The sequence below is a fragment of the Lepidochelys olivacea genome (genome assembly GCF_965140295.1).
Source record: "Lepidochelys olivacea isolate rLepOli2 genome assembly, chromosome: 20".
Taxonomy (NCBI): Eukaryota; Metazoa; Chordata; order Testudines; family Cheloniidae; genus Lepidochelys; species Lepidochelys olivacea.
Genome location: NC_140430.1, coordinates 14,430,029 through 14,501,277, shown reverse-complemented (window position 1 = coordinate 14,501,277; position 71,249 = coordinate 14,430,029). Strand labels below are relative to the sequence as shown.

General features: G+C 54.3%; 1 protein-coding gene across 2 annotated transcripts; it reads left to right on the top strand.

Moving 5' to 3' along the window:
- Positions 1 to 59,210: 59,210 nt before the first annotated feature.
- Positions 59,211 to 70,952, top strand: ATP5MC2 (ATP synthase membrane subunit c locus 2). 2 transcript variants are annotated; one of them, XM_084610203.1, is made up of 6 exons: positions 59,278 to 59,338; positions 60,989 to 61,058; positions 61,302 to 61,368; positions 66,478 to 66,555; positions 67,730 to 67,920; positions 70,678 to 70,952. In XM_084610203.1, exons 1-6 carry the CDS (start codon positions 59,293 to 59,295, stop codon positions 70,790 to 70,792), a joined length of 567 nt encoding a protein of 188 aa, XP_084466329.1. In that variant the 5' UTR covers positions 59,278 to 59,292; the 3' UTR covers positions 70,793 to 70,952. The 2 variants fall into 2 exon arrangements, with proteins under 2 accessions (XP_084466330.1, XP_084466329.1); XM_084610204.1 differs by lacking the exon at positions 60,989 to 61,058 and having other exon boundaries at positions 59,211 to 59,338.
- The last annotated feature ends 297 nt before the right edge of the window (positions 70,953 to 71,249 follow it).

Below are 71,249 nucleotides of genomic sequence, written 5' to 3'. Positions count from 1 at the left end.
CGTAGGGGGACAGAGCTAAACAGCCTGATGCACAACTTCCAAACCTCGGGGCAACCCACTCCTGGCACTTACAGAGAGGCCAGTGGAGGTGCATGGGGTTGATCCTAGCCTGTTGATCCCGGAGGGGTGTGAGGAGAGTGGCGGGGGGGTGGGGGGGGGGGTAGTGCTGTGGCTTTACCCCAAGAGCCAGCAAAACGGCAAGCATCAGCCCAACAAAAGAACGACACAAACGAGCCTTCTGTTAACGAGGGGGAACTTTATTTGCTCCTGAGATGGAGCATCCAGGAGTTACCGACCTGACGTTTACGAGGAACCGAGCGATAATAAGGCAAGGTTGTTCCCCCCCCCACCCCGCCGCCCAACAGCCCTTGGGTGGTTCTCTACGCCTGCAGAGTTTATTTATTTATTTCCTTCTTAAGGAAAGATTTTATTTCTCAGCAGGGCTGGATCGAAGCAGAGCTACCTCTTCCCCAGCACAGATCCCCCCCCCCCGCTTTCCTCTCTGCCGCTGTATAGCCTGCTCCAGCATCCCCACCCCCCACCCCCAGCATTATCACCTCCCTGCAAATTGGAGCGCGCGCCCCCTCTCCTTAGCACCGGTTGAACTTTTTGTGCCTTGCCAGCGGTTGCAATCCGAGCACATTTATCTTGTGTCTTATAAGCTGCCGCTGCCTCCTTTTTATTGCAAGCTTGGTAGAGTCCTCCTTGTTAGATTGAATTACATGATTCACTGTTTGATGGTGCTTTTCTATTGCCTTATAAATTTTGTTTATTCCTTCTCTGACCCTTTATTTACAGCCTGGGATTTCTCACCAGATACAAAATAAATTTATAAACAAATCAATTAAATATTTCTTCACAATTTGTCAGCCCCCTCCACAAAAGACACACAATATTTCCAAGAGTTATGGCTGCGGGAAGCATGGTACACGCTGCACCGGCGCCAGCCAGCCCCACGGCAAAGCCCAGGGCCTCCCAGGTGGTGCGTTCCACTGACTCAGCTCGGGTGGCAAGGAGCCGGAGGTTGGTTTCGAGTCACGTCGGTTGGCAGCGGGATGGGAGGCAGGTGGAGGGAGGTTTCTTCTTTTCAGAGTAAGGGCAGAGGGTTGGGAATTTTGGAAGAGTTAAGGACATGGGTGGATGTGACTGGGGGGACGGGGAGAGTCGTTGGTTGTGGGGTAAGGAATGAGATCTGGAAGACTTTGTCTAGGGCAGGAGCAGCCAAAGGGCCTTCCTGTCAGATGGTTGCTTGGTAGTCGGCACGCAGTGAGCTTGGGGGAGGTTTCTGCCCAGTTGGGCCTGGGCTGCAACTCTTGAGCCCATCTGGATCCAATCTGCAACCCATCTCTGTAAGAAAGATAGATAGGTAGAGGGCTCTGGATGGGGATGGATAGATGGATTGAGGGGGTCTGGATGGGGACAGGTGGATGGATGTAGAGATGGACTGGGAGGTCTGTATGAGGATGTCTGGATGGATTGAGGGGTCTGTATGGAGATGGATGGATTGAGGGGTTTGTATGGTGATGGATGAAGGGAGAGAGATTGAGGGGTCTATATGGGGAGGGATGGACTGAGAGGTCTGTATGGCAATGGATGGATGGATGGGTGAATGGATGGATTGAGGGTGTGAATGAGGATAGATAGATAGATAGATAGATAGATAGATAGATAGATAGATAGATAGATAGATAGATAGATAGATAGATAGATAAACCCTGGAGGCTCAAAATCTGGATCTCAGTTTCTCCTCAGAGTTTCTGGATTGGGTCTATCATAGGCTGGGTTTCTAGCTGCACTACAGATGCAGAGTGCTGCTTTGGGGTCGCCCTCCAACCAGTGGGGAAACGCATTTTATCCACTCATTGATTCCAAGGCCAGAGGGGAACATTGTGATCAGCTAGTCTGACCTCCTGTATCGCACAGGCCAGAGACCTTCCCCCCAAAAAATTCCTAGGGCAGAACTTTTCGAAAAAGATCTTGTCTTGATTTAAAAATTGTTAGTGATGGAGAATCCCCCAGGACCCTTGATAAGTTAATTACTCTCAGTGTTAAAAATGTATGCCTTATTTCCAGTCTGAATTGGTCTAGCTTCAAATTCCAACCACTAGCTCTTGTTAGACCTTTGTCTGTTAAACTGAAGAGCCAATTATCCAATAGTTGTTTGTATAGGTACTTACAGACTGTGATCAAGTCACCCTTTCACCCTTTTCACCAGTCTATCACTGTAAGGCAGGTTTACTTATCCTTTCATTATTCTCCTGGCTCTTCTCACTTTATCAACCGCCTTGAACTGGGAGCCCCAGAACTGGACACAGGATTCCAGCAGCGGTCGCACTGTGTCAACTACTCGAGATTTCCCTGCTTATGCATCCCAGCATCGCATTAGCCTTTTGGCCACAGCTGAGCTCATGTTCAGCTGATTATCCACCATGACCCCTAAATCTTTTTTTAGCATCACTGCATCCCAGGATATAGTCCCCCATCATGGCCTATATTCTTTGTTCCTAGATGTACAAATTTACATTTAACCATATTAAAATGCATGTTGTTTGCCTGCACCCAGTTTCCCAAGCGATCCTGATCACTCTGTATCAGTGTCCTGTCCTCTTCATTATTTATCACTCTCTCAATCCTGGTGTCATCTGCAAACTTCATCAGTGATGATTTTATATTTTCTTGCAGATCATTGATAAAAATATTAAATAGCATAGGGCCAAGAACTGATCCCTGCAGGCCACTACTAGAAACACACCCGCTCAATGATGGTTCCCCATTTACAATTACATTTCGATGGCTATCAGTTAGCCAGTTTTGAATCCATTTAATGTGTGTCATCTTAATTTTAATTTGCCTGAAAAGCCATTGGCAGGAACGCATGGCACCTTCTCCTCCAGTTCCGACACCCTCAGTGCCTGCAGCCCCCCCTCAGACACCCAGTTTTGCTCTGTGGGGAGGGTGGCCAGGTGCCTGGTTTTTGACCAGAAAGTCCAGTTGAAAAGGAGACCTGACAGTGACACTGACAGTCCGGTGACTGACAGTCCGGTTACTGCTAGCAGGGGAGGCAGGGAGGCTCCACCGGGTCATCACCCGCTCCAGCCCCTACTCAGCCAGGGCCAACTCCTACCTTGGTCAGGTAGCTGCAGCTCAGCCCACTGCTCTCCAGGCAAGTCACTCCTGGCCCAGGCTGGGGGTGGGTGAGAGGGGAAAAGCAGCAAGCGACAGGGTGGAGTGGGGAAGAGAAGTGGACAGGGGTGGATCCTCAGGGGAAGAGGCAGGGCAGGGGCAGGGGCTCATGGGAAGAGGTGGGGCAGGGGAGGGGCTTTGGGAGAATAGGCAGGGCAGGGGTGGGACCTCGGGGGGGAAGAGAAGGGGCAGGGGAGGTTCCAACACTCCTCCGGGAGTGTCCGGTTTTTAAATATTATCAAGCTGGCAACCCTATCTGCGGGGCTCACACAGCAACATTGCTTCAGCTGCCCCTGCACCCATCACCCCTTCTGCCAATGCACTCTGGTGCACCTATCCCACAGTTGGTTACTAGACAGGTTGGAAATTTTCCAGTGGAAAAATTTTCCTTCAGAAAATACTGAGTCAATGAAATTGGAACATTTTGCGGGAATGTGTCAATTTTGTCCAAATTGTTCACGGGAAATTATCAAAACTTTTTATTATATTATATTATATTATATTATATTATATTATATTATATTATATTATATTATATTATATTATAAAGTCTGAATGAACTATTTCCACCTTGGTGAAAGGAAACTGAAATATTTAATTTCACAAAATATTTCACATTCTCAACTTTTCATCCTGATTTGGGATGAAGCCAAACTGAGAACTCGCAGACCTGCCCATGGAGCGGAAATCCCATTTTCCCACCCTCTCTGCTGGCAACACCAGAGGTTGAAACACACAAGGCATGGAAAGCAAAGGCTGTCACAGTTCAGGGCAGCTGCACCCCTCTCGGACCCAGCTATTAGGCAGAACAAGCACCCCTACATGCATCTGAGAATCCCTCCTTTGTACAGGTTGGGCCTCTGAGCTCTTCCTCACATAACAGGTGATCAACAGATAAAGGGCCCCTCCTCAGGGCGAAGAAGCCTTGAAAGGCTGAGTTCTCGCATACCCTAAGGGGGTACATTTTTCATCCCCGCCCCCTAGAGATTTAGTGGGAAACCCCCTTACCTTTGAAAGTTCATTCCTACTTGATTCACAGAGTCCTTTGACAGGTTTCAGAGTAGCAGCCATGTTAGTCTGTATTCGCAAAAAGAAAAGGAGTACTTGTGGCACCTTAGAGACTAACAAATTTATTCGAGCATAAGCTTTGAAGCTCCTGACCCTTCCCTGGGTTTACAATAGTCATGTGTCCCCCACCCTCCCCCAGAGATGTTACATACAATGCCACAATAATATGTGAACATTTACATTTGCCATAAAATGGACTCCTATTATCCACAAACTTAATTCAGTGAGGATATTACAGGAAATTGCCAGATCTGTCACAAAGGCAAAGCAGGGACCAAATCAAAGCTCCCGCTCCGAAAATCTCTAGACTTCTTTGGAGCTAGACTTTCAGGTTGGGCCCATTCTTCATTATTTGTATTCCAGCAGAGGCCATAGATGCCCGACTGACAGGCTGCAGTGTGGTAGGTGCTGTACATAAGAACATAAGAATGGCCACACTGGGTCAGACCAAAGGTCCATCCAGCCCAGTATCCTGTCTTCCAACAGTGGCCAGTGCCAGGTGCCCCAGAGGGAGTGAACCTAACAGGTAATGATCAAGTGATCTCTCTCCTGCCATCCATCTCCACCCTCTGACAAACAGAGGCTAGGGACACCATTCCTTACCCATCCTGGCTAATAGCCATTAATGGACTTAACCTCCATGAATTTATCCAGTTCTCTTTTAAACCCTGTTATCGTCCTAGCCTTCACAACCTCCTCAGGCAAGAAGTTCCACAGGTTGACTGTGTGCTGAGTAAAGAAGAACTTCCTTTTATTTGTTTTAAACCTGCTACCCATTAATTTCATTTGGTGGCCCCTAGTTCTTCTATTATGGGAACAAGTAAATAACTTTTCCTTATTCCCTTTCTCCACACCACTTATGATTTTATAGACCTCTATCATATCCCCCCTTAGTCTCCTCTTTTCCAAGCTGAAAAGTCCTAGCTTCTTTAATTTCTCCTCATATGGGACCTGTTCCAAACCCCTAATGATTTTAGTTGGCCTTCTCTGAACCTTTTCTAATGCCAGTATATCTTTTTTGAGATGTGGAGACCACATCTGAACGCAGTATTCAAGTACCCTGCTCCACAAAGAGCTCAAAACTAAAGAGACACAGAATGGGAGGGGAAACTGAGGTGCAGAAAGTGAACATGACTTTCCCAAAGTCATGCAGCAGAGCCAGGAATAGAACATAAGTGCTCCTTCAGCGCCCTCACCCCTCGCTGATTGAAGCAGGACATGGTGACTTCTGCGTGACTTTGTCAAAAATCTCCTTCTGTTTGGTTTATATTTAGCCGGGTTATTTTTTCCTGTGGATCCCCCAGCACAGCCAGTTCGCTCTGGGGCATGCACAAATCATTCTTGTGTTGGGTTCTTTCTGAACACGCCATCCCCACCTGCCAGAGAAAGCCAGCGGCTTTACAGATTCACTGTTATTCCCACTACAAGACAAATGAGGCCGCGGAAAGACTAGTTTACACTGTGTATTATTTCCAATGATTTATATGCTGGGCCGAGTTCTGTGCGCGGAACTGCATAGCACAGCCGGTCTCCGGGTTCCTGACCTCTCTCTGGTGTCATACAAGGCAAGGGACTGGCAGTTAGGACTCAGGCCTGCAACTATGTGCTGCCTAGTGGTTACAGCAGCTGAAAGGCAATGCCTTCTTTTACCTGTTATTTGTATTATAGTAGCAATAAGAGGCTCCAACCCAGATCAGGCCCCCACCATCCAAGGCCCTGTGTAGATACACAGTGAGAGACAGTCCCTGCCCCCAAAGAGCTCGCAGCCTGAATGGACAAAAGGGGGAGGGAAAACTGAGATATCAAGAGGGGCTGAGAGTGACTTGCCCCAGGCTGCACAATAGATCAGTGGCAGAGCTCAGAATAGAGCCCAGGAGTCCTGAGTCCCTCGCTGGTCCTCTAGCCACTAGGCCATACTGCCCCATGTGCTAGCTCATCTTTAGCCACTAGCCTAGTGGCCAGGGTACTGGGCTAGGAGTCAGGAGATTTGGGCCCTATTCCAAGGTCCCTCTCTGGATTTTACTTTCCACATCTCTGTATGCGGTGCCGATGCCAACTCAATGGTGTCACGTGCACACCACAGCTCCTGGGCCTAGGCCCAGGTGAAGGAAGCTGATGGTTCACTGGGATTGAAACTCTCACCACGCACCAGCTGAGCTCCACCCCCCACTAATCTCCCCACAAGCAGCATGTTATTGTGTGAACATGGAAGGTAAACCGGGGCAGATCTCTAGAGGCACAGAAAGCTAGCACTAGGTACTTGGGCCCAGAGCCCCAGAGACTTAGATGCCGGGAGTCAAGCTAAAGCACCTAGATCCCTTGAAAAATTGGGCCCTGACTCCCATGAAAAGCCAATAGGAGGTGAGGGCATAACGCTGCTTGTGCCTTGGAAAATCGCCCTTGTGCTTCAGAAGTGGGGAGGCCGGGGGGCCGGGGGATCACCCATGCCCAGGGGGCGGTGGGGTGGGAACCTTTCTTACTGAAGATGTGTGTAATAGTAATAACAATCCCTAGTGCTTTTCATGCACAGATCGCAAAGTGCTTCACCAAGGCGCTCGGGAGGATTATCGCCATTTTACAAATGGGGAAACTGAGGCACGGAGCATTGACGTGACTTGCCCAAGGTCACCCAGCAGCAGAGCCAAGAACAGAACCCAGGTGTCCTGCAGCCCAGCCTGCTCTACCCATTAGGCCACACTGCAAAGGGCTGAGAGCCCCTCAGAGAAAGGCAATGAGTCACATGAAGTGCTCCCATGATACAACCTGACAGTGCTCCTCTGTGGGGTGAGAGGGGTGTGGATCCAGCATTAGCTGCTCATTCACTAGCCTCGTAGCTGAGGCTGACACCCTACAGCCCTGGCATCCACAGGGGGAGAGTCTGTCCGCGCTGTACACTCATCCGTCCAAAGCTGGGCTGAGACCCTCCAAACTCATTTCAAGCAGACCCCTGAGCTGACCACCGTCTGAGCAGGGCTCTTAGCCATTGTTAGCTTGGGCCACTGGGCTGGACACTAGACTATTATATAGGACACTGGCATTCTATTCCCGACTCTGCAACTGAGAGACCTTAGGTCAATCACTCCCTGCTCCCTGCCTCAGTTTCCCCAGCTGTCCACCCAGGGCAAGGCTACTTGCTGCCTTTGGGAAGATCTAGGCCTTGTTCCCCGGTGGGCTTGGCAGGGAGATGCAGGCACTATTGGCCTGGCGGTAGCCTGTGAGGTTAGCAGGGGAAAGGACAACGCTGGAAGACTCAGGCTAAGTGAGGCAGTTGAGAGCAGCACAAGGGAAGGAACCCCTGACACTTTGATGGGGCTCTGGTGAAATACTGTATTTTTTAAAATTTACCTGAATGCAACCTGGGGCCCTTGGAGTGATTTGCAGCGGCTGTAAAACTGCCTTCCGCCCGCCCCTGCTGCCACGAGAGATCCCCGCTGGCATGCTCTCTGCCAGAGGGTGCATGACACATGTAGCTTCCAATGCCTGAGTCAGGCTGTACCCGCACTGCCTACTGGGCATCTTAAATCTTCACCACCTGTGGCTCCTCTGTCGGGTTTCCTAGCGTGCCGATGCAAGGCAAGGCTCCAAGCGGGGCACTCGGAAATGCTCCATCATTAATAAGAGATTATCAGAGCAGCTTAAAAACAGATGGCTGGGAAACGTCCCTAAGCACTTGACCCTGCTTCGCCCACCCTGGAATGCAGCCACTTCTGGGGTGAAGCACGGCGGCTGGAGAACAACATGGAGCGAGGCTACACACCGATAGGGAAGGCGATTCCCAGCTCTCAGCACCTACAATGGGGGCCTGACCCCCTGGCCTGTGCCCCCTTAGCATTACCACGATATCCACTAATATGATTTACAACTGCAGGTTGAAATGGATAACAACAACAACAGGAATAATTAGTAAAACTATTAATGATATAATTGTATTGATTCTCATCATTTATGAGATTGGTATTGTTGATGCACTCGAATAACAGTAGTAACCTGCAGTTCTCTAGCTGCAGATTCTCAACGAGCGAGACAAGGCGGGTGAGGTGATATGCTAAACCATAATAGTCAGCAATAAGGCTGGGGTTTTCAAAGGGGCAAAGGTTGGCAGAGGCCCACTGGAATTCAGCAGGAGTTGGAGCTCTCTCTCTTTTCGGCTGCTTCGCAGAATCCCAGTCGCCATGACTACTGCACTCTGGGTTGCTATGGTACCGCTCATCCCTGGGTTGAGAAGCCATTTGCAAACAGCAGAGGCTGGACTCAGGGCCGGACCTGCAGCCTAGTTGTACGTCCCAGTGAGGCTCTTAAACAAACAGCCAAATTTACAAACTAGCTCCCCACATGGGGCACTGGCAGCGTCCCAGCCGGGGCTGACACGTTTGGAAAATCCAATCCTTATTTGGGTGCCTGACGGCAGCACTCCCCAGGCATCGGAATCCACAGCCAAGCCCCTCAAAAAACAAGAGAGAGGCTTAAAAATCACCAGATTTGCTTTAAAATCATGTTGATTTTTTTACAAAAATAAATAATCAGTGATGGGGGTTTTTTATTCACCTTTTGCTTTGGAGCCATTGGAGTCACATTTCCAAGAGTTTCTCTGAAACCACAAGAGCTGCGAACTTAGGCCCAGATCCTCCAAGGTGCCCATGGGAATTAGGCACCTACTCCCTTTGCAGATCTGGCCCTTTTTTCCTTTCTTTCAACGGACGCTAAGGTTTTTATGGAATCACGTGACTCCAGGAGCTGGGACTTGGCGACAACTAAATATTGTGATCCAATGGAGAGCCATGTTCTTTGGAAAACCCAGCCTTGATTGTCCAAAAAGGGCAAGTAGCATGCTCCCTTGGCCCTCTGCACAGCGTGTGACTGCACAATGGTCAGGATCATGGACAGTCAGGCCATGGATCAGCCAGTCTCCGCTCCAAAGATCTTACAGTCTGAGTAAGAGGAAGCAGGACAAGAGCAGGGAGGTTTGGAGGGAGGTGGGGAATGGTGCAGCAGCAGGAGGGGGCATGGAGATCAGAGAGCTCAATGCAGAGGGGAAAGGATGGTGTCAAAGTTAACCCTTTCCTTTCACAGGCATGGGAGAGCTTCCCCTGCAGGGACTCCTTCCCCAGTCTGGCTCTGTCACCTTAATTAGAACAGCTGGGCTGGGAAATGACAGCCTCGTCATGGGCCTGGTTCCCATACACTGAGGGGGAGGGAGGGAGGAAGGCAGTTTGAGCCACCTTTGCACGGCCCATCTTCCTGGCCCTGCTTGGCCCATGGCATAAGTTAGAGCAGCCCTGAGACTGCTGCAACTTACACTCTGCTCCCTTGGAACACAGAGAATCCCCGTAGCGCAAGGCGATCCAGTCATCCCCCCAGCTTAGCAGAGGAGCTGGATGGTGACAGGACCCATACAGAGCATTACAGAACCCTGCACAGGGATGGGGAGGGATCTTCGGGGGAGGGATTCTCCTTGACTCTAGGAACCATAATTCTATGCCCCAGGAGTCTCGGCGTCCCCAGGGCACTACCCCCAAAGCTGCAGGCTATGAGCCCATCAGTCATGCCACAGCAACCTTTGCCCATGGGATGAGGGAAGCCTGGAGTGGGACTCAGCCGGGGACGGGGGGATGGGGACAACACTGACAATGGCAGGCTGGTGCCCCAGATGGGTGGCTTCTTGCAGCTCTGGCGTCCTGTCTGGCCTGTGTGCAAAGGGCGGAGAAGGGGGCTGTGAAACTGACGTGACAAACATGCGGGTGCCCCGACAGCGGGGTGAGAGGAGAAGTGGTGCACTGCGGCAGCATAGGCCAGTGGCTAGGGCTGAGGACTTGGAGTCAGGACTCCTGGGTTCTCTGACCCTTGCTGGGTGACACTGGGCAAGTCTTTCACTGCTCCGTGCCTCAGTTTTCCCTCCTACCGTTTGTCTGTTTAGACTGTGAGCTCTTCAGGGCAGGGGCTGTCTGTGCAGCACCCGGCCCAATGAGGCCTCGGAGCTACCGTAATACACTGTGTTCCCAGGTCCGCTCCTCTCTGACCTGAGCAGGGACTCAGGGCTCCTAAGCCATTGTCTGGAGAATGCATGAGGCTGTGTAGGAGTCTGGCCTGTGGGCCGCTGGTGTCAGCACCATAGACTGAGCCCCACGTATGCACAACAACCAACCCTGCCTAGGAACCTGGCCGGGCTAGAAGCCCACTAAAGGGTTAACTCCCCCAGCTGGCAGCTGTTGCAGATTCTTGAACATCTTGACCCCAGCCTTTCCTGGCATGGGATGAAGCTACACACACTGAGACTGGAACACGCGTGTTCCTATGCCAGCACACATGTTCAACCCACAGGAAGACGTGCACTCGTACAGACCTATGCATGATTACACACGCATTCACAAACATACTGGCAATGCCCACGGGCTGGTATACAAACACTGGCACCCAGGCGCACTCCGACACGCACCAACATCCACCACACAGAGCCAGACCCCTCCACATGGAGACACCTGCCTGCGTCACCAACTACTCCCATACTTCGTAACGCCAATATTTAAGAAGGGCTCGAGCAGTGATCCTGGCAATTACAGACTGGTAAGTCTAACGTCAGTACCGGGCAAATTAGTTGAAACAATAGTAAAGAATAAAATTGTCAGACACATAGAAGAACGTAAATTGTTGTACAAAAGTCAACATGGTTTCTGTAAAGGGAGATCATGTCCTACTAATGTATTAGAGTTCTTTGAGGGGGTCAACTAACATGTGGTCAAGGGGGATCCAGTGGACATAGTGTACTTAGATTTCCAGAAACCCTTTGACAAGGTCCCTCACCAAAGGCTCGTATGTAAATTAAGTTGTCACGGTATAAGAGGGAAGATCCTTTCATGGATTGAGAACCGGTTAAAAGACAGGGAACAAAGGGTAAATTTTCAGAATGGAGAGGGGTAACTAGTGGTGTTCCCCAAGGGTCAATCCTCGAACCAATCCTATTCAACTTATTCATAAATGACCTGAAGAAAGGGGTAAACAGTGAGGTGGCAAAGTTTGCAGATGATACTAAACTGCTCAAGATAGTTAAGACCAAAGCAGATTGTGAAGAACTTCAAAAAGAGTTCACAAAACTAAGTGATTGGGCAACAAAATGGCAAATGAAATTTAATATGGATAAATGTAAAGTAATGCACATTGGAAAAAATAACCCCAACCATACATATATAGGGGGGCTAATTTAGCTACAACTAATCAGGAGAAAGATCTTGGAGTCATCGTGGATATTTCTCTGAAGACATCCACACAGTGTGCAGCGGCAGTCAAAAAAGCAAACGGGATGTTAGGAATCATTAAAAAAAGGGATAGAGAATAAGACGGAGAATATCTTATTGCCCTTATATAAATCCATGGTATGCCCACATCTTGAATATTGTGTACAGATGTGGTCCCCTCATCTCAAAAAAGATATGCTGGCATTAGAAAGGGTTCAGAAAAGGACAACTAAGATGATTAGGGGTTTGGAACGGGTCCCATATGAGGGAAGATTAAAGAGGCTAGGACTTTTCAGCTTGGAAAAGAGGAGACTAAGGGGGGATATGATAGAGGTCTATAAATTTATGAGTGGTGTGGAGAAAGTGAACAAGGAAAAGTTATTTACTTGTTCCCATAATAGAAGAACTAGGGGCCATCAAATGAAATTAATGGGTAGCAGGTTTAAAACAAATAAAAGGAAGTTCTTCTTCACTCAATGCACAGTCAACCTGTGGAACTCCTTGCCTGAGGAGGTTGTGAAGGCTAGGACTATAACAGGGTTTAAAAGAGAACTGGATAAATTCATGGAGGTTAAGTCCATTAATGGCTGTTAGCCAGGATGGGTAAGTAATGGTGTCCCTAGCCTCTGTTTGTCAGAGGTTGGAGATGGATCATAGAATCATAGAATACCAGGGTTGGAAGGGACCTCAGGAGGTCATCTATTCCAACCCCCTGCTCAAAGCAGGACCAATCCCCAATGGGTTTAGCAGGCCAGAGCTCAAACCATTGAGCTATCCCTCCCACCAGGAGATGGCAGGAGAGAGAGCACTAGATCATTACCTGTTAAGTTCACTCCCTCTGGGGCACCTGGCATTGGCCACTGTCGGAAGACAGGATACTGGGCTGGATGGACCTTTGGTCTGACTCAGTATGGCCATTCTTATGTTCTTATGTTCCAACAAAGCTATAAAACACATGCAGACCCACATTCACACATGTCACACACCCAGGTGAGGACACACAAATACACACACACACACGGCCCAATACACACACACACACACAGCCATCCCTTAATGCACACATACACACACTCACTCACCCCCAATGCACACACAAACACACACACACACACATATACAGTGTGGGTCCTTTAAATCAGGTTGGTCTGACATGCTGGCGCTCCTGGCAGCCGTTTGGGTGCAGTTCCCTTCCCTCCCGGCTCCTCGGCTGTAATATATAGAGAATCCTGACTGCATTCCAGTAAAATCCAAGGTAATGGATGGCCACTATTTCAATCGTGGCTCCTCTTTATTGATTTTTCTTTAATGAAAGTTAATTATAACAATGATTTAATTAATAGAATCTCTCTCTTCCTTTATTGCTTCCCGCATTAGGACTATTAATAAATATGACCCAGACTGACAGCAGAATTAATCATAAACTTGGAATCCCATCCGACGGGCGCGTCTCATCCCAGACTCAATACCAGCACAGCGCCAAGCCCATAAAATTTACAAGGGTGGGAGGGTTAATAATACAGGAATTATTATCAAACTTTTACATTCTTAAGTAGGTTTATGAAATCGTCTGTTGAGTTATGGCTAATGGCATCAGGGCCAGGGAAATGGCGAGGCCAGAGTTGTGTGTGTGTGTGTGTGTGTGTGTGTGTGTGTGTGTGAAGAAGTACTACCTGCCTGCAAAGAACACACACATACATAAAGAGATTGGCACTGAAAAACATATGGGAGATTCCAATGCTAGATAGCCAGAGGGGTGTGTGTGTGTGTGTCTCTACCTGCCTGCAAAGCCCACACCCAGAGATATGTATGTGTGTGTGTGTTTCCTGCCTGCAAAGCACACACACTTACATTGGCACAGAGCTTTCTGCATCCCACAGAGAAACAGAGAGAGATGCCATCCCTAGCTGCGTTTCTCCCATCACACCGGCTGGGCTACCCCCACGCACTAGCCTATCTCCCCAGCAGGCACAAGATGGGAAGCCTGGCTTTTTGCGGTGTTTTTTAAGAGCCAAAGTGTCCGTACTGTTCCCAGCCCACTGCTGTACTGGTGTGAGCCTTTGGGGATTGGAATTCCAGACCCAGACTTTTTGCTGTGGCCTCTGATTTCGAGGGCCAATGTTTTTCAGTGCCCAGCCTGAGGCCTGATCAACACAGCCTAGTAGCCCCTGGACTCCTGTAGGGACAGGGGCCCCCGCAGATCAGCATCTGGGGAGACAGAGTCTCTGAAGAGCTCAGAACCCAGTTTAAACCCCCAAAATAAGTGGCCAGCTTTTCCCAAGAGCTCAGCACGTCAAAGCATGAGTTCTTGGGCAAATCTGGCCCGCCATGGGAGGTGCTGGGAGCTGAGGACTACCTGAAATGAGAGCTGAGCTTCTTGGGAATCTGGTCTCCATTGTGGGTGCTGAGCACTCAGGATCTGACCCTGGGTGTCCCAAACTGGCCCCTGAGTCTTTGAAGCCGCCAGAACTGAGTCGCTGCTTTGGCAAATGCATTCCCCAAAGGGCCCGTTTCACAGCCAACCAGTGGGGCAATATTCCACACACCCTTTGGAAACCATGTCTCGGCCGAGGCATGGTTTGGGATCTTCCCATCACTGGCAAACGGGATCATCCATTAGTGGGAACCCTCACAGCTGCAGGTTTCCTCCCACTGCACCACTCCGGTGAATTTCAGTCAGAGCTGAGGGCCTAACGCCCTTGGAAATCCCAGCCTGTGTTATTACATAGCACAGTGCAATGCCTGCTGAGTGCTCTTCAGAGTGTGTTCGGGGTTTGTACAGCACCTGACACAATGGAGTCTGGGTCCACAGCTGGGGCTCCTACGTGATACTGTAATATACCTAATAAATAATGTAGAGCACCTAGCGCAATGGGTTCCTTCCTGGTCCATGCCAGGGATTCCTAGGCACTACCATAATACACCTAATAAAAGCAAAGCTCCCTGTCCTAAGGCATGAGTTTGTGATCCTTATTCTTTGTCTGACAGTAGCACCTAGAGACTCCAGCTGAGACCAGGGTCCTGTTGTGTGAGATGCTGCACAGGCACAAAATGAGAGACAGTCCCTGAGCCAAAGAGCTTCCAGCTTGAATGGCTGTGGGAGAGGAAACTGAGGCACAGAGACTTGCCCAAGGTCACCCAGTGGCAGAGTTAGGAAGGGAACCCTGGTCTTCAAAATCCCAGTGTTTCACTCTAGCCACTAGGCCACACCCCCTGCCCCCTTCATGCTTTGGGGGATGAACCCCCCACCCTGCCAGTTGCCTCCCCTCTGGGAGGGGTGGGTGGTTGCTATGGCAAAGTTTCCCTTTGAAACCATTGTCTGCCCATTCCTGCTGCACTGGCCCTTGCCACCCTCTGACTGTTTTCCAACAGTCCAGGCTCTGTTCTCTGGGCCCGCTGCCCTCTGCTGGAGAGCACTGGGGAAGGGGAGATGGGATGCGGCTGCATCTGTGACTGTACCAGGCTTGCACTGCTCCAGACCCTACGAGCCATAATTTTAGCATTAAGACAGGGAGACAGCACGGTGACTCCCTGTGTGGGGCTTTGGATCACTCCCATCCCCCTCTGTGCCTCAGTTTCCCCTCTGTCAAACAGGAGCAATCATGGGGGGAGGGATAGCTCAGTGGTTTGAGCATTGGCCTGCTAAACCCAGGATTGTGAGTTCAATCCTTGAGGGGGCCATTTACATATCTGGGGCAAAAATTGGGGATTGGCCCTGCTTTAAGCAGGGGGTTGGACTAGATGACCTCCTGAGGTCCCTTCCAACCCTGATATTCTATGATTCTATGATCCTGCCTCACCTCCCAGTGGGGAGAGGTTTGAGAGGAGTGTAGGGTTCGTATTTGACAAGCAAAGGAATCAATGACTCTGAGCACAGGGCACCTTCCAGTGGTAGTGTTTGCAACTTTCATGATGTCCTCGTGGCATTTGTTGATTTTCACAAATCCCCAGCTCCCGGAGTCATAGGATCAGCTTGAGTCCCAGCCAAAAAGAAATGACATTTCTAGCCCTTGTGTTGGTGGAGAAAATGTGACCCCTCAAGGCTCAAAAAGCAGAAGGCAAATGATGACAGCTCCACCTGGCTTTTTTTTTCAAATGTCATGATTTTTAAGCCAATCTCATTATTTGTGGCAAGGCTCCTGGCTCACGATTGATGAACTCTTGGGTTTGGCCATGCTGCCTCTGCAAATACTCAATACTTGGAACCCCCCTGGCAGAAAATCACTATGGCGAAGCTGTGCCCCAATGCAGTGTGTTTCTGCAGGGTTCTGCAGTGTGCTGCAGTAGCACTGCAATCTGCACCACAATGCAGTCTGTTCCTGCAGTGTCCTGCACCGTGTTCCCAATCAATGCAACTTGCAAAGTAATGCAGTGTGTTCCTGCAGGGTTCTGCACTGTGCTGCAATGGCAATGCAACCTTCACTGCAATGTAGTGTGTTCCTGCAGGGTTCTGCACTGTGCTGTAATGGCAATGCAACCTTCACTGCAATGCAGTGTGTTCCTGCAGGGTTCTGCACTGTGTTGCAATGGCAATGCAACCTTCACTGCAATGCAGTGTGTTCCTGCAGGGTTCTGCACTGTGCTGCAATGGCAATGCAACCTTCACTGCAATGCAGTGTGTTCCTGCAGGGTTCAGCACTGTGCTGCAATGGCAATGCAACCTTCACTGCAATGCAGTGTGTTCCTGCAGGGTTCTGCACTGTCCTGCAATGGCAATGCAACCTTCACTGCAATGTAGTGTGTTCCTGCAGGGTTCTGCACTGTGCTGTAATGGCAATGCAACCTTCACTGCAATGCAGTGTGTTCCTGCAGGGTTCCGCACTGTCCTGCAATGGCAATGCAACCTTCACTGCAATGCAGTGTGTTCCTGCAGGGTTCAGCACTGTGCTGCAATGGCAATGAAACCTTCACATTCACTGTGCTGCAAAGGCAATGCAACCCACACCACAGTTCCTGCAGGATTCGCCACCATGCAAACCTCATTGTAATATAATCTGTCTCCCTACATCCTGCTCTCTGTGTTGCTACTGCAGCCCATCCTGCTGTGTGGAAAATGCAGCTGTTGGGGGACAACAGTTTGCTGGCTGTTCAGGGAAGAGCTGAAAGACGAGCCATTCCATGCAATTACCCTAACATCCCGGTTGGTTCTACAGGGAGATTTGTGTCCCTTCACACTCCAGGAATGATCAATGGCATGATGAAGTGAGTCACTGAATAGGGGTAACATGGACCACCCAGGCTGCTTAAATTTCAGCTCCAGAGCAGAGACAGGAGCCAAGTCGACTAGGCAGAGCCAACTGCATCATCTGAAGGCCAAGATTCCCAAGATTCCCAAACTAGCTAGGAATTTTGGGGGTCCCAGTTTGAGCCCCCTGATTTTCGTCATGTTCCACAAAGCCAGACCCCCCCGGACAGTGTGTTTTGTGCACATGGCAGCACCTGTAAATCGTGGCCCAAGTCTTTAGCCCAGTTTGGAGATACGGCTGTGCCCACACGCTGCGGTGACAGGAACATTAGACATGCTTAAAGTAGCTAGATCTGTAGATTGGAACTGGCCAGGCTCCCTCTGTCTACACTAGGGGTGTGTCTACATTTGAGCGTGGCTAGCCACCCTGGGGTAAAACACCGATCCCCCGGTCCGGGGTTAGCCCGAGCAGCTGTCTGTACGGTCACAGACACGCTGCTATTTTTAGATGCTAGCTCCCACAGAGCTAGCGTGGGTAAGTCTATGCAAGCTGGGAATCACACCTCCGAGCTCAAATGTCGATGTCTCCTAGGACAGAGGTGTGTTGGTGTTAAAGCTACAACGCTTGTGTTAAAGCTTGTGTAGACTAGAGAGTCACCATGTGTTAACACCACCCCTTTGCTCCCAAGGCTTGTGATCTAACAGCTCCCCGTGCATAATGGTGATATTCGCACGGCAAGCCCTGGGTATGCCTGCACTTGGACTTGGAGCTGGGGAGGAGTGCAAGGAGACATTCTCCTACCTAGTTCCCTTATGTTCCCACACTCGGGGCAGCTAGCCTCCTGCTGCCGGGGCTACACTCCATTTTTAGCACACTTGCCGCACTTGTCGAGCTGGTGCAAGGACATCTCCTCGCACTGGTGTTGGGAACACTGGGGCATGGCCACTAGGTAACTCGAGGGGATGGAAGACCACGAGTGTCGATGAAGCCCCCTCGCACTAGGCCCCGGTGTCCTTGGCGCCCCCCCCCCACTCCTGCCTGGAGGCACTCGCAGCAGCAACACTGGGAATCACCGCTCCCCCCCAGCTCAAAGCATAGACTCTGGAGCCGAAGTAACCTGCACGGGGGACGATAGGGCTCATCTGCATGGGCTGCTCACTCTCTAGACATGTCCCAGATTGGGAGCACCCAGGCCTAGCGCAGGACGCTTGCCTTGCAATGTGAGCACCTGCTGTGGAGGCCTGTACGAGAGACAAGTGGCTCATGCATGACTCTTCCCTCCAGTCTTTTGCCATGTTCCAGCAGCACCCAGAGGCTCCCGTCATGCCAGGCGCTGCACAGTCCCTGCCCCAAAGGGTGCACCGTCTGAATAGATACAGGGAGGGAGGGGAAACTGAGGCACAGAGCCTGGGGAAGTGCTTTGCCCGCTCCCTTGCCAACACGGAGATCTGTCCCACAGAGCTGTGGGAGGGAGGGGAGCAAGCCACCGCCCAGAGTACTCATCAAAAAGCAGCTTCACCATCTCGGCTGAGCACTTCTAGGAAGAGGGGATGATTCTCAGGGGACAGGGAAGGGCTGATAGTTTTGCCATGAAGCCCTGGGAGCTCTCCGCCCACCCCCTGCCAGGCTCAGGCCTGCATCTGTTCATTTAGCCTTGCTTGAGAGCTGAGCCTCTATCTCCCTAGGTACCTGGGGATGCCCACCCAGGGCTATTCCCTCTGTGCCCTGCAGCCACGATCTCCAAGCTCCCTTATTTGTCAGGGACTGTGCCCCCAGGGCTGCATTAGAGACCCCTTATGAGACCGACACCCCCCACCCATCCCCCCCACACACACTGCAATGCACCCATGGGACAGACTCAGGGCCCAGAGCCCATAGCGGGTCCAGCAGCGTCGAGACCATGAGTGCCAGCGTCCCAACTGGGCTGGGTCAGAGGGCCAATGCAGTGTTCTCCCCAGTGCCCCCTTGGCAGGCTCGGGGGCTTCTGGGCTGGATGTCCCAGGGTCCCGGCTCTGTGAAGCCCAGGAACGTTGGAGCAGCTGATGTTCCTCCCCGGGGCTGGCGGGGCCAGATGTCAAAAGGAAACCGGTCCCACCACCCCCACTGAGAACAACGGAGTATCCCCCCTCCCCAAGAACAACAGAGAACCCCCCCCCGACTAAGAACAATAGATTATCTCCTCCCCACCAGCTGAGAATGGAGAATCCCCTCCCCCACCCCACCCCACCCCGAGAACAATAGGAAACCTGCCACTGAGAACAATAGCTGATCTTCTCCCCACCAGCTGAGAACAATGGAGTATCCCTCCCCCAAGAACAATAGAGAACCTGCCACTGAGAACAATAGATGATCTCCTCCCCCCCAGCTGAGAACAATGGAGTATCCTCTCCACCATGATAACAACAGAGAACCCCCACCCCGAGAACAACAGATGATCTCCCCCCTCCCAGCTGAGAACATGGAGGATCCCCTTCACCTGAGAACAATAGAGACCCCTGAGAACAATGGATTATCCCCTCCCCCCCACAGAAGAATAGCAAAACCCCACACTGAGAACAGTAGATAATCTCTTTCCCCCCACAGTAAGAACAATGGCAACCTGCCTTTCCTCTTGGAGAACAACAGGAGCGGCTTGGAGAAGAACTCCTCCGTGAGCCTTGCCTTTTATCTCTAAGTGCTTCACAAACTAGCCCCAGACAAAGCTCCCTGTGCCCATCACTGAAATGCTGCCACCTTGGGCAGGGCACACGGTTCTTCTCTGAAGGCAGCGTCCCTGAGGCCCTATTAATGGAGCAGACAGGACCTGAAGAGTTAAGATCTCGGAGCTGGGGGGGTGGGCATGGAGTTTGCGGTATCCCTGGGTGGGGGACGGGGGCATGGTAGGCATTTGAAACAATGGCTAGGAGGAAAACAGAAGCCTGATTTCCCAGGGTCTGGTCCCTCGTGCAGCCACTTCTATCAGCAGAGCCCCGTGTTTCACGCTCGCTTTGCACTAGTGTCAACGGCCATGCTAGGCAATGGAGAATGGGCCCTCGTGATCTTCCGGAGCTGCCACAGGGATGCAGGCGCTGATGGCTCCACGGCCCCTCTGGCACTGCCTCCCCTCCCCGGTGGGACCCCCAGGGGGAAAGGGGGGGCTCCTGGCATATTTGCACGGGGGAGGCCGTGGGACCTAGTGACTCCATGGCAGAGGCCAGGGGGCGGGGGGGCTGCGCTAACTCAGGGCGACAGGGGGTTTGTGGGGCCTGTTGGACATAGAAGGGGGGATGCTGTGCTTCTTGCTCGGATGCTGGTGCCTGGGAAAGCCACCAGCTGCGTGAGGTGGAGTGGAGAGGGGGGACGGGTCCCCCCATGCCTGGAGCAGCGAAATAAGAGGAATTTTGCTGTGGTCTTGCTTGGCCGCTCTCCTCCACAATTCCTGATGTGCTAGAGACCCCTGCTGGCTGCTGATCAGACACCCAGAGCAGCCCCCCGCCTCCAGCCTGCCAGCTTCCCCAAGTCCCTCTCTGCCCATCTCCCTGCAGAGGAAGCTGGGCGCGCAGGGGGCTTTGCGCAGGGCTGGGTTTGGCTGCCTCCAGGGGGTGGGGACCACAGGGTTGTAAATAGACCACAGTGGATGGGGCAGGGATGCAGGGGGACATCCAAAGACAGGAGGCTGCAGGTTAACTGGCAGCTAGCAATGAGGACTGGGGGGCTCAGGGAGCCCCAAGCTCCAGGAGGGGCATCAGGAGCTTCTGGCCTAGATGGCGTCCAGAATGCACAGAAAACCCACATGGTTGGCTGCCTTGCTGGTGGGAGCCCAAGCCAGCTAAAACCCGCTGTGGGGCCCAACCAATGACCCAGTTCAGGGGCTTTCAGATCAAGTCCATAACAGCTGGGACCTCCACAGAAGCTGTGGGGATAGAACCCAGCTCCCCTTCCTCCTGGGACTAATGGAGGATCTCCCTTAGCTAGTAGCAGTATAGGGGCTATGGCTCCTGGGTGAATGGTTCCAGTTCCACTCTGCTGAGAGCAGTGGTGCTCTCTCCTGCTCACTCTGTCTACACACACTACCCAGTTGATTGCATTATTATTGTGTTTTTAGCCAGCCTCTTTCCCAACCCCCACCAGGACACCGGGGTTCGCTGTATAACATCCTCCAAAGTCTAACGACAAAGCAATAAACCTTCCTAATAAAAACCCTCGGAAAATGTGAAATGAATCAAACAAACAGCAGGGAGCGATTCCCGGAGAAGGGAGCTAATGCCTTGCCCAGCTTAACACCCCACCTGTCCCCAGGGGCGTGAAGATCAAGCCCTGGGGGAGAAAGATCCCAGCAAGACCAGGCAGCTCTTGGGGACCAGGGTCCAGGAAGCCCCATCCTGCTGTCATCGAAATTGCTGGGAGCTTTGCCATCGAGCTTCGTGAGAGCAGGATCAGGTCCCCAGGGAGCTATACCCCAGGAAGGGTGGGCCAGGCCTTGCCAGGGCACTGGGGGAGCACCAACAGGGAACTGGTTTATAAGGAGGAGGGGGGGTGTCTGTCTGTCTGTCCTGGTGTACCTGCATGGGGTGAGTGTTTCTATCTGTGGGTGGTGTATGCATTGTGTTTCTGTGTTTGCACATGTGTGGGGAACGGGTGTGTGTCTCTGGGGTGTGTGGGGAGTCTATCTGCATGCGGTGGGGGGGAGAGTCTGGTTTGTGTGTACGTGGTGTATGTGTCTGCATGGTGTGTCTCTCTGAGTGGTGAGTGGGTGCTTGTGGGAGGGGCGTGTGTGCATTGTGTGCCTCTGCACAATGTGTGGTGTGTGTGTGCATCTGTAGGCAGTGAGTGCGTGGTGTGTGTGTCTGTGGGGTGTGTGTCTGTGGGGGGAGGAGTTTGGTGTGTCTGCATGGGGTGGGGGTGGGGGTGTCTGTGTGGTGTGGAGGAAGAGGGAGGAGGGTCTGTGTGGTGTGTGGCTCAGCAGGCGCTGGGGAGCATTGTGTTCTCCCCAGCACAGCGCCTACAATGCAGGTGCATTCCCAGCCCCTGCCCCATGCACTGGCTCCCGGGTAGGGGGTGATCACGCTGCCCTTTGCATCCAGTGCACCTGCTCCAGATTCCCACAGTGACAGGAGCCGAGGGCACATCTGCATGAGCTTCCTCCTTCCCCCCACCTCTCCCCCCCACACACACCCCCGGCCTGCTCCCACCAGCTGTCTCTGCCAGGCCCTGGGAAACGTGCCCCATGCAGGCTGCAGCTGTCTGGGCCTGCCCATCCCAACCCCGCCCCATCCTAATCCCTGGAGAACTGTCCAGGCTGGGGCAAGGACGCTGGAAAGACCCCCCCACTTGTGTGGCAGGGCCTTCGGGGCGGTGCCTGCGTGTGGGAACCAGAGACTGAAACAACCCAGGGATCCCCCAAGGCCTTGTTCCCCCAACGCTGATACAAGAGACCCCCGCTGGTGGCAGAACCAGTCCGCGCGTGGTGTCCTGCTCTGGGCAGCACGGCCCATGGAGGCTCGGCTCACCTTGCCAGACACAGGTTGGCACCGGGGTGGGAGTCCGAGCGCAGGTGATGGGGTCGGACACAGTAACTGCCGGGGGTAGTGCCCTGCTGTTAGCTGGCAGTGGGGTCTGGCTAACCAGGCATTGTGCCCCCTCACTGCTTGTCTGGGACCCCAACACACACCACCCACATATCCCTGTCACTGCCCTGGCATCCTGCCTCTCCGTACACCCAGTCCCGGGGGTCCATGACCCGTGACCCCTGTCTCTGGAGGGTCTGGAGGGCGGGTTGTCTTTTCAGCCCCCCAGCCGGGGCGAGTCCGGGTTTCACTGGGCTCCAGGCCCCGAGCGAGGCAGCAGGGCACATGCCTGCCCCAGCCCCTGGGGTCAGCTGCCCGCTGGGCTCCCTCAGCAGACAGAGAAGAAGCAAATTGCTAAGGAGCTGCTGCCGGGATGAGCTGGGCCGCAGCAGAGGGGGCGAATGTGCCACTTCCCAGCTATTGCGAGGGGTGGGGGCTTCACTGAATGTCCCAAGGAATTAAAATTAACACAGAAATGCCCCCACACCAACCCATACCCACTCATCCACCACACACTAGCACACACTTGCAACACAAATCCAGACAGCCACAACACACACCCATGCATCCATCACACACTAACACACACTCGCAACACACACAAACTCATCCACCACACAGTAACACACATTCACAACACAAATTCACACAGCCACAATACACACACAGTCATCCACCACACACTAATACAATGCCCACATGCTCACACAAAGAGAAAACACACAGAGACGCTCATACACCACACACTAACACACCATACATGGCAAGTCAGAACATACACACACCACACACTAACCCCCCACTCACCCAGTCAGAACCCACACACAACCTCTTACTCACCACACCAACATACAAGGCACACACTCACCCAGTCAGAACACACACACACACCCTCTTTCCCCCCACACTAACACACAACACACACACCCTCACGCAGTCAGAACACACACCCTCTTACCCCCCACACTAACACACAACACACACACCCAGTTAGAACACACACACACACCCTCTTACCCCCCACACTAACACACAACACACACACCCTCACGCAGTCAGAACACACACCCTCTTACCCCCCACACTAACACACAACACACACACCCAGTTAGAACACACACACACACCCTCTTTCCCCCCACACTAACACACAACACACACACCCTCACCCAGTCAGAACACACACCCTCTTTCCCCCCCACACTAACACACAACACACACACCCTCACCAGTCAGAACACACATGCTCACCCAGGCAGAACACACACCTCCTCCCCACAGGCTAACACACCCTCCTGGTGCACTCATTTACACCTCGCCTCTGATGGCTGGCCCCAGAGACCACCCACCTGCCACACACACACACCCTGTACCCACCCGCCACCCACACCGCATCTCACCAGACGCACACAGAGAAAGCCTCCCACCCAGTCTCTTCCTGCAGCATGAGAACCCCAACCCCTCATGGGGGCGGGGGGATGGAGGGACCATCAGCCGGGAGGGTCCAGCCCCCTCCCCAAGCCCAGCAAACTCCTTAAGCCTTTTCCTTTCTAAGAGGCATTTGCAACCTGGGCTGCATTAGGCAGGCCTGGGAGCGCCTCCCCGCACTCTTAACTGCCCCCTCAGCAGCTCCTTCCACTATCACCAGGCCCATAAATTATAAAGGACCCTCAGCCCCTCGCCTAATTGTTTAAAGACTGGGAATGAATGTAAAGAATGTCCCGCAGGCCGGGAGCGCGAAAACTAATCCGGGCCTGGAAAGTTCGGGAAGGTGGGGGGCGGGCTGGGAACCCCACCCCCAGACAACCGGGTTACAGTGTGCCAGAGTGGAGGGAAGGTTTTTTGGGGGGGCGATCCAGGTGGGGTGCACGGGGGAGGAATTGCTGTGCTCCTGCAGGAGGCATGGGGAGGGGACTGGGCACTTGGGAGGGGTGTGGGGGTCCTGAGACCCCCCACACACACACACACACCCCTGGACATGGGTACCAGCCAAATAAAAGCCAGTAGGGCAGTGGCAGCCGTGCAAGGAGGCCCCAGGGCAGCAGAACAGCCCTCCCAGGCTCTATCCGCAGGAGAGGGTTTCTGGGCAAGGCAGTGCCCCTTGGTAAGGGCAGATGCCAAGGAGAGGTGCAGCCCGGGGTCCTGGAGCTAAAATGGCCCATATCTGACCCAGGGGGCACCTGAGCCCAAAGGCCCTGGCGCTCACAACATTCTTTTCCCTCGTCCCCGGGGCTCCTTTTCAGCTTGGAGGAAGCCAGCCACCTTGGGGCCCCTCGTGCTCTGCCCCGGAGCCGGCTCAGCCCAAACCTGCCGGCTAAGTTCTGCTTCCTGCAACTTGCTGAGCAAAGCACGGCGCCGGCTCTGCCACTGCCGGCTGGACCTCGCCACGCCGACTGCTCCGGCTGCCTAGCGCGGCCAATGTCAGGTGGAGGTCAGGGCTAGGAGCCAGCTCCTCCGGCCCCCGACTCGGGCAGGACCCCCTCAGGAACACACCAGCCTCAGATCCCGCCACCCTGACAACCCTGGCAGCTCCAAATGAGGCTGAGCCCCCACTGTGCCAGGCGCTGCACACACATGCCTGGAGAACTGGCCCCCGCCCCAAAGAGCTCATGGGCTGAATGGACAAAGGGTGTCGGGGGAAAGGGAGGCCCAGGGAGGAGATGTAACTTGCCCCAGGTCAACCAGCAGGTTGGTGGCAGAGCTGGGTGTCCTGAGTCCCACACCAGTGACTGATCCACTAGGCCATATTGCCAGCTATGAGGGAGCAGCTAAAAATTACACCTCCCTCAAGCCAGCACATGGAAATTATCTTGCCCCGCTCAACCCCCACCATCCTGTCGCACCATCTCCCACAGCAGGCGTAAGAGCCTTCCCCTCTGCAGCACCTGGCACCCAGGGCAGCTTCCCCAGATCTCTGCCTGAGGCCTTCCTCCTTCTCCTCTGGAGGGTTGCCTACCCCTCCTTGCTCGGGCAGGGTGATGTCCAGCAGTGACTGCTCCCCTCCAGGGCTGATCTTTCAAGCACTTTGGACTCTGTAACAACACACGCTGCTTTGCCGCTTGCACCGCACCCGCTGCTGAGCTCCAATTCAGCAGCCCCTAGCTGCTGAGCCAAGGTGCTCCCATGCCCTGCCCCTTGCCAGGGAATGGGAGCCCCTCCCACGGGATTTAACCCCAGGCTGCACTATTATCCCCAGTGTACAGCAGGGGAAACTGAGGCTCAGAGAGACTAGGTGCCTGGCCCAAGGTCACACAGAAAGCTCATGGCCAGCTAGGAGTTGAACCCAGTCTCCTGAGGCCCAGTCTAGTCCTCTGCTCTCTGCACTAAATCCCTGGGAGAGCCTTTAGCACCCACCCATAACCTGGTTCACCAACAGCTGGGAAGCCCAGCTGACCTCCGAGCCATCCCACCCAGCTCTGTCGGCCCAGGCTCAGCCCAGCTCCAGTTCTGATCCAAACCCCCAGAAGGGCTCGGTTCTGACCCAGCTACCTTCCCTTTAAGAGCTGGCTTATGGCACAGCCGCCATTCTAGCCAGCAGCAGGGATCGAACCAGCCCCCCCCCAGAGCTAACAGCACAAGCGGGTATAGCGCAAGCTAAAAAGCCAGCCCTCCAGAGCAGTGAGTGTAATAGGCCCCTATCGCCTGCAGATGGGGCATAGTGGGGGACACCTAAGACACAGGGTCACACCTACTCCCCCAGCCCTGCTTGCTTGCTGCGGGAGATCTGAGCAAGGAATAGGGCAGGTCTCCTTTAAACACTTTGTGAGCCCTCTTGGGGCCCTCACTGTGTTTTTAGACGCCTCTAGAGCAACATAGGCCTGTCCTGTATAGTAAGTCAACCTGGTTATTTGGACTCCATCATGCCAAGACACTTCCTTCATATTACATTTGTTGTGCCAAGGGCAAACGACACAACGCTTGGCAGTGGACGGACAAGAATCCCACGTGCTGTTCTGCCGTTCCCCTCCCCACATCAGATGATAAGTAGAGGGGCCAGATACCTGTTGGTGAGGGTGGGAATGGTGTCAACACCGCAGAGGGAGGGGATCTGTAAGGGGCAGTGGGGCAAAATTGAGAAGTGGGGAAGCCTGGGCGGGATACTGAGCAGCATTTCCTAAGGGCTGGTCTGCACTAACGAGTGAACATGCCTTATTACCCGTTAACTTGCCCCCGGCCGCATGCTCAGATCGTGTGTGCTGGAGACACAAATCATCTGGCATGACTGGGGGTATAGGGCAGAACACAAGGGATCGTCCCTCATCAGCTGTGATTATGGTGTAGCCTAGTGGGTCGTGCACAGGAGTGGGAGTCTGGAGACCTGCGATCTGCCACGGGCCTGCTGGGTGACCTTGGGCAAGTCACTCCCCCACCCTGTGCCTCAGTTTCCCCATTTGTAAAACAGGGCTAATGATACTGACCTGCTTTGAGGTCTACTGATGAAAGAGCTGGGAATGATCAGTGTTACTAACACAACCTCACTGTAGTGTGGAGATGAGCTAGCGCCATGACATAACAGCTGAGGTCTGCTACTCCTCTGATGCCTTCCCACAATTCCCTTAGGGCTCCCGCACCCCATGGTCTTGCCTTGCCATCTACCTATTCCCTGCTGCCTGGTGGGAGGTCACCTACCACTATAGAGACCTGTCCTGCATTGGTGTCCCACATTCGCATGCTGCTATCAGCAACTGGAGTCGTCCATCCCCAGTAGAGGGCTCAAGGGCCCTTTTAGGAATGGAATCTCAGGAGACCTGGGTTCAAACCCTGCCACTGACCTGCTGGGTGACCTTGAGCAAGTCACTTCCCTGCTCTGTGCCTCGGTTTCCCCATATGCAAAATGGAGAGAATGATTCTGACCTCTGTCGTGAAGTGCTTTGAGCTTGCCTGGGCTGTGAGAACGGTGGGAGTGAGGCCAAAGTACTGGGCAGCAGAAGACAATCCCACCCTAGGCCTGGACTAGAGTATCTGAGACCTCCTGGGGTGGGGTCATCCCAGTGGTCATAGTGCTTTGGGGACCAAGAGCGTCCAGTCAGCTCAGGAGAGGATCTTACAGAGACGAATTCCCGTCATTACTCCTGTGCCAGCCAATTCCCCCTGCCTGAAGAAGCTCTCTCCCCAGCAACATAAAACCCCTGGCAGCTGTGTAATTTTTCTCCCTGTTTTTATGCCTACGTTACAGTATGTATATTTTCTTGGTTTGAGTTGATGGCCTTTTTTATGAAGGAGACCATAAAAAAAGCGAGAGGCCATTCTGCCAGCCTCCTGCGCACTCTCTGCCCTCCGTACATCCACCGGAGCGGGAGGAGAAAAGGGGCTGTGGATTGAATGGGATTCCTGGGGTCCCCTCTTGAATCAGGATGATTTTTGGAGTCCCCACGCGGGGGACAATACAGTCTCTGACACCCACACCCCAAACTGGATGGTGTGTCCAGGTCCCAGCGGAGAGGAAGTGTGGTGCAAAGGCTAGGACTCAGCATAGGGAGCCAGGACTCTGGGGTTCTAGTTTCAGTTTCACCCCAACATCCTTGGGTGACCCATTTCACTGCCAGCGCCCTTCACCAAGGCTACAGATATGGGTGGCAGTGTGGCATGATGGCTAAAGGACTCAGGACACCTGGGTTCTATTCCCAGCTCTGTCATTGACAGTGAGCAAGTCCCTTCCCTGCGCCGTGCCTCAGTTTCCCCTCCCACCCTTTGTCTATTTAGCCTGTGAGCTCCTTGGGGCAGAGGCAATTTCTCACTCTGTGTCTGTGAAGCACCTGGCAGGACAAGGTTCCTGATCTCAGCTGACGCCTCTAGGCGCTGCGGCCATTCAAATAGCCATAAGGATCTGTAAATAGCTTTAAGCAAAAAAAAAAACCCCAAGGCCAACTGACTCCCTCGACCAAAGGGAAACAAGGATGGCTGGGGCCCAATCGCAGGGCCGGAGCCTTCCTTGCAATGTTCCTGGAGGTCAGAACGGAGCAGTTGGGATGAACTCCCCACCAGAACCAGAAAGTTTTTGATCCAATAAAGGGACCAGACTCCCACCCTGGAGTCAGCACCACGACGCTGCTGGGGAAGCCAATCAGGGCAGCCTGGCAGTGTTGTCACCCCATGGGAGGGGAGATTCCAGCTCATGGGTATTCTGGGCACCGCGAGAGGCCCATATTCTATCTACACACACCTCTGTCAGTCTGTCCCCATGTACCCCATCTACCCATCTGTCCCCATGCACACCTCCCCATGCACACCCATCTAGCTAGCTATCCCCATGCACACCCATCTATCCATCTATCCCCATGCACACTTCCCCATGCACACCCATCTAGCTATCCCCATGCACACCTCCCCATGCACACCCATCTAGCTATCCCTTTGCACACCCATCTATCTGTCTCCTTGCACACCCATCTATCGATCCCCATGCACACCCATCTATCCATCTATCCCCATGCACACCTCCCCATGCACACCCATCTAGCTATCCCTGTGCACACCCATCTATCTGTCCCCTTGCACACCCATCTATTGATCCCCTTGCACACCCATCTATCTATCCCCATGCACATCCATCTAGCTCCCATCTATCACCTTGCACACCCACCTATAGATCCCCACACATACCCATCTATCCCCATGCACACCCATCTGTATCTATCTAGCCCTCTCTCTCAGCAATCTCATGGACCAGGCTGCTATCTTCTTATTTGTATCCATTTTAAAGACAGGAGACAAGTATGACAGGAGGACAGGCACTTATGCCAGGAACCCCAACAACAGGCAGGAGGCCTCTCTCTGCTCAGCAAACTCCAGTGGCTCTGCAGGGGCAAGGGGGAGGAGGCTGAGACGTGCTCCTGCTAATTGTCCTGCTGGTTAGTCCAGCTCAGAGGGCAGCGTGGGGCCTGGACGTCAGATGGCAGCTGGCAGCGCCGCTAGCCAGTGACGGCAGCTCTACGGGCTGTGCTGGACCTGGCAAGTGCCGGGTTTACGAGGGGCACCCAGGCACATGCCTGCCTGATATGGGTCCCATAACAGGGCAGGGGATGGGTGGGAGGGGGTAGGATGCAACAGAATTTCCAACATCAGGGACAAGAGCCAGGGGGCTGCTGAGCATCACAGCCTCCCGCAGACTTTCACGCAGCGGCCTGGCCCCGGGGAGATCCCACCCATGTGATCCTGAGACATGTGTCCCTAGATTTGCTCTCTCTCTCTCTCTCTCTGTGTGTGTACAGTGGAGAGTTACGGCGTCTTTACCCAGCCGTCAGGAGCGTCCCGTGTCACTGGCTGCCAGGCCTCATCCGTCCCAGCCCTCCCTGGTTTCAGTGCCAGCAGAGATCTCATTACACAGAAATTAGTGGCTAGAAGAATCATTTCCTTTTATTGCGCCAGGGCCGGGTTCGCTGTAAATCCGGGCGAGATGCAGGAAATGTTCAGCTCCCTGCCGGAAAGGAGCCTAGAGCAGCACCCGTCTCCGGCCCCGGCCCCACCTCCACCCCCCCCCAGCCCGAGCAGGGGCAGCGAGGGTCCCTGGCATGAAGAACCCAGACAGTCTCCTGGCAGAGGGGAAGGAGAGCCAAACAGGCCCACCTGCCACCAGATCCACCCCGCCCGGTTTTGCCCCAGCTCTGGATTCTCCCAGAGAACAAGCTGCAGCCAGTAGCACCCCAGCCACCAGGCCTGGCACCCCACACCGCACCCGCTGCAGGAAGGGAGCAGCACCCTGAGGGCTGGGCACAGGCTGCTCCTCCCTCCCTGGCTCCTGTCAGCTGGGATAGGTCACGCTGCACCCCAACACAGCCAATGCCCCCTAATCCTCCTCCCACCCCCCACCTCCCCTGCACCCCATCCTAGCCTCACCCAGCTCCCACACCACCCACTCGATCCCGCTAGCTCCAGGAGAGGGCTTGATACAAATGTGTAGGGGACATGGCATAGCAGGGGCAGCTATACAGCAAGGGGCAGGATCCTGGACCCACCCATGTCACCCCCTCACCCATCCACAGACAGGCTGCTTTTAACCCCTTCGCTGCCACGCTCCAGTCTGTGCACACGCACACACGGACATCCTTGTCCCAGGAGAGGCTGATTCTCAGAAAGATCAGACACAGGCATGCCGCTGGCTGGCCCTGCCTCTGGACCCGGGGCCAGAGGGGGTTACACGCCCCACCACGGGGGCAGCGGAATGGGTGACGGGACAGGATTCAAATCCACCCCCAAAGTCATCCCAAGCCTGTGTGACCCCGGAGGGGTCCACAAACCGCCACCCCCACCCCAGACAGTGCTATCGGGCTCCCTCCTGGGCACACAGGCAGATCAATACCTTCCCCCCCGCGCCGCCAGGCAGCATTGCAGAGGGTCGCTCACTCAGCCTGCTCCAGGACAGACAGACAATCCAGCCCTGCCAGGCCCCAGGACTCCCACGAGCCTCCACATTCCTCCCAGAAGACTCCCCTACTCCCGGTCCAGCCCCCAGGCAGCCCCACGCCAGGCCCAGGCCCACCCCGGTGGTATTTACACTCAGTGCTTCCTGTGATATAGTGCAGGGCTCCCAGCACCCACCCCTGCCCCAGTGGAGATGCAGGAAACAAAGCGCTAATTACAGTGGCCTGGAACAGCTGGGAGGAAATTCCCTTCCCAGGGTGACGGAGCCCCTCATTCCATGGGGGGCCCCGCCCAGGGCCTCCGCTAATCCGTGCAATAAGGAAAGGCCTGACCAGGGGATTAAGAAACAGCACGTGGGGTGGGTGGGGGGAATCAAGGGCAGTTGGACAGAGGGGCTATCGGGGCAGCCAGGGAGGGGGGCTATACTTCTAAAGGGGGCAGCTGGGGTTCCAGGGCGGGGGGAGGGTGATGCCCAGGGCATGGGAGGGATTCTGGGGGAGTTTTGGGGGCACAGGCTGTAGTTCCAGGGCCACGGGGGATTCCAGGGCAGGAGGAGATGTGATTCCATGGAGGAGGGGGGCTGTGGATCCAGGGGAGCTGTGTTTGGGGGGGGTGCTGTGGATCCAGGGGGGCTATGGTTAGGGAGGGGGTGCTGTGGCTCCAGGGAGGCTGGGGAGGGTCCCGAGGGTGCAGCGAATCCAGTGACAATCTTACACAGTCCATGCAGGCCTTCCCCGCACCACCCCCCAGAGCACACATCACTTCTCCCCAAATCTCACTCAGGCCACAGGGGCTGGACCTGATGCCAGGCTAACGACAGCCTGCGGGGTCAGGAATATGAGGGGCGGGGGGGGGCTCAATTCTTCCCCATTGTAGATGCAGGACTCCTGGGGCCCTCCAGCATCCCCCTCTGTTTCCATGAGCCTGCCCATTTCCCCCCCCACACACACACACACACTCTGACCAGCATCTGGGAGCAAGGGGCTGCATCCATCCCACTCTGGGCCTTAGGGGAGCCACTGGGCCTTTCAGGGTGGCCCCTGGGCAGCTGGGGGGGATGTCTGAGGCTCACCTGCCCTCTGGAGCTGGGTATGTGGAGCCTGGCACATCTCTGCCAGCCTGACAGTGGCACGGGGTGTGGCACGGACACCTGACCCCCCTTCTTGGACCCTGCCCCCCATCCCACACCCCCTCCATGGAAGCCTGGCCCCCACCCCCTTGGATTCATGTCCCCTCCTTGGGGCCCACCCCTGAGCCCTCCTTGCCGTTTATTCAGTTCTGTGGCATGTAACGGGCTCCCAGGCAGGCGCGGGGCTCTCCCCCATCTCCGGCTCGCCCTTCGCGGCGTCCTTGAGGCCAATGGCCCGGCCCCCTCGGGTGCATTTTCCTCGGCTCACTAGGCTATAAAGAATCCTTTCAGGTTGTCTCTCCTCCCGCTGCGCTTGGAGCTGGAGGAGCCGCAGCCCCTGATGCTGGTAAAGGGGGAGGATGCAATGCTGGCCTTGGCACAGCTCCGTTACGGGGGGACAGGACCGAGCCCACACCCCAGAGCTGGACACATGGTTCGCTGCAGGAATCCTGGCCCTGCCCCTCCCCAGAACTGGGCACATCATTCCCTCTGGGAATCCCGGCCCTGCCGCTCCCCAGAGCTGGGCGCTTCGTTCCCTCTGGGAATCCCGGCCCTGCCGCTCCCCAGAGCTGGGCGCTTCGTTCCCTCTGGGAATCCCGGCCCTGCCGCTCCCCAGAGCTGGGCGCTTCGTTCCCTCTGGGAATCCCGGCCCTGCCGCTCCCCAGAGCTGGGCGCTTCGTTCCCTCTGGGAATCCCGGCCCTGCCGCTCCCCAGAGCTGGGCGCTTCGTTCCCTCTGGGAATCCCGGCCCTGCCGCTCCCCAGAGCTGGGCGCTTCGTTCCCTCTGGGAATCCCGGCCCTGCCGCTCCCCAGAGCTGGGCGCTTCGTTCCCTCTGGGAATCCCGGCCCTGCCGCTCCCCAGAGCTGGGCGCTTCGTTCCCTCTGGGAATCCCGGCCCTGCCGCTCCCCAGAGCTGGGCGCTTCGTTCCCTCTGGGAATCCCGGCCCTGCCGCTCCCCAGAGCTGGGCGCTTCGTTCCCTCTGGGAATCCCGGCCCTGCCGCTCCCCAGAGCTGGGCGCTTCGTTCCCTCTGGGAATCCCGGCCCTGCCGCTCCCCAGAGCTGGGCGCTTCGTTCCCTCTGGGAATCCTGGCCCTGCCGCTCCCCAGAGCTGGGCGCTTCGTTCCCTCTGGGAATCCTGGCCCTGCCACTCCCCAGAGCTGGGCGCTTCGTTCCCTCTTGGAATCCTGGCCCTGCCCCTCCCCAGAGCTAGGCACATCGTTCGGTGCAGGAATCCTGGCCCTGCCCCTCCCCAGAGCAGGGCGCTTCGTTCCCTCCTGGAATCCTGGCCCTGCCCCTCCCCAGAGCTAGGCACATCGTTCGGTGCAGGAATCCTGGCCCTGCCGCTCCCCAGAGCTGGGCGCTTCGTTCCCTCTTGGAATCCTGGCCCTGCCCCTCCCCAGAGCTAGGCACATCGTTCGGTGCAGGAATCCTGGCCCTGCCCCTCCCCAGAGCAGGGCGCTTCGTTCCCTCCTGGAATCCTGGCCCTGCCCCTCCCCAGAGCTGGGCACACTGTTAGCTCCAAGAATTCCTTCCTTTTCCCTTCCCCGCTCCCCACAGGGCAACCCGGATTTATTTCTGATTTGCTTTTGCTCTCCAGTTACCCACCCCCAAATGAGAAACTTTCACATGGTATTGGATTTGCCGTATGGATCACATGTTATTTCTACCCCCTAACTGGACAGTTTCACGATTAGCCATCCCTCAGTCATCCCACTCCTTCACTGTGGGGGCAGGGTTGGAGTGGTTCTGCTTTAGCTCCCCCCACACTTTATTCTGGGCCTTGCAGGGCCCAGCCCCCTGGGTGTAAATTAGAGCAGCCTGAGGGCCTCTCTACCTTACACGCTGCTCTGCATGACAGCCAGAGAATACCCATAATGCAGTGCACTCCAGCCATCTCCTCCTCACTCCACATACACCAGTTCAACATCAGCCAGGACGCCCTCTGCGTTGAGGGGGAGTTTCTCGTCTATGCCCCTTTATGGCGCCTTCCCACTGCTGGGGTGAAACAAACATGCTGGAGTCTCACTCGCAGAAATAGCAGATGTGATCCTTGAAGCCCCTGCCAGCAGATTCACTGGCTGGAGCATGAGATGTGTCAGGTCCGGAGGGTGGGTGGGGTGCACTAAATGCGGGAGGGGTCTGCGTAAGGAGGGAGTTTGTGGTATGGGAAAGGTCAATATCCTCTGCACTCGTGATAGTGACCCCCAGCGTTTCTCATCAGTAGCTCTCAAAGCTCTTTACAAAGGAGGTCGGTATCAGCTGGGGAAACTGAGGCACCAAGCAGGGCAGTCTGAGTCCCAGTCCGACACTCCACCTGCTAGGCTCCAGGCAAATGGCGGCCCAAACGCAGCTGCAGCAAATTCCCTTTAAAATCCCAGCACCCACTCTGGGGTATTTATGTGGTTTGCTGCCCATAAGGCACAGGAACAGGACCCCAGCCCAGAGAGCCGGGGTTCTGGGATAGATCCCTCGACTCTCCCAGTGGGGGAAAGTGTATCGGGAACTCTGCAGAACATCATCATGATGACTGAGATTCCGGTAGCACGTAGGGCTCGGCATCGCTACGTCTCTCAGGGGTGTGAGAAATCTACCTGCTAGCCAGTGTCGACGGTGCTGGGCTGACGGAAGAATTATTCCGTTGCCTCTTGGGGGGGGCGGTCCTTACGCCGATGGGAGAACCCCTCCTGTCCCTGTCGTGAGTCTAGTGGGTAGAGCAGGTAATAGAGAGCCAGGACTCCTGGGTTCTGTTTCCAGCTCTGGGACGGGAGTGGGATCTAGTGGTTAGAGCAAGGGATTGGAGTCAGGACTCCTGGGTCCTATTTCCAGCTCTGGGAGGGGAGTGGGATCTAGTGGTTAGAGCAAGGGACTGCGAGTCAGGACTCCTGGGTTCTATTTCCAGCTCTGGGAGGGGAGTGGGGTCTAGTGGATACAGCAGGGACTTGTAAGCCAGGGCTCCTGGGTTCAAGTCCTGGCTCTCACAAGGAATGCGATTCAAGGTGCGGGGCAGGACTGGAAGTCAAAACTCCTGGGTTTCCTGTTTCCAGCTCTGCAACTAATGCTTTTGTCCCTGGCTCTGCCACTGACTCCATTCGCTCTCCCCATCTGTCCAAAGGGGAGCCCCCTGCCTTGTCTCCCCAGGGCCTGGGAGGATCAGTCTGTGTCTCAGGAGGATGGAGGCACCAGCTCGGCCAACCCCAGCTGCACAAGTGACCCAGGGACCAATGCACTGGCTGGGGCTGGGCCTCATGCAACCAAAGCCCAGAGCTCCCTCGCCTAAGGCTCGTGGCAGTGAACAGAAAGACTCCCCGGGGTTTCAGTGGGCTTTGGCTCAGGCCACGGAGCAGCTGCCAGTGGGGCATTTGAGCACTGGGGGGTGGGGGGGGCAGAGTTGCGGGGGTGGGAGGGGAGTGTCTGCTGGGCGGTTCAGTTCAGTAGCATCACTCGATCAAAGTTGTCCCTCTCCCAAGCCAGTCCCTTGACACCCCCACCCCACCGAATAAAGCGTCCAGTGGTGGGCAGATTAATCAGCATTGTGTCTTTTTTTCTTTTCCTTTGTGTTCTTCCCACACAGAGTGGAGCCACCCTGCCCCTGCCCCAGATGCCCCCATCTCCAGCCCCCCCCACCCTGGCCCTCCCAACCAGGTCTCCATCTCCACCCCCAAGCCCCATTCCTGCTCCTGTCCCACCCGTCCAGGCCCCGATCCCACCCCCTGGCCAACAGGCCTGGCCCCCCATCCCAGCCGGTGCCCCCCAGTCCCCCGCCCTGTTCCCTGTGTCCGCCGGAGCTCCTGGGGGAGCAGAAGGGAAAGTCATTAGTGGGATTCCTGCAGTAACGCGCCAGGCGGCCCGTGGCAACCGTGCTGGGAACGTCTGCAGCTCAGAGGTGGGTGGGCTGGAATGTCCCCCTGGAGTGGAAGGCGCCCGGTTGCACTGGGGTTTCCCAGCTGTGGCGGAGGGGGGGCTGCTACAGAAAGCTGTCTGGCTTTCCATGGGCCTGTCGCAAAATCTGTTCATGCCCTGCCCACATGGAGCCAGGGGACTCAGCCAGGACTACCCCCATCCTAACACATGCCTGCCCCCAGCAGGGGCCCCTACCCCCGTCCTCCCCCGACTCCCACAGCGCCCCTACCCCTCTTCCTCCAATACACCCCCTCCCCTATCTTACCCTGCCCCCAAACACACTCCCTGCCCCCACCATCCCCTGGCTGTCCGCGTTCACACTGGAAACGCCCCCAACAATGGAGCAGGTCTGGTGCCTAACGGAAAGGCTCTCTGCACAGCTCCACATGGCCTGGGGACTTTCCTGAAGCTCCACCCACAGTCCCCAGGCTCTACCCACCATCCTAGGGTGGCTGGATATTTTTGCCAAAATTATTGCCTGTGAAATAGTCAGCAACGGTGACATTTAAACTGTCACCATTAGGCTCCAGAGTCAACACCCCTCAGGGATGAAAGGGACCGTCCAGGCCTGTCCATCTTTAGACTCAGCAGGGCTTAGCTGCCACATGCTCTGAAGGTCCAGGTAGGGGGATGAGGCAGGGTTTTCAGTCATAATGGCTAGAAAAATGTCAGCCTTAAGTTGTCCAAAGTGGCCCCTGTTTCTGGGTGCCTCCCCACAGCCAGGGGCCTCAACATTTCCATCACAGGTACCCATGAGACCACCAGGATGAATTCCCCCCAGCATGGGACCTTTGCCTTGTGCTAGTGTCTTTTGTAACAGATGCTTGGAGGACTCCAGAAATGGGGTGCAGATGAACTCCTCCCCCCATAGCAATCATGGAGTGGTGTCAGGGGACCCCTGGCCGGCATCTAATCCAGCCATCTTCATCCTATCGCCAACTCCAGATGCTCAGACTCATGAGCCAGGTCCCCGGAATCGTGAGATCTTTAAAAACAGGCACTTTTTAACAATAATAAATGCCAGGTTCTTTGCATTGCCCTTCTGGCTCCCTGAGCCTTGAGGGTCACGCTCAGGGTCAACCTGATCAGGAGATTGGGGTCAGGAAGGAATTGTCTCCCAGGCCAGATTGGCTGGGCCCTTGGGGGTTTTCACCTTCCCCTGCCGTATGGGGCACAGATCAGCATCTGGGATCACCCAGGCAGATCAATTCCCTGCCATTGCGGAGGCCTCCCTCGGGCACCGGTGGCACCTCGGTCTCTCCTGCTCTTTATCCGTATCTGCGGCACACACCACTGTAGTCTCCAGGAGACTGAAATGCTTTGGTCTAACTAACGTTACTGGGCTCAATACAGGGGTAACTGGGTGTGCCGTACAGGAGGTCAGACTCTGATGTCCCTTCTGACTTCAGACTCTATCAAGTGAAACCCTCGAATGGGATTTTCCAGCTTTTCCCCACAACAGTAAAGCCTACGGGATGTTTGGTGTAGGGGTGGGGCGTTAAGCACATGGGGAGCTTCTCACATGACTCCAGAAGCTGGGGATTTGAGCACAGCCCCAAATATCACGAGACTCATGATGAAACTCATTATTCGAGCCAAGGACACTGGTGAGTGTGTGTGTGATCTCCATGACAGTGGTAGGAGGAAAATGATAAAAAGTGTGTTAAGTTATACACACCCATCCCTCCCTCCCAATACGTCCATTCCCTGCCCTCAAGTGCCAAATCCATCCCTGATAACAACCAACATCCATTAGGTCAGCTATAGCAGGGGAACCAGTCAGCTCAGTTACAGCAAGGCTGGACTCCTGGGTTCCATCGCCCGCCCGGCTCATTGCTTGGCCGTCATTCCCCTCTCCCTGTGCCTCAGTTTCCCTCTCTCTTAGGCACTTAGCTAGCTCCCACTACCATTGTTTCTGAGCATCTCAAATGTATTTGCCCTCACAGCCACCCCGGGAGGGAGGACAGTGCTGTTATCCCCACTGGGGAACTGAGATGGGGCCAGGGGCAAGGTGGCCAGGACTTCCCCGTGCCTAACACACCATGACCCCCACCAGCCAGGGGGAATTAGGTGCCTCCATAGCTTTGAAGTTGTGGGCCTCAATGACTTGCCCAAGGTCACACGCCGGTAATATCCCCCTTAGCTCTTATCACCAGCGGATCTCAAAGCACTTCAGCACCACTGTCCCCATTTTACAGATGGGGAAACTGAGGCCCAAGGTCACGCAACAGCACTGGAAATAGAATCCAGGTGGGCTGAGTCCCCAGGCCAGGGCTCAAGCCCCTAGGCAACGCTGCCTGCAGCACAGCCGGGCCTCCAACCCAGGTCTCCAGCGTCCCAAGCTGGTTCCCTCACCACCCACCCTATACCAGCGATGCCCGCAAGGCCAGCCTAGCACAGGGCTTGCTTAACACCCTGCCCCATTTCTGGCTGAGGCCCATGTGCATGCGGGTGGCAGGGGCTAGCTGCCCTGAGTGGCCCCCCTCTCCTCCCCTACCTGTTCGGCCCCTTAAGTTCAGCAACCTGGCCTTTGTGGACCAGCTACCTGCTCTTCTCTTCAAGCCCTGGCTGCACGTTCCTTTGTGTTTTCGCTTTGCTTCGCCCTTCGGCAGAGGTCCCCCATCCCCCCAGCCCAGCTGCAGTGGGTTTATCTAATGCTGCGGCTAATTTATGTGTAAAACAAATGCCTTCCAACGGCAACTTATCTATTTTAGCACCTAGCATTAAACCTCTCCCAGGGGAGGAATCGTAACCCTCCCCCCCCCCCGCCCCAGGCCCATCTCAGCTTTCCCCTCCACCTGGGGCCCAGCAGCCTGCCATTGCTCCGTCCCTGCTGACAGAAGGCAGACCCCGCGTGCCCGTGGCCGGTGGCGTTATCAGCTGCGTCCGTCTAAAGGACGGCTGCCTTGTCACCACGGCGGGAAAGCAGCGCAGGGAGGGCCGGGGGAGACGGGGCGCCATAAAGCCGGGGATCGTTCAAAGAGGCAGGAGACAGGGATGACATGGATGCACACACACAGGCGTGGGCAAAGCACAGACGCACACCCAGGGCATCACAACACACACAGAGGTCTGGGCATAGCACACACACACAGAGGGGCATGGTCACGTGCCAAAGAGCCAGACAACATGCTGCCAATACCGCCTGTCCAGCCCCGAAGTGGCCGTGGCCGCGGGCGAAGGTGCCAGCCGGCAGAGCCGGCTCCGGGGAGCTGTTTAACATTCATCATGCGCGCGCCAGCCAGAAAAGTCCGGGCGCTTTTGACTTGCTCTTCGCGTCCCTGAGCTGCTCGCTGGTTTTAAGGCCCTGGAAAGGCTGGATCGAGGCAGGGATGGAACGCACACACTGCACACAACACACCCACCCTCCGCACAACACACAGACACACTGCGCACAACACACCCACCCACTGCACAACACACAACACACACACACACCCCGCACAGCACAACACATACACACACACTGCATACAACACACTCACCCACCACACAACACAAACACACACACCGCACAGCACAACACAAACACACAACACACTCACCCTCCGCACAACACAAGGACACACTGCGCACAACACACCCACCCACTGCACAGCACACAACACACACACACACCCCGCACAGCACAACACATACACACACACTGCATACAACACACTCACCCACCACACAACACAAACACACACACCGCACAGCACAACACAAACACAAACACACCCACCCTCCACACAACACACAGACACACTGCACACAGCAGCCATACATTGCTCACAACACACACACTCTTCACACAGCAGACACTGCACACAACACACACACACACCCCGCACAGCACATACACACACACTGCATACAACACACTCACCCACCACACAACACAAACACACACACACCGCACAGCACAACACAAACACACTACACACTCACCCACCGCACAACACACAACACACCCACTCACTGCACAGCACACAACACACACACACACCCTGCACAGCACAACACATACACACACACTGCATACAACACACCCACCACACAACACAAACACACACACACACACCGCACAGCACAACACAAACACACAACACACTCACCCACCGCACAACACACAACACACCCACCCACTGCACAGCACATACACACACACAGCATACCACACACACACACTGCACACTGCACACAACATCCACTCACCGCACACGACACAACGTACAAGGGCGCACACAACACACACACACACGTACCTATACATACATACTGGTATACACACTACTTTCCCACCACTACACACACACATATAGCAGTATACACGCCACACACACATACTGGTATACATCCCCCTTTCTTATCGGTACACACACCACACGGCTACCAATATACACACATCACATAAACCACATACACATATATCACACACACCGCACAACTCCACACACACACACACAGACAAACACACACACACACTCTCCCCACCCCCCATACACACCCCAACACACACGCACACCCCACAGGTGCACACACTCCCCAGACGCACACACCTCCCCCATGCACAGGACATTACACACACCTAGACACATCCACACAGAGTGCGAGCGTTTTGTGGGATGGCGTCAAGTAAATCACTGCCAGGACCCATTTGCTGGCTCGAGTAATGAGCCCTCACGCCTGAGACTCTCCAGCACCTTGTGAGGTCGACACCATTAAGACCATCTTGCAGGAGGTGAAACTGAGGCACAGCAAATATCTGGCCCAAGGTCACACAGTGAATCAGGGGTCGAACCAGGAGCAGAACCCAGGCGTCCTGCCTCTCTGGCTCCTGTCCTCGCCAGCGGGCGACACTCCCGCTGTGACAAACCCACCCGAAACTATTAACCCTGGCATGCCCCACAGGGGGGATGGGAAGGGTTGGACTTTCCTTCCACCCGCCACAGGGACTTCGAGCCGGAGCCGCCTGCATGTTGCTTTCCCTGCTGTGTATTTTCCCCCTGGCTCGGAGGAAGGGGAGAAAAGAAGGTCATTGCATTAAAAAAAACACACACACAAAAACTTTTCTCTGTGCAGTGGCAGTAATAATCCAGAGACCCTGAAAAGCAGCAGCAAAGGGCGGGCAGTTTGGAGAGAGGGGGGCGAACCGGCGAGTTAAGTTTCATTTAGCCGGGTGGGTGAGCAGCAGAGAGGACGGCAGAGAAGGGGGGGGGGGGCAGGGAAAGAAATGAAAAATAGGAAGGGAGAAAGAATGACTTCTCACATATGGGCTCCTTCAGCGTCCTGAAAAATGTCTCCAGGAGAGGAGGAGAACCCTGCGTGAAGGGCAGTGACTCTCTGGAATCTCCTTTCTGGTGTAGTTTTGCTTAACTCTATACTCATTGTATCAAAGAGCTAGCAATGGGACAGGCCGTAAAGATGAGTTATGGGCCCGAGACAGGCAGAAATATAACATCATGGAAATGCTAATGACTCCGCGCTCCCTTTCTTTATGGCGGGTGGAATACAGACTTCAATCATAAAAACAATCTTCCAACATTTTAATGGGCTCCATCATGCTCTCGCTTGTCCGTATATTTGAAAGATAAATCAAGGGCCCCGGTTGGAATGAATTTCCCGTCAAACTCTGCTACTCGTTGGAAATTGATTGGCTTTAAGTCTGGATAGTTTGCGCAGTCGAGTTGGGGCTGCGGAATAAGGCCGGTGGGGGTGGGGAGGATGAGTGCGGGGCTGGGGGAGGGCGGTGAGGCAGGAGGATTGCAACCCCCGGCGTCGGTAGCTTTTGGAGGAGGACGGCAGGGTGGCTGGTGATGGAGGGATGGATTTGAAGTCCACTGGGCCAACTTGGTCGCTGGCGCGCCAGATGCTTTGTGGGCATTAATGAATTTGGCTTGCCTGTGATGTAGCCTATGAGCAGGGAAACTGAGGCAGAGCACGGCACACAAACACACCCACCCACCGCCTCTTCACCACAGTCTCGTATTCTGGGGCACAAAACACAAAGCTCCTAAGCAGCCTGCCCAAGGTCGTACAGCGAATCGGTGGAAGGGCAGGGGAGAGAACCCAGGAGTCCTGACCCTTTCCTTAGCCCCGACAATTGCAACCCGCAGGATGGAAATGTAGGAGGCCGGTTGCTCTGGCAACGCGCTCTCTGACTGTCTGATCTCGCCAGGGGCTGCAGGGTGGGGGTAGCAATTCACATACCTTGGGCTTGCAGTTGAAAGCAGCCGTGCAGCAGGCACAGCCTGCAGGAACTGGGGACCTGCGGAGAGGTCTGTAGGCCGGAGTCCTGCTGTAGCATTGAGCTGGGTAACACCTGCTTAAATGGGGCAGTTCTGACGGGTAGAAGGCACCTCGGACAGGCCAGGTGCTGGGATGCACCCATTGCAGCAGGGAACAAAGCAGCCACAGGGGAGTCCACAGGACCCCATAAGCATCCACTTGCCATATTCGGCCCCAGTCATCACCACGGACCTTCTGTTCCAGATGCACCAGCCTCCACGCCCTTTGATTTGCCATCAGTAGGGTTTTTAATGCCCTGCAGGCTGCCACCACTAGAGGGCGACATGACCACACACACACTCACCCACTTAGACCTGGTGTTTCCTCCAGCAGAGGGCAGCACATGCTCCCCTAGGCCCAGCCCAGTTCCGCACAGGAGACGTGAGCCTTGCTGCAAGGGAGACACCCACCTTGCTGAATCACGGGGGGCCTTAGCGAGTACTTTACAGAGGTGCCAAGGGCCAGGATAGGGGCAACGACAAAGGGTCCCAGAGAATCCTTCTCCCAGAGGGCACATGCAGGCTGCCAGGGAGAAGCGTGGCTGAGTGGGTGTGGCTGGGGCCACTGCTGCTCTCAAGGGAATGGCGGGTTCTGCTGGAGCAGAACGGAGAGGCTGTGAAGTCACAGCAGTGCCAAGTCTGCCCTATGCAGCCAGCTGCCCCCTGCACAGCCAGCCCCATGGGGGTCCACGACTCCTAGGAGTCCACAATGCGCCTGGCTCCCCCGCACAGCCCCAGGCTGGGTGACTCTAAAGGGGCTGCTGGACCCAGAGCACCCCCGGTACAGTCCCAGTTGTAAAGATCGGGGGGCTGGGGTGCAGACTGACTAAGCAATTCACCCAGGTAGCCTGTGGCAGAGAAGAAAATTAGACCCAGCTCTCCCAAGTCCCAGGCTAGCGCGGTAACCACTGGGCTATCCTTCCCCCGCACCTTAGCAGAGACAATCCTGTTATACCAAGATCCGTCTACTACACAAGCTAGTCAAAAAATTTCCGTCAAAACACTTTTTCTAAGGAAAATTGGGGCTTTTAAATTAAACAAAAATTTTCACAGAAAGCATCTGCTTTCTCCTCAGATATTTTTGGTGGGTTCTTTTGGTCAGGAAACAAAAATTTCAGTTTTCCAATGAGAAGCCGAAATTTTCCATTAAAAAAACTCCTCTTATTTTCCCAAAAGCTTGACCAGCAGGCAGCGTGGTCCAGTGGCTAGAACTGGGACTCTGGATTCTGTTCCCAGCTCAGTCACTTGGGCAAGTCATTTCCCTGTGCCTCGGTTTCCCCAGCTGTAAAATGAGGATAATGATCTTGAGCGCCTTTCTAAAGTGTTTTGACATCTACAGCTAAAAAGCACTAATAGGAGCCAGGTATTATTATGACCTAGGTACTTAAACAGTGTTGCCAACTCACATGAATTCATTGAAAATCTCCCAGTATTTGGTGTTTTTCTTAAATTCCTAGCTCCTGGAGTCATGTGAGAATCTCAGCTTTCATTTTTAAAGAAGAGGCACATTTCTATCCTGGGTGGTTGCAGAGAAAAGCCTGCAGATGTGATCCCAATGGGTAAAAAAGGAGAAGGCAAATAAAACAGACCCCTTCCAACAATCCCATGATGTTCTATCTGGATCTTGTGATTTTTTTTAACACTCAGGGGTGACAAAACCATCGGTGTGGCCCTGCTCTCTCACCACCTTACTGTCATGCTGGATTTTAGCCTCCAGACACCACCAGCAGATAGGAAAGGATCAATCCCATTTTACAGATGAGGAAACTGAGGCAAAGGACAGCTTAAGTGACTTCCCCCAAGGTCAGTGGCTAAGCAAGGACTTGAATCTGCATCTCGTGGGTATTAGTACAGCACCCGATCTGCTGGACCATGCCTTCTGACAGGCCCTGCGTAAACACATAGTAAGAAGACAGCTCCCAGCTAATCCCAGCTACCTCTCCCTAGCTGCCCAATTTCCCAGCTTCCCCCAGCATTGGTGAGGCAGCTGAGTCTGTGAGGCGTCAGGGACACCGGGGTCTCTTTGCCACCAGCTCTGGGGTCAGCATTTAACAAACTGAGATGCCAGGGAGTTCTTCATTTCCACACTGGATTTGGTGACAACCTTGAAAGGCCAGTGAATCTGTCCCAGGAAATCATCCAGGGGGAACCTGCCAGCCCCGGGGTACGTGGACTTGATTCACCCTAAGCGTGTCCTGGCTCCCTCTAGCAGCCACATATAAGGGTATGTGCTACCAACTCACAGAACCCCTGCTTCCTCCCCAGTGGGAGACGCTGGCACAGAAGTTCCTGGGTTTCTAGCCCCACTGATCCCACCTTTGGGTGGATACCTGGGAGTGATTTGGCTTTGTCTAGTGTGGGATGTCCGGCCTGCAGCCCAGGAAGCAATCCTAGCGCACAGGTTCTCTTTCTCTTTCAGGCACCCCCCTCCAATTTCTGACACCGCCACCCACACACCCACCTTGCCCTGTGGCACAGCTCCGGTCTGGCACCCCCTCAGTGGAAATTCGAGTCTTCAGTCCCCTAAGAACAAACTTGGAAAGTTTAGATTCTTATCAGTAAATGGCCGTCAACGTCGATTTTACCAGACACACACAAACCGACAAAACCCATTTCCATCAGTAATCATCAAACCGTACAGCTAGGCAAAGTAAGACAAATGCTGCCTGAGAACACAGTCGAGTTTGATTTAAGGGTATTTACTCGGTATATTTTGACATGTGATGTTGACAATTTGCGTTTTAATGGTTATAAAGCTTTAGCCTTTTGAATCTCAGCGTCTACTGTCATTCAATAATTGTTGTCTACCTCCCTCCCCATTGTCTAACCCCCCCTCATAATTTCCTGCAACTGTGAAAATTTAAATTGATAAAAAATAAAAAATGCTTAAAAATAAACATTGATAGTATACGGTGAAACTAGAACAAAATAAAATTGAAATCTGCCCAGCCCACCTTTGCAGCACTATTAAGGCAGCAATAACTTGCTGTCAAGCCAAGCGCACCATTGATATTTACACACTGCAAAGTCAGCCTGTGGAACTCACAGCCACAAGATCTCACTGGGCCAAGAGCCTGCCAGGGTCAGAGGAGTATCAGAGATGTCTATGAGAAATAAGAGCATCCAGGGTCACACCTGTGAGCTTCGAAGGGATTAAAACTCTCCAGCGGGAGGGCAGGAGCCAACCTCTAAAGGATGGGGGTTGGGAGGAACTTCCCCCGGGGAAGCTTGTTCCATCATTGTCCGCTGGGGCAAGCCTTCCATCATCCTGTGACGCTGCCGGTACTCGCCAGAAACAGAGGACGGGTTGCCCCCTAGACAAGACTCTAGCCTAGGTCTCAGGACACCCCAGTTCAATTTGCTTCTATGCCACAGGCTCCCTGTGTGACCGTGGGCAAGTCACGTGGTCTAGCTGGGCCTCAGCTGTCCAATCTGTGCAATGGAGATAAGCCTTTCAGGGGGGCTGTGAGGGTAAATGCGGTGAGGATACTACGGTAATGAGGCCCAGATACATGCCTGTGCTAGATAGAGGGACTCCTGGTCTGACCCAGTCTGGCGCCCCTATGCTGGGGTACGTCCTCACCCTGCATCTGGGCTGCTTCTCCAAGGGGCTTGTAGGAACATATGTCAACTGGGGTCAAATTCCTTTCTCTGTGCCTGCCCCTCACACACACACACTCACACACACACACACACCCCCGGATCCTGGGCAGCTGCATCCCATTAGCTGCGGGCTCCTCCCACCACAGCTCTGCCAACGCCTCTCATTCCCTAGCCACAGCCCCTCCTGCTACCCCAGCCCTGGGTGTCTTGCGTAATCAAGTCAGACACTGTGGTGGGTTTTTTCATGTGCACGTACATGGTGCCGGCCCATGAATCTTATTCGAATGGTTATTCACGTCCTTTCTGAAAGCGCTGGGTAATGCTGATGTTAAACAGCGGCTGTGTCCCACCCCAGAGGGAGCTGCTTTTCAGTGGTCAGGAAAGTGTAACGTTTATCTCCTTCCCTTCCCGCACAGGGGAGCTCAATGTGCACACACAGAGCCTTGGGAGAAAGGTGCAACTGGACATTATGTATTAGCATGACCGAGGGTACCGGAAGAAAAGACCTGCCACAGCCCCAAGTCTCAGAGCCCAGGCCAGTTGACTCAGGCTCGTGGAGCTGTAAATAGTAGTGTAGACGTTCAGGCTCGGAAACACAGAAAAGCAGGAGGGTTTCAAAGGCCAGGCGCCACCCTGAGCCCAAACAGCCGCATGGCTATTTCTAGCCCCCCAGCCCAAGTCAGTTGACCCAGGTTCTGAGACAAAGTGCCACAGGTTTTCTTTGCAGAGCCAACGTACCCCCGAGACCCCAGCTGCCGTCAGTGCCCCGTTGCAGGCAGGCACAGCACGGACACAGGGCGAGAGGCAAACCCTGCCCCAAAGAGCTCACTGTCTAAATAGCCAGTGACTGGGAGATGCACAGAGAAGGGGAAGATGACATGGGCAGAGCCAGGAGTGGAACCCACATCTCCTGAGTCCCACCCCCTACAGCACTCTGCCAACACAGTCACCACACAGACCAGCTGAACCCCAGCTCGGCAACCGTCTCCCCTCGTCCTATTCCCAGTAACACTGTGGCAGCCTCCAAGCTAGAGGACCAACCAACCTTCCAAGAGCACCACGCCACAGCTGGCTGACAGACCTCCAGGCTCCGCACAGCCTGCGAAGGCTGAGTTATGGGCTCAGAGAGAGCTGGAGCGTATGTTGGTTGTGGGCGCCGTTCACGTGCAGCGCTGGAGCGTTTCAAAACAATATGCAGGCATTTAAATTTTAATGCAAGCGAGCTGCTTATTGTTATGTTAATTTCCTGATGATTTAAAGGAAACATTTCCCAAGGAGGCACCAATCAGTCACCCCTCGGCTCCGGCTTTAATATTTGTAACGGAAGATGATGAGGGGCTAGTTTCTGTTTCCACTGATAAAGGGGGGGAAAAAGAAGGAATTAAATTATGAGCATTGGAGAAAAACATTATGAATCACAGATTTGAACCGTCGCTGTATTAGGGAAACAGTAAATCTCTCTGGCAAAAGGCATGTTTCGGAGCTGGCTCTCGACAGGCTACTAGGGAATAAATCTGGGTGGCTCCTTTGCATCCCGCTTCTCTTTGCGAGTCAATTAATCTAGTAATTGGATTTGAAAAGATGTCAAGAGATTATGGGAGACAGATAGATAGAGAGGGGGATGGGGGTGGAGGGCAGTCCCTTCCCTGTTTCCAGGATCCGAACCGGGATTTAGGGAGGCCTCAAGTGGTGGCTGTGTGAATTAGTCTGGGGGCTAGACAAGGGTAGCGCAGGGTCTGGCCCTGTCTAGCAGCCTCCAACAGACAGCTGAATTTTGATCACACCTGCGTCCTGTCATTCCTGGGCTGCGGGTGGCTGGGTGGAAAAATAGGCCCAGCTCCCAGCTTCTGGAGCAGTTTGGACCGAGGTCAGAACTTTGGGGTTGTTCCCGACCTGCCAAACCCAGACCCAGACCCCTTCGGTTTGGTTTAGGTTTTTTTTCCTGGATCTGGACTTTGCAATTTGGTCCCATCTCTACCAGCTGGCGAGACGGGAGGATGGGAGCAGGAGGCGATGAATCCACCCAGGCATGCAAAGCAGTTCTGCTCCTTTCCGGGTCAATGCCCCACAAGCACAGTGCACCAGGTGCCTGACAAAGCCATTGGCTTGGGGGTTTAACAGGCACAAAAATATCTGCCAAGCCATTTCCTTCTTCCATGGGGTGGGCACACAGTGGGTGGGGCTGGCACACTGGCATACTGAGTTGGGGAAGCAAGGCACCCAGAGGAGTCTAGGGCCTGGGCATTACTGCCATGAGACTTATGGGTCCCATGCAACCATGCTGGTTCCAACAGACCCACTTTGCCATCATCACACTCACCCTGCAGAGCATTCTGGGACTCCTGGAGCACCTGTCCCACAGTGCCCCACAAGCAGGGGCTTTTGGGTAGTTTCCAAATGCAGAGCAGTGCATTGTGGGACAGAGTCAGGCGAACCATGGAAGTGTCAAAACCCCCTGCTAGCAGCAGCGATTCATCCAGATCCCTGGAGGCAGGCGCTCCAGCCAATGCTCGCCAAGGGCCCCGGAGTGCAGTGTGTTCACAGCAAGGGCTGCACGCTCTGGCATTCATCCGTTGCATCACAATCCCTTTGCCTCTAGTATAGACAGGGCCGTGTCTCGATGGGACCTTTAAACAGCGGCTGCTTCTCAGCCCAGTGGCGTGCAAAACCCAGCGCTATCCATTGGCACAGAGGGCCATTGTAGCAAGTGTAGACACTAGGCACTTAGGCGGACCCCCTACCGGCTTCATTCAATTACACTTTTCATGCATACTTGGATTCAATCCATAAAACAGAGCCCTGGGTTTTGCACAGTGCAGGGAAGTGCTGTAATTAAACCAAAGGAGGAAATATACTGTATTTCTGGGCTCCGGGAGCCGCAGATTGAGCTGCTCCTTTGCCCCAGATCCAGAAATCAGATGTTACTGCTGCTGATCCATGATAAGTCATTCCCTATATTGTCAGCAGCGTGGGAAGTGGCACCTGAAGCTGGGAACGTGCTTGGGTTAAAGCCTGGCAAAGTTATAAGCAACAGAAGGTCGCCTGACACTTTGCATTCTAAGCCCCTGTCTTCCACTGCTTATTATAACCTTGTCAGAATGTTATCCATTCCAGCTGAAATTTCCCACGCATGCTCTCAGCCTCAGGCTGAATGTTTGGGGAAAGTTTTGGCCAAAACAGTTCAGCTGTTGTTGAGAATGAGATTATGGAAAAATAGGCAGTTTAGCCAACGTTGGAGCAAAGAGTGGAAATCTGGCCAGGGGCTAGCTCTGGGGTCAAGTGCCTTTTGTTGTCCCTGTGAAAATCCACCCTGGTTTGCCCAAGCTATGAGGCTTTGAACGTCACCATTTGTGCATGCGCATTAAAAGCCTGCTGCTAAATTCCCTGAACAGGCCCCCTACAGAGCTCCCCACAAGACTGGGTCATGGCAAACAGCACTTATTATTGCACCAAACCTTCCCCCTCACCTCCCAGGAGGCAAGCAAGCCTAATTCCCTACATCACAGAGATGGGGTAAAGGAGAGGATGCCCAGGGTCAGAGCTTGAAACAGAAGCCAGGTCATAGATCTAGCAGCCCTAACCTTCATCTACGTACCCACACTGATTTTCAGAGCGATTGTGGCAAAGCTATGTTCCTGGCTGCACTGTTCATACAACCTGCTCTAGTTCAGAGCCACCCTTCCTGATTTCCGGCATGCCTCTGCCGTCTAGCAGCAAGGTGCAATGAGGTTAACAACCTACTACCTCTATCAGTTACGCTCCTTCAGCTCAAGCAGACCGGATGGTTTGGGGCTCCAGGCAGGGGGTCAGTATGGCTCCACGCAGGCCAATAATTTTAGTGTTCTCTTTCACAAATGTCTAGGAAATTACAGTTACACTGAGAGATGCTTAAAAGAACACCAAGGTGGCAAAGACAAGCACTCAAGAGCTGGGGAGGCCTGAATGAAGGCCAGCTGAGCCTAGCCCATAGATCACAGTGGAGTCCTTAGCTCCAGGATCACATGCGGGGAGATCATTCAGGGCTAAGGGATGGGCAGCCAATCCCCAGATAGGGTAAAGGGAAGTTGCAGGAAAGCACAAAAGGAGGTCTCCTGGGCGGGGCCTGTTGTATCCAAACAACCACCTTCTGGCTTTGCTGGGGGAGGAGTCTTTCCCCTTTGCTTATGGGGCAGGGGAGAGAACATGTGGCCGGACCCAGCCCTTCCCTGCCCTCGCTGTGTTAGGGTGCATTGCCATTCCTGGCCACTCTGGCTCACACAATCCGGCTCCCACCAGACAACCCGCAGCTCCGCCAGGGACCCCAACCCCCCAGCCTGTCCTGCTCCAAGCCCCTCTTCCACCCCACCCCCCACTTTACAAGGTATCACTCACTGCTCTGTTTATCAGCGGGGCCCTTCTAAGGAGCTCACGCACCCCCCGCCCCTCCCTGCCCTGACCCGCACATGCTAACCCATCGCCCCGAATGCCTGGCAGGCGCTCAGTCTCGCTCCACTGTGCTACCCGTGTCTGAGCAACTCCTGAGTGGCCACCGTTCGGGAGCCCGGGCGGATGGGGTGGGCGGCTCTGTGCTGGGGAAAGGCTGGGATCCAAGGCAGGGGAACCTTTAGAATAATCGATTCCAAATCCCATTCCCAACCCAGATCCCGTTCCCCTCCCCCGATCCAAATCCCATCCCCCCGCAGATCCCGTTCCCTGCCTCCCCCGCCCCGCCCCGCCCCGCCGTTTTTTCTTTACTAAAATCTCCCTTCACTCTGGTTTCAAGCTGGAAATATTTCTGGATGCAGCTGGAGCATTTCCTCCTGCCCGGCCTGCGTTCCCTGGCACCCAGGGTGGGGTTGGGCCCTGGCTGCACCCAGCTGAAGTCAGCGGTGGAAGAAATCAGGCTAGGTGCTTCTTCAGGCAAGAGACCCTCTCTCACCCGTTTTCTGATCAGAGTGATCAGCGGGCGGGTGGGGGCTGCGCTCTAGCTATTCTGAGCCCCTGCAGGGGTCACTGCAGCAAGGTAGAAGTTGGAGCAGCCCTGAGAGCTGCTGTAGCTCGCCCTGAGTGCACAAATCCTGCTACTGCACACACATATTGCACGCATGTGCATGGCACACACTGTGCATGCTTGCAATATATACACGTGTGCACACATGCACATGCACTGCGCATTCGCAAACGTGCATGGCACACACTGCGCACACTCACGCTTCCACACGCGCGCGCACACCCACTGAGCATGCCCGCACGATGCACACACACACACACGCATTGTACACAAGCCTTGCGGACACACTATGGTCACACACTTGTGCACGCGCACACACACTACGTGGCTAACCCTCTAGGCCCACACACACATGTGCATGCTGCCCCCACGCATCCCTTCCATCCCAGAGCCTGGCAAAGCCCGGCAGCCGGGGGGGGGCCCTAACTTCAGAGCTTAGCGCTGAGCAGACACTAATCCAGGAGCCGGCCCTGTGTCACCCGCACTCTGGGCCTGACAGCTCCATTAGGCAGCGCTGGTCCAGGGGCAGAGAAGAAAGGCTGGGAGCCTGGGCAGCTCGTATTTCTGCCGGGTGAGGGTGCTGGGCACACCCCTCAGGCTGCATCCTCCCTGTGCCAGCAGGCGGAAATTCATCAGACACACCCCACCCCCCCGCCACCCCCATCCTATCTTTTAACAAGCCCTGGCGGTTCCGCCCCACTTTCCTCCGCCCCGGACTCGCCAGCCAGCAGTTGTCATGCCAACCCGACCTCCAACCCCCTTAATGGCTATTTCAGGTGGTTATTTATGGCAGCGATTAGGCCCTGGCTGGATTTATGGCTCTGTCCCCCCCACCCCAGCCCCCAATTCCGAGCCTCCCCGGCGCAGCCAATGGCCGTTGGAGGAGGCCCAGGAATACGGGCCCAGGGAAATGCCAATGCCTCAGGGAGTGGGTCCTTGGTGGCACAGCACCGGCTGGGAATGGCGATCACCGGTCACGGGCCAGGCCAGAATCCCAGCGCACCCCCCACATCCAGCCTGACAGCGGGAGCCCCCCGAACCCAGGGGTCTAAGCCAATAGCTGGGGCCCACGGGGCAAAGCAACGGCCATGACCGGGGCTGGGGCTGGTGTTACACTAATGCAGCATGGGGACAGGGGTCCCTGCATCCCACACGGACCAGGTCGCCGTGGTGACAGGCTTCGGTATGCCTAGGGCCCACCCTGCACCGCTCCCCACACCCGCCCCCAAGCTCCACCCCATTTCCACCTCTGCTGCCAAGCCCATCAAGAGAAATCTGCCCCCCCATACATCACTGGCCCCTCTCCCCATTTCACTTTATTTACACAACTGTTACAGATGTTCCCCCCCTCCAATCACAGGGCCCCGGGACAATTGTCCCCCGACCTGCTGAGGGTCGGGATTGCGGGGTATCAGCAGAGCTGTTGGGGGGAGCCCAGGGCTGGGATTAGAGGGGGATTGGGGTCAGGATTGTGGGGTATCAGCAGAGCTATGGGGAAGCTCCAGGCAGCTCCATCATCTCCCCTCTGCTCGCCCCACCACTTTGAGCAGCAGCAGGAGCCTGATTCGGCCAGGCACCAAGAGCCCTCAACTCCCACTCAAGCCAACGGGAGCGGCAGGTGCTCAACACCTCACAGGATAGGGCCCTAACCAAGTGTCTGTTGCCTCCACAAGTCCCAGCCTAGCCTGACCAATCTCCCCCACCCCATCTCCCAATATCCTTCTCTCCCCCCCCATCCCACCCCCAGACCCCAAACCTCTCTCTGATTCTGGTTAATGGGAAATGAAAACAAAAACATCTCTTAGTGTAGGTCCTACACATATGAAGCTGAGCACATGTGCGTGGACCTGGAACGTTTGGGCCAGCTGTTCTGCCCATGGTCATGGCTCATTCCTTTCCCACGTGAGCAGTGCCCTGTTTGGCCCCTGGAGCTGGCTCCTCCCATGCCAACACCCTCATCCAACTGGCAGGTGGCTGCTGGGCCATGTACACTATTCAACGATGGGATATTTGCCTTATGCTCCTTAACTAACTGCTCCCAGCCCCACACATGCACTTTGCCCAGGAGCTACAATCCTCACTGGGCAGAGGGGGAAACTGAGGCACAGAGGGGGGAAGTGACTTCACCCAAAGTTACACACAGAGCTAGGAATAGGACTTGGGAGACCTGACCCTCCCAATGACCCCTGCTCTCACCACTAGATCCCATTCCCCTCTGGGAGCCAGGGATAGAACCCAGAAGTCCTGATTCCCAGCCTTCCCCCCCCCCCGCTCCAGCGACTCCACAGCACTCCCTCCCACTCCTCTCAGGCTACAGGTAGCGCCTCTCAGTCAGTTGTGGTGACCTTCCATCTCCCTCCTCGACCTCTGCTGTTCACCTCTCCTCCTTTGACAGAGATCCCACCCAGGGTGGGGAGCAGCGATTGTTTATCTATTGAGGCTAATTAGGAACGATCGTTAGGGTGAACCCCATCACTCACAAGCAACGAACATGCTGTAACTAGCAGCAGAGCTTCTCCCTGATGGGTGCCAGAGATGGCTGTACCAGCCCGGGATCCCAACTACCCGCTACACTCAGCACCTGGACTGGAGCTAATTGCAGTGGGCCTAGCCCACGGGAGGCTCCTGAACTCTCATTTGTGCTTGTGGGAGACTGCGAGATGGCAGGGGTGGGGGATCAGCAGTCAATAGATAGAGGTGCATATATTGATCAATTGATCAGTCAATAGATTAAAGGATTATTTTTCTTGGCTTGATCCTTGGGGCTCCATTCCTACCTCTAAGCACCAGTGCTCCCAGCCCCTGCTAAAACCCAGCCCCGTCTCTTCCCTTCACTGCTAGGAACCAATTATCCCGTGGAGCTCGACCCCGCTAGGGCTGACATGTTTTAACTGCATCTTGGGTCTCCCCCCTCTACAGTAAACATGAGTTAATGGCTTCCTCCTGGCCCAAGGAGCAGGTGTGTCAGTTACATCGCTCCAAAACCTCCAGCTAAGCAAAGACAACTTGATATTGAATCTGGCTTTCAGCCCTAGCCTCTCGAGAGCCACGGGACTGGCAGGCTATGTGTGTGTGAGTGTTGAAATGTTGTGTGTGTCAGTCCCACGCTGGCGGGCCTCGAAACCACCACCGCCCGCAGTGCTCCTTCCCTCCCAGCCTGTGCCCAGAACCCAGGGTAGACTCAGCGATTGGCACAGGGTCACCCAGTGTGTCTGTGGCGGAGAATCCCATTTTCCCAATGCCTCTCCTGCTCCTTTGTGGGAAAGGAGTCTGGCCCCCCAAAGCAGTCTCCAGCCCTCAAAGGCCTGACCCCTGGGCAATACTGTAACAACAGGGAGAAGTGGGGGGGGGGCAGTTGGCAGTGAGTCAAAGTATGGTGGTGTCTGAGCTGGGACAAGAGAGCCCCCAGCACAAGAAAGGTTAACAGCTTGCAGGGTGGTGGGGAAAGGCTCGTGGGAAAACTCATTGGTGCCCCCTACTGGCCCCATCTAGGTGGCAAATGACTGGCTGGTGGGGGCAGCAGGTGTTGGGAAGGGTCAGACAGCCATGGTCTATTCACAAGGGGTCCAAAGGGCTCAGAGGAGGGGCTGGCTGATGTGGGCCCTACCATATAGATGGAGGGGTGGGGGCAGGTCTCGGGGGAGCCATCAGCATTCCTCTTCTGGGGGTAGCTGACGGATAAAGGGAAACTGGATCCCATCCCCCACACCTGCCCCCTGCATCCTACCCTGCAGCAGCCACCTATCAATGACCTGGGCCAGCACCCTTGAGGTCAAAGGTTCTGTGTCCTATTGCCAGCCCCTCACCCCCTGACCCCCATGCCCCAGCTGAACGTCTCCCCAGAGCCAAGCCCCAGTTTACACCAAGCCTTGGAGTACCTGCATGACCCCACCCCCGCCTGCTTGACCCCACCCCTGCCTGCGTGACCCCACACAGAGGTCACCATTTGGAAGAGTGCACTGCCCCATTCCTGCTGGCATGCGTGGTGCGTGGTGCATGGGAAGTCACACAGGCTTCGGAGACAATTCGGGTCCCGATCCCAATGTTGAGCCCAATTCATCCCTGCCCTGGGGCAGGAGCCAAGGGGAGGCAGCTGGGAGCAATTCAGCCCCCCATGCGGGTACAGCAGACAGGGGTATCACGAGCTTGTACCCTTGTTGCAATGACTCCTCTGGGCCACAGAATAGTCAGAGCATAGCTCTGCCCTGGCCATGCCCCCTCCTGTCCTGTCTCACCCCACCCCACCCCACCTGAGACCCACCCCGGGACAGCCCCAGCACTACGAGGCATCTCCAAGAAGGGAAGTAGCAGACACCTGCTGATGGCACCTGGCCTGACCCAAGCTAGCGTGAAAGGGCTATGGGGCAATCAGACCCATTACACCTGGGGCCCATCCATGGTTGTGCATTGCTTCCTTCACACTAGGCTGGCCCTATAGACCCAAGCCCCCACCCCCACTGCACCCTCAACCCCAGCCCCCCTCAACTTGAGCTAATGGAACCAGCAGCAAAGCTGAGGTTGCCCAGGAATTGGGGTGTCCTGATGGCAGACGGAAAGGGGCCTGATCCCCCACACACACTCCCTCCCTGCAGTGGAGCCGCCTTGCCCCCCCGGTCTCCTTCCTCCCGATTCGCCGCGGTGCAGGAGGGAAGCAGCGACATAAAAATGCAGATTCGGGATTGGTATGAAATAACATTCGATATAAATCCCTCTCCTGCGGGTCGCAAGATGAATCGGCCGCATTGAAATTCCACCGCAGTGATAATTAAACTCAGGATCGGCTCTGTGCTAAATTACATTCCTGCAATGCCGCTGCTTCGGGTCCCGGGAAATTGCTCCCAGGGCCTGGAGGAGAGGTTTTATCGCCCACCTGGGTGTGCCTACTGGAGAGGTTTGTTTCCTCCGAGACCGTAAAGCTGCCCCCTTGATTTATCGGCCCCTTCTCCCAAATCCGATTAAATATAGGATTTCTGCAGGATCCCCAGCCCCGCTCCCTGGGCCGGCTCCCGCAGAGCACCGGGGCCGAAGCAGGCAGGACAAACAACCCCAGCGAGGGCTGCCAGTCCCCTTGATTTACAGCCCAGCCCTGCTTTATGGGGGCTTTGCATTTTTGCTCTTGCTTTTTTCTATTCCTGCCTCTCGTTGTCCCGGGGGCCATGTCCCCCTCCTGCTCCCACCTTCCCCGCCTGTAGGAGTCTAGGTATAGGCAAGGCCAGCCACTGCTGGGGGTGGCCCATAATTCACCAGCCAAGGCCAACCAACCTGCCATGGGTTTGTCCTGTGTTGGGACTGGATAGGGAGAGTTTGATCTCCCCACCCGTGCACCCCAATGCTCATGAGTATCAGGGTGGGGGCAGGGAGAGCCCACTGGAGCATCTGCTTCGGGAGACGGGGCTGGGGCAAGTGTTTGATGGGGGTGGGCTGGTGCTCTGGGGCACCAGTGGGCAGTGAGGGGGAGGGGGGATCACCTGCTTCTGATTAGGCCTCATGCCACCCCACTCTGCCCCACAAGGTGCCCATCAGGTCACCCCTGCTGGGTTAATGGCTAGAGCAGGTGCCCTGGCAGCTGATGGGGAGATGTGGGGGCAGAGAATCAGCTTGGTGGGCATGTGGGTGCGGCTTGGACTGCTGGCTGCCCCACCCTGACCCTGGCTGGGAGGAGGGGAATGGAAAACGCAAATATAAAGAGAGGGAGGGAAGGCTTGTAGCAAAGAGACTGGGCTGGGGTGCAGGCACCTGGGTTCCATCACCCTCTCAGCCCCCAACTCCCCATGTGTTAGGGTGACCAGATGTCCTGATTTTATAGGGATGGTCCTGATATTTGGGGACTTTCTTAATTAGGCACCTATTACCCCCACCCCATCCCGATTTTTCACACTTGCTCTCTCGTCACCCTACCATGTGTCCTGTGGCCGGTCACCGAGGGACAGAGCTTCCCAAGTGCTCAGCATCCAGCACTCCCATGGTTCCCAAAGAGGTGCAGGGGGGGAATTCTCCATTGTTCTCAAGGGGACGCAGATACACTCATTCCCCCACCGCCCATTCAACTGGGGGTCTCTGCGCAGCACCCCAGCCTGGGGAGATGAAAGGGTGCCCCCTAGTGGAGCTGGTGGGAGCTGCACTTGCAATGGGCTCCATTACTGCTGGAGTGACCCCGGCTGACCCACCAAGGGACTCAGCTGGGAGCCCAGGAAATCAGTGCTGGAAGGTGCCAAAGCTGGCTGGGGCTGAGGAACCAGCAGCCGTGGTCCAGACAGGCAGCCCCCAAGCAGAGCCTGCCATAGCCACCGCAGGAGATGTTCCAGGCAGGGCTGCCCTTGAGGCCTGTAGACAGCTGGTGGGGGTGGGAGGGAGCCCACCTGCTGGTGGAGAAGGGGGCCAGCTTGGTGGGCTTGGAGACTGCACTCCTGTATCTCAAGCAGGGGCAACTGCTCCCCAACACAGTGTGGCTGGGCAGGGGGAGGCAGATCATTCAGCTCTCATGCCAGGAAGTGAGTGTGGAAGGATTGTTCATGTGTGTGTGTGTGTGTGTGTGTGTGTGTGAGAGAGAGAGAGAGAGAGAGAATATGCTTCCTTCTGTTGGTCAGAGACCCAGAAGGCATCTAAATGCCTGAACCCTGGAGCTGGACAAAATGCCCGTAACAACGTTTCTTGGTTTTGGTTTGTCTGTTTCATGGCTGCTGAAACAGAAGCTACTTCCCCAAAACAGCAGTATCCCAGGGGAAATCCCCATGGATTTAGGGGGCTCCCTGGTGATTAGTGAGCCCCAGCTTTAGTTGAAGGGGTGGGAGTGTGTGGGGTGTGTGTGAAATTTTAGCAAAGACCCTCTTTCCCCAGAGTACTCTTTAGGCATCTGAGTTAAACAGGCTGCTAATAAAGCTAAAGACTGTTCCACACTCTTGGCAGGGCCTTCCCTTCCCCAGGGCCCTAATTCCAGCCTCTCACAAAGTCATAAACTCACAGGCTGTCCTGTTGCCACAGGGTCTTCCAGAGAGGCTGAGACCTGAATTGCTACAGTTGAAGTCAAGAAGCTGCCTCCCTGCTCACTTTGGGCAAAACCCGCTCAGGCCCCTTCCTCCATCAGAAAAACATGTAAAAGCACCGATTTCCACTGGGATTTTCAACTATCCAGAGTCAGGAACCACTTCGGTGGGCCTTTGGTTTCATGAATGTGTCTCTGTGCAGTATTTAAATGCTAGGGACAACCACAAGGTCCTGAGAAACTTTTATTAGCAGCTATTATTATCTGTATTGTGGTAGAACTTGGAGGTCCTAGCTGAGACTGAGTCCCATTGTGTTAGGTTCTGCACAGACACAATCTCTCTACCAAAGACCTTACAAGGCAGACAAAGGGTGGGAGAGGAAACTGAGGCACAGGATGGGGCAGTGACTGATCCAGCAACTCAGGGGCAGAGACAGAAACAGAACCCAGGTGTCCCAACTCCCACCACAGTGCCCTAGTCACCAGACCATACTGCCACTAGCAGTTATATCCCAGAGCAGCAGATATGATTAGCAAGGACAGTGGCTAACTGGAAAAAGAAGGTTGGATTTCAAGAGGGATGGAGCCACCATGGGACTCAGGAATGCAAGCTGGGCCAGGGTCATTACCAGGCCTCTCAGCTGCAACACCAGCCTCTATCTGCAGTGACCCTGACTCTGGGCCCTGAATTTTCACTAATACTTGCAAATGCATGGCTTGATTTGCAGGAATCAGTGAAAGCTGTGGCCACCCTGCACCTGCCAGGACATTTAGGGGCCTAAATAGGAATTTAGGGGTCTAACTTTAACCTCCCCCACCCCGCCAGTTTTGATGTCAGTTAATGGAGTTTGCAGTATGCAGTTCAGAGCACTAGGGGGAGAACTGGAGCACATGCAGGGATGGTCGGTTACAGATAATGGAGGTTTCTGCCATAAAGACTCCATATATGCAGGGTGTGTAGCTTGAAAGCTTGTATTACTTCACCCACCTTGTCTCTATAAAGATGCCATCTCAACCCAAGCAGCAGGCCTGGAAAGGGGGCACAAAGAGCCGGGGTATCTCTGTTGCCCTGATGTGCTCAGCCCTTTCTGCATGGACACGCATAACCCTGCCCTGCTGGGAGGACTTGATCCTGGACTCAAATTCTGGAGGGTGATTTTACGCTTTTTACTCTGATTTTTCTTTTCCCTTTGGGTGCACCAGGTTTCATCCCGAGGCCGGTATTGTATGGAAAGCTAGATAATCCCCAGAAGAAAATACCCCCTACCTGGGCACCGCTTACCAAGCTTTAGCTCTGCTCCTGTTGGGCAGATGGCATTATGCAGATGGTGCCTGATCCAGCAGATGGCATTGTACTCCCCCATGCAATAGGGTCCCTGGGCCAGAGGGCAGTGCTACAGTATGACCTGCTGTATTGCCCCTGGATCAAATTGGTTAGTCTCTAAGGTGCCACAAGTCCTCCTTTTCTTTTTGCGAATACAGACTAACACGGCTGCTACTCTGAAACCTGCCCTAGCTCTGTTGGGGATGCTGCACTCACCTGCAGTATCCCCCCCAGGTCAGTAGGGGGCGCTGCACCCCGTACTTCTGAGCCTCGGCCAACAGGTGACGCTGCGCCGACCCCTCTGTAGTACCGCTCCATGGCCTGCTGCTGGCGCGGCGCCCTCCAGTAGTACCGCCTCCCGGTCAGCAGGTGGCGCTGTGGCACACAGCGCGAGCTGTTCCTGGGACCTTCCTGCCGGGCGGACGCTCTGGGCGCTCCCCGCTCCCTCTAATGCCCCTCGTTCGCCGCCGAGTTCCCGCCTGCCGCGGACGTCACTTTCTGGGCCGCGTTGTGGTCCCGCGCATGCGCAGAGACCCTTCTCTCTTTGCCCTTCCTCCTCGAGCACCGGGTAAGGAGGACCCGGGCCCGGGCGGGGCGGCCTGGCCTGGCGAGGCCCCTGGTGCTGGGAGAGTGGAGGGGCTGGGGGTGACGGCGTAGGGGGAGAAGGCTACGGGTGTGGGGGGAGGGGCTGGGGGGTGAAGGCTGGAGGGGAGGGGCCGGGGCGAAGGGGGGGGAAGGCTACGGGTGTGGGGGGAGGGGCTGGGGGTGAAAGTGGCCGGGGAAGGCTGGAGGTGTGGGGGAAGGGGCGGGGCTGGGGTTGAAAGTGGCGGGGAGGGAGAAGGTAGGGGTGTGGGGGAAGGGACTGGGGGGAAGAGGAGGGGCTGGGGTGAAGAGTGGAGAAGGCTTGGGGTGGGGGGGAGCTGGAGTTGGGATCCCTGTTTGACTGGGGTTGGGCTGTGGGGGAGGGAGGTAGCTGCCTGGCCTGGAGGAAGGGTACTAGGTGGCTATATGTTGGGCTAGGTTTGGGATCCTCTGGGCTCTTCTCCCCCAGGGTTTGGCCAGGGCTCCTGTTCTCCCCTGCCTCCTGCTGGATGTGCCCAAGAGGGGAAGCCACTGCTGAGAAGTAAATGACAAACCCCTGCCAGTTTGCTTTAATTATTCAGCCCCCCACACCCTTATCCGTTGGTGGGGTCTGGTCTTGATCTGTAGACTGGAGGTGGTACTGATCTTTATTGCAAGGGGTCCACAAGGCCATTTTTATTACAATAGAGGCCCCAATTGTCCTGGGTGCTGAAGAGACAGCCCCTGCCCTGAAAAGCTTACAGTCTAAACACACAGTATGAGAGGGACAGTGGCTTGCCCAGAGTTGCCTATCAGATCGGTAGCAGAACTGGGAGTAGAACTCAGGTCTCTGGGTTCCTAGTCTAGTGCACTACCCACTAGACCACTCTGTTTCTCCTTAATGCTTATCACGAGCTTGAGGATCCTTGGATGAAAAGTGCTTGGGACACGCAGAGTATTCATGTACATTGAAAATGACTTCGGGGATCTGAGAGTCACTGACCACTTGTGCAGGAGTTAATGGGCCATTCCCATCTCTAACTTATTTGATCGTGAGTTTTAGAAGCCTGAGGGAAACTTAATGCAAGTGCTCCTGGGGAATTGTTTGACTCAGCCACACAAGTCCTGGATGAAGGGGGCTCTGCTACTGGGGGCTTGGAAGGAGTCCCAGAACCCGAGGATGGTTCTGGATTAGGGGATGGGACATGAAGATGCTTTGTTGTCTCCTGAGAAACTCCAAAGCTCTTTACAAAAGCAAATGACTTGAGTTTTACACTCTACACAGAGTAGGTAAATTATATCCCCATATGGGAAAACTGAGACAGAGTGATTTCCGTATGATTGAGTGAGCAGGAGTGGGAAGTAGAACCCAGATGTCCTGAGTCCCAGATCACACAGGATCCTGATGGGTTTTTCCCATCGTATCTGTGAGTCTTTCCATTCTAGTATGGTGCCAGTGCTTTAAAGCTCAGCCAAGCTGTGGGTATTGGTCTCTGGTAGCTGAGCTGCCTATCTTATTTATTTTGTGGTAGCTCTTAACAGCCTCAGTCATGGACCAGGACACCATGGTGCTAGGCACTGTACAAACAGCTGATCCCTGTCCAAAGGATCTTACATTCTAAATACTTAAAGATTTTGTGCTCTGCTTCCATTCCAGGGTCTTCGTCACTGGCCTGCACTGTTCAGCCCCTTGTGGGTTCCCATGGGATTAGCATTGCACTTTTCTGGTGCGTTTGATATTGTGCAGTTAATGGTCATACCCCCTTCTCCCACCTGTTGTCACCTCTTATGATGATCCCAGTTACCTGTCGTGGTCAATATTATCACCTTGGTAATATTATTTTGAACTTTTGGCACGTTCACTGGGAGTCCCCCACTCCCCTTTGCAGCATGTTTCTATTGCAGTGAATGATATAAATTGCAGGGTGATGTGGATTCTTAATGTGGTGGTGGTTTGGTTTCTCTTCCAGTTTTGTGACCCTCCTGCTGTCCCCGAACATGTATGCCTGTGCAAAATTCGTCTCTGCTCCTGCCCTAGTGAGTAGTGGAAAATCCCATTGTTTTTATCCATTCTAATACTAGGCATTTCTGTAACACTTTGTTTTCAACATATTAGCTAATCGTCACAGCACTTAACCCCCTGCCACATAGGTATCTCCATTGTCTAGACGAGGAAACTGAGACCCAGGTGCCTGTTGTCGAGGACACGAACCCCAGATGGCACGGTTCGTTCTCTGACTGGAGAGATACAGGCAACACCAGCAACGTCCGAACACAAAGCTCTTTACTGAAGAGTGCACACAACAATAGAGAGCAGCCCGTCTCCAAAGAGAACCAGCCGGCCTCTAAGTAAAACTCATAGGGTTTTTATAGACCGTTCCGTCGCGTCACAAGTTTATTCATAAAGCAGCCTACCCCCCCATATTAGTTAAAATCCTCTTTCTCTATATGCATGCACATCTGCCCCTCTTATTGTAGATAACTTTTAGCAAATCGTAGTGCTTCACTAACTTTCTTATTGGTATGGGTGTCAACCAGGAGACGAGGAGTTAAAACAGACCTATAACACAAGAGCAGGGAATGGAAAACAGTGCCTCTGTATCTCAAGGACTGTTCCCAGCACATTTGGTACAAAAATGCAGGAATGCAGGTCTCCCCTTTTTTTCTTACTCCCTACAACTTAAACAAGTATTATTTTATTCTATTTATCTTGTTCAGGGACTTTCCCAGCAACCTTTATTGGCCTGACTTTGGTTCGGTTGGCATAACTGCTTCATATTTAATTTTTCTCACCTAACAGTCCCCCCTTTGTCCCTAGAGTGCCATAGGGGAACTCTTGGGACATACTGGTCTCTGTGTGGAGTGACTTAAAAATATTCACTGGTTGGTAGGGCACAGCTTGATACCCATCCAACAGCCACATCTTAACATAACATACAAAATTATTAGGCCACAAACAATTACAACGGCACCGCAAAGCACGTTATGTAACCAGCCACCTATATCTGGAACCCAGTTGAACAAATTGCTTCACCATGAGTTGACTCGCTCTCCTCCATGGTCTTTTGCAACTTGCATAAGGTGGTTTGCTCTTTCCCAGGTGGCGTTATAAACGTCCGGAACATATACACAGCATTCTTGCCCAATTAACGCACGTGTTCCTCCCTGAGAGGCCAGTAAAATATCTAATGCCAAGTGGTTTTGGAGAACCGTCTGCCTCAGTTTTTTTTGTTCGGTTGCCAAATCTACCAAGGCATCGGCAGTAGTATTTGCCATTATCTCCAACACTCCCTGAAATCTCATGACTCCTTCCCCAATACACCTGGTGGCACCTCCACAGGCAAAGACAAATCCTGCACAAGCACCCATCCAATCATTTAGGGCATGCCAAGTAAGGGGGCGAGAGTCATTTGCATCTTCCTCAGCCCCTCTTACATTTTTGATTTTTCCCTTTAGGGAGACGTGTGCGGTATACTACAGGTGGTTCTAATCAAGCCAAGTAGCAGGATCCACTCCATGAAGGAGGGAGGGCTAGGTATGCCTTGTTACCACACACCCAGTATACTCCAAAAAGGGTAGGAGTGACTTTGGACCAGGTATTATTAATACGTTTGTACCATCCGGTCCAAGATGGGAGGGAGAATTTAGCCACGGAGGCATTAGAGGAACATAAACACATAGTATGAGTTGGCAGGTTATACCCAAGCGTGCAATTTATAATGTAATGGTCAATCAACTTTATACAAAAAATGTTCTTCCCCATGCAGACTGCACTTGTTACCCACAAATCTATACCACGCGGAGGTGCAAGAGGTTGCCCCATCTGGGGGAAAGAGAGATTAGGACCTCTTTTACTCTCGAAATGAGTGCCGTTAAAGTAGGCTGTGTACTCACTATTACCCAAAGCTATTTTCCCCTCTCTTAAGAGGCACCATTGACCCAACTCGTTTCCAAACTATTAGATACCTGCTTTCAGAGATGCCGGTATCAGCCCAGGTAATATTTAAATTGCCTGTAGAATCCTTCCAGGATGGGGTCCAGGTCATATTCATTGCACTAAGGGGAATAGGAACCATGGGAAGACCTTTGTGGCTATCTGCTGGTATTAATGAGCACACCCAGCATGAAGTGTTTTATAGGGCTAGCATATGATATTTCATTTCATGGGCAAGACGTATAAATGTGTTAGAACAGTGTGATTCTATAGTCTCAACTCCCCGTACCACCAGAAAAGAAAGATAACAAATACTAAACAGATTAAAAACACAAGAACCCAGCTTAAAGAATGGGGCCATCTTTTCCCTGAGAGGACACCACCAAATCAAGGGTTTTTTAGCTGCAGCCGGAGCTTCAGGTCGCTGAAAGGGGTAGCAGTCCATTTGTCTTGAGCACAGATGTTGTCTGCTTCTGATTCACCCGGTTTATGGTGGGGTGAATGTGCGTGGCTCCCTCAAAGTCCGAAGCTGTCTGCTTCTGGGGAACCTTTTTCCGGGTCAGGTTCCCTAGCGGTGCAATACAGGTTAGCTCTGTCAGTGGACAAGGGAGAGGTTACTAGCACTTCACCTTGTTTTTTCCCCTGCTGTCTAAAAGGAGGAAAGACAAAACCCCAGAAGGAGGGACAGGCTGATCAGTAGTCGAAGTGAAGTCATCTTGAGGTGGAGGGGTCTTTTTGCAGTAAGAAGCACGGGTCCAGGCAGTCAGTCCTCAACACTGTAGTGTCCCATGAAGTGAGCGGCAAAGCTAGGAATAGAACCCAGGAGCCCTGACTCCCAGTCTTGTTCTCGGACATTCTGCCTCTAGGGGAGTACATTGGGGGGGAAAAAAAGTAGATTTCACGTCAGTCTGTATCTGCTTAAAGTAAGGGTAGCTAAACCATGGCCAATATGCTGCATGGCCAGCCTCATTATCATTATGGAGGTGAGGACTGCGGGTATTACTGATGCTGGGAACTGTAGTCGCCACAGACCACACTTAAGTATCAAAGATGACCGTAGCTGCTGTCTACATCTTATGCAAAATGGTTGGGGCTCTTAGCCAGTTACCAATGAATCCCTCGGCACCATAGTTTAGTGGTAACTTGCCCTCGACAGGCCAGATAATTGTAACCTTTTCCTATTAGCTACTAATTAGCTGGGTGGCATTTCCTGTCTCTGGAGGTGTAATAAAACTTCCTTCTGAGCTAAGCTGCCTGCTGCAACGTTGGGGCTGCCAACCCATTAGACTTGTAACTGGCTGCTGGCTCTCAGTAATGCTGCCCTGGTGTCAGTCTGCCTGCCCTCAGGGCCCGCATGTCAGGACTTGGTTATTCCCACAACATGCTTCAGTGTCAAGGGATCCTTAACCATGCCTCGAGCTCTGCTCCACCCAAGGCTGGGGCACATCTCAGACACGCTTGTGTACACTGACCTGCAGAGCTATGTTGTGGAGATCTGCTCCCCTACCACAGTGTCCTACTGTAGATGGGCCCTGCTTGGCTACATCCTTCACGCCAGCTTCAGTAGCCGGACACTAAGTGAATCCCTCCTCTGATCTGAGTTTGGTCCAGATGGCTACAACAAATACAGCCACCCCAGCCTCCTGTTTCATCAGCTCATAGGTGAAGAGGGAATCACTGATTAACTGGAGGTGCTTCCTGCTAACTCTGTGCTAGCCTGGGGTGGCAAGTGCCAGCAATAAGGTGATCCCCTGGTAAACAGGAAGCACTCTCCATTTTCCATCGAATTGTGTAGCGTCTCATGGCTTGTCTACACTTACCGGGGGATTGCGCAACGATCGATGTATTGGTGGTCAGTTTAGCAGATCTAGTGAAGACCCACTAAATCAACCGCAGATTGTTCTCCCGTCAACTCCTGTACTCCACCGGATCGAGAAGAGTAAAGGGAGTCAACGGGAGGGCGTCTCTCCTCGATATCACGTGCCGTGGTCCCCACGGTAAGTAGATCTAAGCTACGTCAGCTTGAGTTATGCTATTCACGTAACTCAAGTTGTGTAGCTTAGATCAACTTTTAACTGTAGTGTAGACAAGGCCTCGGTAAGAGAGGGCTGGTTCTTGGATGGTGCTTGTCTGCCCCAGGTAAGTGACTGTCTCCTGGTTCAGTTCCCCTCTCCTCCCTTCTGTGTTAATCTTGTGTTGGGGTTCCAGTAGGGCATAAATTCACATTGACTGTGGCTGGTTTCCAGGTAATGGTTACTTGCTGTCATAGTAATTCAGTCAGCTCCATGGGCAAGATTGATCAGGATTACCTTCCAAGATGGACTGTCCTGGGCCATACTGGTCCATGAGGAGGCAACATTTGGGGTAACCTTCTTCTTTTGTGTTGTCTTAGCATGGACTGTGCTGTGGGAACAGAGAGAGGCTTGAGAACAGTGCTTAGTTTGTGCCAGGGCTGAGCCCCAGGACCTCTAGACTTAGCAGTTCTATAGCCCTGGCACCTCTGGGCTTGCCACATCAATTATGAAAGTAAAAAATATTGCATGAGCCCTGACATCTCTTTCATTACAAATTAAGCACTGCTTGAGAACGTTTGGTTTGGAACGTATTAAAACAGGAAGTGGCAACGCGATGCCAGTGCTGCTACCAAGCGTGGGGATTCCAGCTGCCCTCGGGGAAAGTACTACCATTCCTCTACCCCACAGCAGAGACATGGAGTGCCACATTCAGCTATGGAGTCAATGGCAATTGCTTCCACTTATGCCAGAGTTAGATTTGACCCAGAGAACTGCTGCAGGGCATTCATGGCCTGAGTTCTGAAGATTCCACCCCTTCCAGGATCAGGCTGTCCACCCAGCCACTGGAGGGACCTTCATGCAGATGATCTGCAGAAGACATCCCGTCTCGACTCTTGGAGCAACAGCTGCTCTGGTGTCCCTGAAAATAATTCAGTCACTCTGCATTAGGCCAGCCCCAGCTAACAACTGGGGGAGAGCCTGGCACACTTTGGGCGCTGTGTAAATGCTGCGGCCCCCTGCAGAGCTGCAAGGTGGGGGAAATATTGCTCCAGTTCCTTTCCAGTGACCTCTCAGTCTCCGCATAACTCAGCTGACAGGTTTGCAGGAAGCTGGCGCTGGGTATCTGGTAGGGATTGTATTGCATTGCCTCTCTGGGCAGAGCGGCTCCGTCTGAATGATTACTTTGTCTGTCTGCAGGTGAGGAACAGCTCGAGGCTGCTGTGCAGACCAGTCTCTGCCTCCCTGCTGAGCAGGCCGGAGACCAGGACAGATGAGGTAAAACGCTGAGCTTGGACCATGAAAATGGAGAGGATCGTCGGAGCTTGAATTGACTTAACCATTGGGTCCAGCAGGGGGCGTGCAGAACAAATATTCCACTCCATAGCTTCTTTGACTAGAGCAAAGTTGGGGGGTGGAAATCCCTGCTGGGTGAGGAGACTCAGCTGGGCTGGCTTGCTCTGTCGGGCTTCTGGGCTTAATCGCTCAGGGAAGAATCATAAAGCAAAAGGCAAATCTGGGCAACGGAAGAAAGCATGTTAACAGTGCTGCAAGCTCTCCCTCTGGAAAGGGATTGGTGATTCAGTAGGAGGTGCTCTTCCTTGCAAGTCAACTCTGAACCAATCCCCCAGCATGGGGCTAGAGTGCGCTGTGCTGCTACAAGCTGTATTAGGCAGAATACTGAGAACGGGACCCAAGTCCTCTGGCACATGCAAGGAGGTTAGCCCTGGAGTCCCAGCCAGCTCTCAACTTGTAATTAGTCTGCGCCCACAAATTGCTCACCTGGGCTCAACTGAGAAGTCACTTCCTGACCAGAAGTGTTCTACACTGCTAAACAGCTGCCAAATTCCACCCCAGCCATGGCTGCAGTTCAGTGGTAGGTGGAACTTCATAGAAGGATCATGTATTACAATTAAAATACTTTAGTGCCTTTCACTTGAAGGATCCCATAGAAAGGGGCGGGGGGGGAGACGCAGCAGGAGCACTAGATGGCTGTAAACCCAATATCTCAGGAATACTTCTAGGCCAGTGCTTTATAATGCTGGAAATCCAGCTCGCCAGTAGTTTTAAGGTATTCATTTCCAGGCCTAGCAAGTCACAGGACCTTCTCTTACTAAAACCCCAGGGAGATCAGAATTGCCCCTCCATATGGGGAAACTGAGGCACCAAAGTGAAGCAATTTCCTGAGGTTACAAGGAGCTTAAGTGGCTCCCAGTTCTGTGGCTCAGTGCACTAAGTATGCCCCTCTCTTTAGCCTAACTCACAACCTCACCCCTCTAGAGGCCCATGAAGTCAGCTCTCCAAACCATGTGAGAAACTTGGGTTCTTGTGGTCCTTAGTCTGCTCAGTGCAGATGTTTCCATGGCAATGCCCTGGTAGAGAGCTGGCAAAAAACACTTCTGGAGCTCCATCTCCAGCTGAATTTCACTCTCATCTCTTCAACTTATCCTAGCTCGGCTCCACCCCAGTGCCCCAGAATGCCCTCCTCCAAGCCTTGCGCCGGGAGTTCCACACCAGCTCCATCTCCCGGGACATTGACACTGCGGCGAAGTTCATCGGTGCCGGTGCTGCCACAGTTGGAGTAGCCGGCTCTGGTGCTGGCATTGGAACCGTATTTGGCAGCCTCATTATTGGCTATGCCAGGTAAGGAATTAGCCTGTATCAGTTAGCTCTTCCCCTGCTCTAACCATGTCCCCTGGCTTGCTTACAGCTGGTGCAGGCAGGGCCTGGGATGGGGTATCAAGCAGACCACGGGCCAAATCTGGACAACCAGATCCTTTTGAAATGGACTCCGAAATCTTTTTATTTATTTATTAGTTATTGATCTATTTTTTTTCTCTCTCTGGAGTCTGGTCCTTGGTTATATCTTGACCAAGAAATTTGGACCGTGACAAAAAATGATTGACATCTGGCTAGGACTTCCCAGTATGAGCCCCTGAGCGGGTGTGCAAGTGAAAGCAAGACCCATCAGAGCAGTTGTAACAGGCTGATAAGAGTGAACCCAGTCTCCTGCTCTTCCTGTGCATCCGTGTGGGACTTGGATTCTTTAAGCTCTTCTGTGCAGCCTCAGCCTGTTAAGATGGCAGCTCCTTATGTGATAGCCCTCTTTAAAAGGAATAGTGATTGATTCCACTGAACCTGGATACAGTGCCTAGTCTGTTACAGTCCCCTGGGCCTTTGCTCTCAATCTTGGCCAATGCTCTTGGCACTGTCAGTGGAAGGGACCATCAACTGTCCATGAGGAGCATTTCTAAATTGGTCTGACCACTCCTTCGTATAAGCAGGAGATTTGAGGTAGGAGCAGGACTGCTGAGGACTCTTACTGAGTATCAAGCCCTTCCTGTCTAGGGCACAGATTCAGATCCAGCCTGAAATCTGTGGGTCAAATGAATCTGGTGGGTTTCAGTTTCATCCTTTATGGGTGGGAATGCCCCCTCCCGGCCAGCTCTAGTGGATGCTTTTGAATGGGCTGTGGAGGCCAAACTTCCACTAAGAGGGGTCATTGTTGGGCAGGGTGGGGCATGCTGTAGGGGACACTGGGAAAGCTTGCCCTGGCACTGTCCCCTGCTATGCCTCTACTGTGGAGTCTCCAGAGCAGTCAGCCTGGTGCCGAGTTCACATCCTCTCCTCCGCAACACGGGCTGTCCCAAGGAGCCTGTTGGTGGCTCTGAAACAAAGTGGGATTTTCCCACTTCCTCCTGCTGTGGAGCTCTCTCTAGTGGTCAGGGTGGGTTTTGGTTTCTTATCGTTACCAGTGGTGAGCTGGAGCCGGTTCGCTGGAACCAGTTGCGCGGGACAACGGGTTCTAAAAGGGCTTCTAAATTTAACAACCGGCCAAAAGTGGCGCCTTAGGCACCGACTCCAAGGGTGCTCGGGGCTGGAGCACCCACGGGGAAAATTTGGTGGCAGCTCCCTGCCTGGCCCCAGCTCCCCTCTGTTCCACCTTCACCTCCTCCCCTGAAGGCACCACCACGTTCCTCCCACCCCCGCAACCCCCAGCTTCCCGCAATCAGCTGTTCACGTGGGAAGCCTGGGAGGGCTGAGAAGCAGGCAGCAGCTTCGCCCTCAGGCCCAGGGAAGCAGAGGTGACCTGGGGCGGGGAGCGGTTCCCCTGTGCGCGCCCCACCCCCGGGTTACCTGCTGCGGCGCAGGCGGCCCTCCTTGCATCCCCAGCTCGCTTCTGCCTCTTATTCCCTGGGCCTGAGCGTGAAGCCACTGCTTGCTTCTCAGCCCCCCCACCCCTGCTTCCCACACGAACAGCTGATTTGCAGGAAGTAGGGGGTGGGGGGACGAGAAGCAGAGCAGGGAGGAGGAGGAGTGGAGGTGAGGTGAGCTGGGGGGCGGGGGGAGCTGTCGGTGGGACACCCACCAAATTCTCCCTGTGGGGGCTCCAGCCCTGGAGCACCCGCAGAGTCGGTGGCTAACGCGCCACTTTTGATGTGATCAGTGTGGGGAGCGGCTGCTTCTCCCCCCTCCCCACCCCGCCCAGCTACGCTACCCCGCCCCTAGGAGCCAGAGGGACCTGCCGGATGCTTCCTGGGAGCCACCCTAAGTAAGCACTATGGAGACTCCCCACTTTGCCCCCCGGCAGGTCCTTCTGGCTCTTAGGGGTGGGGCGGGGTGGGCACCCACTACGGTGACCCACGAGACTCTCCTGTCTGGTCCTCGGGGCAGTCAGGGGGGAGGGGAGTGGATAGGGCAGGGGTCCCGGGGGGCGGGCCATGACCCTCTCGTGGGGTGAGGAGGGAACCGGTTGTTAAGATTTTGGCAGCTCATCACTGTCTAGCTCATCACCCTAAACCCATAACACTGGGATTTTTGTCAGCACTATGTGCTAATCCCAGTGCTGTTGCCCAGCACTGAGAGAGCAGGGGACAGGTGTAGGCAGCAAGTCAGGCTTCTTTCAGACCATCACATGTCTGTCAAATACATGAATTTGGGACTCTTGAATGTAAAGACCCATCTAGAGTGAATCTAGGATTCAACCATCTGGGAGCTCCTCTGTAGCCAGCCATCATTACACTGCCCCCTGGTGGGAGAGGCTGGGACTGCACTAGCCTTAGTGCTCCCAGACTGTTCTCTCCCCATGACTCTGCATTGTAGTGATTTCTCCCTCTGGCCAGGAGGAGCTGTGCTTGGCTCCCTTCAAAGACTGCCCTGGGGATCAGCCAGAGGGGGTTGATCAAGAGCAAAGTACCTCATGGGCCATTAGGAGCTGGCAATGCTTTACCTTACTGTTGAGCAGCCCCCTCTGGCTGATGCCAAGAGACATCCTGCTCTCCCTCCATGCACATTGGTGTATCTGACTCTTGGGCTGCTGTGCCCAGCCCTGCAGCATGGGGGATGCTCACTATGCTCCCACATGCTTCACTGACTGGTGCTTTCTTCCTCCCCTCACAGAAACCCTTCCCTGAAACAGCAGCTGTTCTCCTACGCCATCCTGGGCTTTGCACTCTCCGAGGCCATGGGGCTCTTCTGCCTGATGGTGGCTTTTCTCATCCTCTTCGCCATGTGATGGAGCCAGCTTCCTGCTGTGTGTTCCTCCTGTGTCTGGTCTATTGTGAGCGGTTGTGAATGTCCTAATGCAGGTGGGGGTATCCCTGTCTCCTAACCAAATCTGTCTGGCCCAGCCCTGATTGAGGGAAGGTGAATAAATACTGTATTGAAATACAGAATGTAGCTTCTTGGTGTGTTCTTGGCATACAGGGAACCACTTAGGCCACTTCCTCTATGTATGTGCACTAAGGTGACCAGACAGCAAGTGTGAAAAATCGGGATGGGGGTGGGGGGGTAATAGGAGCCTATATAAAGAGAGAGATCCAAAAATCGAGACTGTCCCTATAAAATCGGGATATCTGGTCACCCTAATGTGCACCCACCTGCTAGCTGATACTTGTACCTGCAGCCATGCTGCCTAGGGCTGTGCTCTGGGTAGACCTTGGTAAGATAAGGAGGGTGAGGCCTTGGCCCTG

Coding starts and splice junctions, on each gene's coding strand:
- ATP5MC2 (XM_084610203.1), top strand. CDS start 59,293: ATGCGCAGAGACCCTTCTCTCTTTGCCCTTCCTCCTCGAGCACCGG. Junction 66,556..67,729: donor CGGAGACCAGGACAGATGAG/GTAAAACGCTGA, acceptor AACTTATCCTAG/CTCGGCTCCACCCCAGTGCC. Junction 67,921..70,677: donor CTCATTATTGGCTATGCCAG/GTAAGGAATTAG, acceptor CTCCCCTCACAG/AAACCCTTCCCTGAAACAGC.